This window comes from Candoia aspera, chromosome 7 (genome assembly GCF_035149785.1).
Source record: "Candoia aspera isolate rCanAsp1 chromosome 7, rCanAsp1.hap2, whole genome shotgun sequence".
NCBI lineage: Eukaryota > Metazoa > Chordata > Lepidosauria > Squamata > Boidae > Candoia > Candoia aspera.
Window position 1 is genome coordinate 46,526,938 of NC_086159.1, and position 72,089 is coordinate 46,599,026.

A 72,089-nucleotide genomic window follows, 5' to 3' on the forward strand; every position below is an offset into this window, starting at 1 on the left:
GTGATCCCGTTTACCTTGGCTTATTTGGACGTGAATCTGAATACAAACATAAGCCCACCTGGCCCTGTCTCTAGCTCCAGCTGTTACAACCGCTCAAGGGAGGAACTGAAGAGGATTATAGTGATCCCTCCAAGAGAACAACGCTCACCCCCCTTCCCCTCTCCACCACACCGACGCGCGACTGCTCTCCCTCCGCGAGCAAAGAAAGCGCTTTCGTTCAGAGGGAGCCCACTGTCCACCGGCAGTTGGAAAGGGAAGGGCCAGAGGGGCGGCGAAGACAAACCCTGCTGGAGGCTTCGATTGGTGGCTTCTCGCTCAGGCCTCCGAGGGCCGGAACTAAGTAGGCCGCGGGGCTTTTTGTCAAGGAAACGCCAGTGTTTACGGTTGTTGCGTCCTCTTCTGCTTCCACCGCAACTGCATCGTTTTCCACCCCGTAGAGGACCTGCAAGTTTTCGCTGCCCACGTCTAGTTCCAGCCAGGCGGAGAGTTATGCCTGTGCGCTGGAAGGTGAGAGGGGGCTACCGTCGTGTCCTCGGCGAGGAACCTCTCCCCTTTTCCCTCAGAAGCTTCAAGCTAGAACAAGCGCTCAGCTTCCGTTCTCCCCCCCCCCTCCCGCATACTTGGTATTGGCCGTTGTGTTCTCGGTTGTTTTCAAGAGAAGCGCCCATTGTCGCCACTTTGGGGGGGGGTCCGTTCCATTTCCGCTAACAAATAATTGGGCTCGGCAGCTGCTGGTTATCTTTCAGACCTTTCGCCAAGCCCAGCCTAAGTGGACTCCAGATTAATAGGGTGGCAGTGGTCCCCAGTATCTGAGTCAGTTAGCATGTGGTCACCAGCGGGAATGAGCTGGCATGGGAAACTAGGATCGGTGGTAAGTCTTAAGGCTGGGTCTTCTTATTCAGGGTCCAACGGCGTTAAAAGCTGTACGACGACGGGAAGCTCCATTGTCTTCTCTGGGCTGAAAATGGAGGAATTGTAATAGTAAATGTTTACTTGTTACGCTAATGCCTAGAATAACAATACATTTAACATCATTGGAGCCTGCCAGAGGAAAAAGTGGGAATGCTAGATAAAGGCAAGGTTAATATCATAATTTAGTTGTATCATTTGGTATAGAAGATGAACGTCTTTGCATCCTGGGCGTGATATATTATGCTCTTTCCCAGTGCGAGTGTTACTGAAATGAAGTGGAACAGTCCAAGAATATAGTAGAAAACTTCTTGGATATTTGAGGGGTGAGGTGAGTTGAGCTGTGGGAAGTGCTCTTTGGATTTTTTGCTTTGAGTTAGAGAGATGGTGAATTAAGTATGACACGATGTCCTAAATTTGTGAAAAAAAGGAGTGGGAGTGATATAGAATAAAAAAATACATGATTCAGTTTGCAGTGGTTCAGACAAAGCTGATTTTTACAAAACCACTGAAGTGTGAAATAAAGAGAAAGCTGTATGACTTTTAAGAAATAGTATACACATAATTTTCAAGGCATAAGAAATAAATATGAATATTTATTTTTCTTTGAACACTACTTCACAAGTAATAAAAAAATTACATGGCACTTGCACACAGATTATATAATTATTTTATGGCTTTTAATTTATTTTCTCCTGCTGGTATCGATCAAATTTTACTTGCTTTACAGGTATAGTGTATGTAAGATAAGCATGTTTCATATTTATTCTTACACAGTACAATTTTATTCATGAGAGTAGGTGTACAAAACAGAGTTTGAAGCATACAGGTAGTCCTTGCTTAGCAACCACAATTGGGACTGTCAACTCCATTGCTAAGGTCCGCAGTCGTTAAGTAAAAGATCATGTGACTGTGACCAACTTATGTGGTAACTTTGAATGGTCACTAAACAAGGTAGTCAGTAAGCGAGGACTACCTGTACTAATCCCAAAGATCCTCTTTCAGCCTTATTCTCATTAGAAGTTCATTCCAACTTTGTAGGAAGTGATCTGACATCTAAACAGGTCTCTCCAACCTTAATTTCACAGTTGGGATAATCAGTTTCAATGCTGGACCACTTCTGATAAGTTTGGAATGGCTTTGCAATGAAATATTTAGAAGTTGAAACTTTGCAACCTTGAAATACTTTGCTCATCTGTAGAAACAGCCCATTGTCCTTCAAAAACTGCTTGTTCCAAAAGTATCCCCAAATTTGGATCTTGGAGATTTGGAATTATATTCTTTTTACTGGTTCAAGTTATATTCTCTGGTGTACTGTCTTGTAGTAATCATAACCCAGCCCAAAGCCTATAAAGTACTTTATAAACACAAAAAGAAAACTCTATGTCATCATTCCATTTATTTCAGCCTCTTATTCAATGCAGGTGAGTAAATGGTCAGGAATAGAGAGTTAATCCACATTGTTCTTGTAAACCTGTCATAGAAGTAAGTTGTGAGAGGAAGGAAATCCACTTTATATCCATATAGAAATGCCTTCCTTCCTTCCTTCCTCCTCAGAATGTTTAATAGCAGAGTTTTGCTCACTATTATCTTTCATTCTACTGTAAGTAATAGAATATTAGGTAAAGGTAAAGGTTTCCCTTGACATTAAGTCCACTCTAGGGTGGTGCACATCTCCATTTCAAAGCCGAAGAGCCGGCGTTTGTCTGTAGACACTTCCGTGGTCATGTGGCCGGCATGACTACATGGAACGCCGTTACCTGCCCGCCAAAGCGGTACCTATTAATCTACTCACATTTGCATGTTTTCGAACTGCTAGGTTGGCAGGAGCTAGGACTAGCAATGGGAGCTCACCCCGTCACACGGATTCGAACTGCCGACCTTCTTATCGGCAAGCTCAGCAGCTCAGCGGTTTAACCCGCAGTGCCACCGTGTCCCTTCTTAATAATATTCTATTATTAAGTAATTGGATATTACTTAAATAATATTAATATGGAATATCAAGCCACCTACAGAAAAGGGCTCTAGAAGTATTCTTAAAAAATATCGGTTGTTAGTTAAAGATCATAATATTATATCTGAATTTGGGGGAAGAAAGAATCCTCAAACTGCCTTATGAAACCTGAGCTTTATCGTTGGTTTCTGGGACAGGAAAGTTGAGAGCAGTTGATCATTAAATGAAAGGGAAATTAAGAAAATAAGGAAGGCTAAGAAGGGAGCTGGCTTGTTCAGAGCCCAGATAGCTTGTATTCTGTAGAGGAGTACATTACTATTGGATGCTGGATGAAACATGTTTTCTAATGGTCTCCCTTTGTTAATATGTGGCATCCTGTAGGTGAAATTACCTATTATATGCAAAAATATTTCATGACATGAAAGTATGTGTTTGTTCAGTAGTTGAACAGAATTTCAGTCTGCTTCTCAAATGGATGTGTTTCTCCGATTAGTCGAATTCTTGGAAAGTGAACCAGAAGCTTCAGTCTATTTCCTCAGGTGAAGTTCATGTCTCTTCATAAATTGGGCAAAACTATTGTCCACTTGCTGCAGTTTTTGAAAGCTGTATAAAAGGTGAAATATCTGTTTAATGAAATAGATTGGTTTGATTCTAACTATTATGCTTAGTGGTTTCACATCAGGAATTATGTTTGGATATAATGGGTAGTTCTACATATATGTTATGAGATGTAGAAGACTAATTCTAACTATCCTACATACCATATTTACAGTGCTAGTCTTTACTGTCGTGTTTAAGTTAAGTGCAGCATTATGTTATCAAGAGTGTTATGCCCATATGTAAGCTAGTTACTACACTTGCAAAGACAGGGCTTCTGATTGATGTTCCACATAGAACAAAATATGTGATGGTACAGATTGATTTTTGTTCTTATATGTATTATGGCCCTTTAAAAATTTTATATAATATTTATAGTTCCCTATTGCTTCAGTTACTTCTTTCAGGTTGTATCTTTATTGAGTTTGGAAGAAATAAGGCATAAAATTACTATTTTACATTTTATGTTATTGTAGGGATTAAGTGAGTACAAAAGAAACTTCAAATGGAAGCAATCAGATCAGTCGAGGCTCTGCAGCTCTACGCATGAACAAAAGTGCCAGTGGGCTGGCCTTCGATCAGATGAGTTTGGTAAGACAAATTAGATCTTTTGTGATTCTAAGTACTTTAAGAAATAGTTGCAATAGTTACTGCTTTCTATGTACTAATTATTTAGACTTCAATAAATAGATTTTATCATACAGTAGGGGTAAACACAATTTCATAGTTTGTGTTCATAAGACCCATTAGATAGTTTTAGAAATACAACAATATTAGATACTAAATTAACTTGCTATCTGTTGAGACGGTAAGAGAATATGCTTAGTCAGATGCTTGGTCAGATGCTAGGTCAGAAGAATTAATTATTCTTAATTCTTCGACTTGTATTTGGTAATAGAAGGTAGTAAGACTGCAGGTTAATATATTAATAGGTATTCTCCTAACTAAAACAAGCATTTGATGAAATGTTTATCTGTATCTTTCTTTTTCTTTTGCATGGATAACAAATAAATGCTGTCCAGAGTTGTATTTTGTGAGATGGGTGGCTATATAAATGTGATTAATAAAAGAAATAAATGAGTGTGGAATAAAAAACTTTTTTCAGAATTTTCAGAGTATTTGATATTGTATGTGTTACAGGGATCGCAAGAGAACCAAATTTTATTTCCAAGAGAAGAGTGCCTTATTACAACACACAAATCTCAAAATCTTTTGAGTGGAATGGAGATAATGGCTTGGAGAAAAATGCATTATCAGAATTGGAAGTCAGTGAGCCAGTAGAATTGCACAGGAATGGCAGCAAGGATGTTGAAATGAATCAGGACCCAAGTGAGACACCTGATGCTCCCAGGGTTCCTGAAAAAATGCATCTCAGCTCTTCAGGACCTAGACCTGAATCAACTGTAGCACTTGGAAGAAGCAAGAAGTCAGTGCCCCAAACTCCAGTGCATGAAAATAAAGTATTAGCATCTACCAAAAAAGACTTAGGAAAACCAGATCATGGGGTAGGAAGTACAAAAAAAAATGTTTGATTTGATATGAAGAGTTAAAGCTCAGAAATAATTGATTGTAACTATTATTATGCACAAAACAACCTTCCCCACCTGGGTGCATTCCAGATTCACGAACTTCAATTCTCAGAGAGCCAGAGTGGTAATTGCTGAGAATTCTGGAAATCCAAGTCTTCACATCTGGAAGATGCCCAGTTTAGGGAACGTAACCATTACTTTGGGAGAGGTCAAGGATCTTTGGACTCTAACAAAGGATAAACCAAGCAAAAGCATCTGAATAAGAGTGATGTAAAATAACAAGAGGATGAAAAAGAAGGGAATAATGTTTACAGAAAGAGGGCTAAAATATTGGGTGGTATAAATAAGCACAGAAGAGAAGATTAAAGCAAGTAATAAGTGGAAAACTGTAAAGTCCTGTATATGTTCACTAAGAATTTAATCACACACAATTTAATAGATTCCCCCCACCCCCATATAAATATATGTAAGATAGCAATATAAATTATGCAAAAGAAAAAAAAATAATAGGAAGAATCAGTCAAGAAAACTATTGTTGACACATTGATTTAAAATAATTGTTTATAGGCACATAGTTTCATTATTCAATTAAACAAATGAAAAAAATTGCCACTGACTTTATATGAGAGCTCAAATCCTCCTTTCCTGATGGTGCTGTCATGTTAAATCAAAGGCAGTTTTACCGCTGATGCTAATGGGGACAGGGTTTAGCTTTAAAAAGTATGTTTTCATGTTTGTATGTATGTATAAGAAAGGTTGTAGACTGTGATAGTACACTTTGCCTTTATCAGCATAGTTCAAGTTAATGTTAATAATATAAACTTCTGATATTAGTTGACAAAAAGAAATGACATCCTGAATTCATTTTCAATATCTATTGTCAGCTGAATAGAGTTCTACAGAGGAAAGCAGGCATGAATATTTCACGGTCAAGGAGCTTTCCTAGAAGTTCTGAGTATCAAAGACAGTTTGTTTGGAAAACCCCACAGAAGCTATCTCCAGTCCTTGCAGCAGATCAGGTAACTTTTAAGTGTTTTAAGATGTGTTTCCATTTTTGAAAGGTATGGCACAACTGTATATACTATAATTCAAAAATAAGCTCAATTTTGCTTAATGGGACTTCTTCCAGAGTTTGTTTGCATATGGACTGAAGTCTTAATAAAATAACGTCATGGTACTTATTCAGTGCAGGTTAACTGTGCAGGATAAACTCCTCATTGGAGTTTATGTCCAATTAATGTTTGTTGGATTGCATTTTTGATGTATTACATTGTATGCTAAATGCTCTATTTGGTTCTAAATACTGTGTAATACATTTTACTAGCTGACCTCTCAGGTATATACAGTTATATTTTGAGCAGCATTGCTTGTAAGTAAATGGCTGGATCATTCCATGTCAACTGATTAAGACTTTTCTGCTGTGCAATAATGTAGCAGAGATTAAAGATCATTAAGTCTCTTTAATTTCAATGGCAGATTCACTTAGCTTTGTTTTTAAAAAATCCAAATTAATGTATTTTATAAACCAAAGTTTATTCACAGTTCAAGTCACTCCATTCCTCCATTTAAGTCTCCTGCTCTTATCCCTGAAACTGAATATGAAAGGAATTTCAAACCCTCGCCCCTTATGAAACATCTGAAACAAACATGCCCTTTGGAAGAGAGTGAATGTCCTAGATCTGAATCAGTAGAAGTCTCCTCTGGAGAAAAGGTACCTTACATTTGATTAAATTTTAAAACATTATTTCCCTTTCAATTAGCAATTTCTAGTTTGTCAGATTCATTTCATATTTTCATCCTGGTGATTGTGGTGTATAAAGAAATGATATATACATATTTTAGAAAGATTTTAAAAATAAAACATTGCGTGGATTTTATTGTATTTTTTTCGAAGTTCTTTCCTGTATTGATATATTTTTTTGGTTCATTCATTCATTCTTTAAAAAAATGTTTACTAAGCTTAATCAAGCATCACTCCAAAATATATTTAAGGCTCAATCTTCATGCCAGCAAGCCAAAATTAGAAATATAATATCAAAGTGATTTACAGACAGTGGTAGGTGATTTGGCATGAATAAATGAATAGAAACTCTCATATTCGCTGTATCTAGAATACTGAGAATAATCTCTCAAGTAACCTAAGTGGCAATGAAGTAATAAAAATTTGGGTGTACCTGTACAAAGTAAGCTAGTATGAAAAACTTTACATACTTAATGATTTCTATTTGTTATGTGGAAGTCCTTCTAGTTTCTGTTCATACTTCAATCAAATGTAAATACATAGATTTTTTTTCCCAGCAACATAGTATATCCAGATTATTTCCCACAATTATTGAGCTTTTGAAGCTATTTCACCCCCAGTTCACCAGTATTATATTATGGAGTATAAACCGTAAGTTTTCTATTGGAAAATTCCACAGTATTTATGTACCACAGAAAATTAATATTAACCCTCATTACTAATAGTCAATATGTTTAGAAGTTAGATGTTTAATACAATATAGTTATATATTTTAATAAATTACAATTTATAAGATCAATTCAATAATAAAGTATTTTTTTGTAATTTTGCTTTAGAATGAAAAAAATAAAACTACTTCAAAGACAACAGAAGATTCATCAAATCAAATCAAATTAGAAACAAAGCAGAAAGAAGACAATCAAAAACAGAAGCCGCTGTGTTCACACAGAAGTCATAAGTAAATATAAAGCATGTTAGAATATAAAATGCCTTGCATTCTGTTTTCATTGCACATCTAAAATTTAACCAGATTTGAACAACAGTATATTAATTCCTCCATTACATTTGTATTTATTTGTCTACAGTCTGCTTTGAAAATGAGTAGAGGGAGTATTTTGCCATCTCCTGATTATTTGGTCAACTGAAATGCTTCTTTCCTCCCTCTTGTTTAAAAAAGAGGGCTTGTTTAATATCACCAAGTGAATCCATGGAAAAACAGATATTTGATTTGAAGATTTCGTGATTCATCTCTTAGTGATTATATTGCAAAGTTTATGCTGTTCATTGAATTCTAAAACAGAGCCAGTTCGGTGTAGTGGTTAAGGTGCTGGCCTAGAAACCTGGTAGCCTTGAGACCTGTGTGTCTGTCTTGAAAAATTAATTTCTGTCAAAGTCACACTCTTCCTAACAGGAAATGTTGCTTGTCTGAATTTTTATATTATTCTATATATCACTTTAATATTTAGCATTCTTATTTTCCTAGATAATTAGAAAATAATATTTATGTCTCCTTACTTTCAACTGTTTATTTCTAGGAAAATGAACACAGAATATAGATCGAAATTCTTGTCTCCTAATCAGTACATGTATAAAAAAGGAGCCTGGGTCCATGTCAGGAAAAATGTACCTTATCAAGTGAGTATATGATTAAATATTTCCAAGGAATTCATTTGAAAGTTTTGATACTGCTTCCTCTTTTGAAAGTTGTCCCTTTAATATATGCTAGTGTATATCTTATAAATAACACAGCAGAAAAATGAATAGAAAATCTTTACTAAACATGATAGAACTTATTTTAAGTACTGAATTTAAAGCAGCTGCTGTTTTGGATCATGTTTCTCAGAACTGGTTTTCTACGTGCATCCCCTCTTTCTGAGAATTTGATTTCTACTATATTTATATCTCCCTCATTTAATTTTGAGATCTAATGTTACAAGTCAGTTCCTTTCAACACTTAGTTTTGATTGGTGGTAAATGTGCCTTTGTCATTTTCTTGGTTTTATTTTACTTTGCATGTATCTGCACAGAGAAGGAGATTGGACTCAATGGCTGAATAGGCAGTTTCGTTTTCAAATATGTCTCCATTAAAAGTTGCAAAGGGTTTCCTGAATTTGTTGGAACTGGATTTCTCTCATTAAGAAGGCTAAAATAGGGATTAGATGTATCTCTTACATTTCTTTAATCTGTCTTTATGTGCCTGAATTTATGCATTCTGCCTTGTCATTGGATAGAGGAAATAATTAGCTTTATGCTTCAGCAATCTGAATAAAGCTACCGTCTTTTGCAAATGCCCTGAAATTTATGTCACTAATTTGTTTAGTTGCTGTGGTTTGTATTTACTTAAAGGAAGATGCTTCTGAATTTAGGACAATCCATCTAAGAAGGAGAAGAAAAGATAATAAATATTTAAACATAGAGAAAGATCCTATGTGATGACAATCTTCCCCAACCTGTCATCCTAGTATTACCAATTCCAGCTGAAGATCTCCCCATAGCCCAATAAATATGTAAAAGCTATACTCCAGAAAGGGCAGGACCACAGCAAAAAACAAATTCACGTTAATTGAATATTAAGAACTAATTACTGCTAATTATTTGCAAAATAAAGTACCAATTTACAAAATTAATCTCCATCTGGATATGCCAAAAATTCCCTCATGCATAAACCATTCTCACTCATAAAAACTTACAAGTACAGACACATTACCTTCCCTCCTTCCCACTAAAACAGTCAGAAAAGGAAAAAACAAGATGGGTGAAGGGTGAGGGGGAGAAGTAACTGGACAGGCAAAGAACAGAATGACAATTAACAGCCCTAGGAATTCAGGCTTTCTAGCAGGTTCTATAAGTATGTGCATTTCTTGCTCGTTCCCTTGTTTTCAAGACTTTCTATCCTTTTCACTAAATGAAAGACAATTCCCTCTCCCACCATAGATAATTATTTTGGGATGAAAAAATATTTTTTTTCACTTTGAGTTAATATAATATAGTCTTCACTTTGAGTTAATATAATAACATTTAACGTAGGATACTTAAAAGTGTACAGGAAATCGTGCGAAACACTAAAATCTTTAATGCTGTGCAACTAACCATAACATTTCTGTTGCCCTATGTTTCTGGCACTCTTGGGACAGTTTTTGGTTACTGTTGAAGTACTCTTTGGGACTTTATTTAAAAAATGAGAAATGCAGTTACCACATTTTGAGGAGGGCCATGTAAAGCATTTAAAGGGAACAACCAGGAGCAGCTTCTGAAACAGCTGCATGAGTCTTGCAAAGGATGGGGCTTATTTAATGATTCAAACAGAAGTGCTTTATTTGTACTTCTATGTATTGTGAAACAGAACTTAGGTTTGATGCAATAGTTATGCTAAGTTATAAAATAATAAAAGTGGTGTGGCCTATTGTGAAACAACTGCCACTGAAGTTGGTTCAGGCTCCTTCCTTTGCAGTGTAAGAGAGAGCTAAGAATTAACAGATCTATAAAAAAATATTAGTCCTGTTTCAGAATTCTGGAATTTTTGCATTGTTTGCCACTGAATGTTATCAGTTTCATGTGGATCCTACTAATACTTAAAGTCTACTTAAACAAAACAAAAAGGTGGTGCTTGTTTTATTTATGTCAGAAACAAAGTCACCCACCATGTAGTTTTCCAATGTGAAAAAAATCTCATCACAGTGAAATCCTTACCCCTCACATTCTAGAGATACATGCAAAAAGATAAATATCTGGAGACCTTATGAAAATGAATTATTTCATAATCAGTCTTGAAAGCGCTGTAGAACTATTTCAAAAACTTGGGAGACTAGAGAAATCACACGAAATCAATCAGTGACATAGTCCTGAAATAGAAATGATTTGGGAAAATAATGAATCTTCCTGACAAAATCACTCCAATTATGCAGCATAAAATCATCCAAGAAATCATAACTCCAGAACAAAATCCAGGGCTCTGAAGTTTAGTTTCTTCTACCTTGGCTAAAGTCAGTGTTCACCATCAGAGAAGCAGTGGTAAAAATGAGATTCATGGAGCTGTAGCAGTGGGGAAACTATTTTATTTGATGAAGACTGGTGCTGTAGAGATAACACTATACCTGTAAAAAAATCAGTTGTTTGACATTCACTATTGGTACAGAAAATGTACATATGCATCATTTTACAATTGTCAAGTATTTATTCAGTCTGGTGGATCAGAGTAAGGCTGTTGATTAGAGAGAAGTCTAAATAAGATTGAATTACATTTCTGTAGTGTGAACTCTAGGAGGCAGGATAACACCGTAGTCCTAGCAGAATAGAAGAAATCATTTTAGTTTTTGAATTAAATTTGTAATATTAATACAAGATTAGTAAATAAATATTGTTTATTTTTGTATTCCTCTCCTCAGGGTTCTCAAAACACCCTAAATACCATGTGGTATATGGAGGTTGGTCATGTCTAAGTTTTTCATGCTTGGAGCAATTATAAAATTTATGAAATTTTAAAAAAGTATTGTTATATTAAGCATACGCATAGTTGTAGTCCTTTTGATCCTTGCTGAGTAATTTACTTACAATGGATCTTTGACTTGACTGCTTGAAATAAGTGTTCTTTAAAAATGTATCTGTATTCTTTCCTTTAATATTAGGGTTGCAGTGTTTGTGCATTGTCTGTGACATGCTGTTCTGTGCTATTAATTATGGCTGTTAATTATCCAAGAGTTGACAAAAATAATAGAAGTTAAAAAAGAAACCTTCCACCAATAACAGTGTGAAATGTTCATATCCAGGTGAAAGAACTTCGAGAGAAAGCAGAAGCTTACAGGCAAAGGATACAAGGAACCCACTTTTCCAGAGATCATTTAAATCAAATCCTGTCAGATAACAATAGACTCTGGGATTTGTCCTCTGAATCCAGTGTAGAAGAAACCATGAGCAACAATATCAGAGCGCTTGATTTAGCAGGGTAAGAAATTAGATACTGAAAAAGATCGTGTTTTAAAAATACTATATTTTAGAAATAAAAATCCTACTATACTCTCATTATGCTTTGCAGTAATGGTCTTCAGTTCATGTTTCCTAGAATAGCCATTTTGATTTCACTTAGAACTATCCAGAAAGTGTTGAAATTGTCAGAAATAGAACTGAATTGTTTATCAATAAGTGTGAAGTAATTAGTAATATTCATATTATTAATGTAATACTAAGACCAGGTACAGTGGTGATGAGTACACCATTGGAAGACTGAAAGACCAGGTTTGGGACAGATCGTCATGGAGAATATCTGTCTGTGTGGTTCTATGAATCAACAATGACTTCATGGCACATAATCAATCAATATAATCTTAGGGTTAAAATAAATGTAATCTCAATGAGGTGGTTAACTGTATTTAACCAGGTGGGGCCTGCTTAATATTTAAATGGAAAACCTCCAGGCAATCTAGTACTGTAGTTGTAGGCTAGACTGGGAAATTGAAAAAAAGTATTTTGAAAGAAAGCAATGGTAAATTATTTGTGTACTCTTCTCAAGAGAACTGCATGGAATGTCCATGTAGTCATTAAGATTCAGGCTCAATTCAAAGACATTCTAACTTAAGATTAGCATAGTATTAAATATTGTTTTGACTTTTGTACAGTTCCCCAAAATTAAATTTGATGAAGAATATGTAAAATAAAGAAGGCCCTTGAGCACTGTATTTGTGTGTACATTTATGTGTACAGTATATGTACAGAGATTCCAAAGAGATTTTAGATGTTCACAAAGATTGGTCAAGCACAGTCATTGTTTCCTCCCTTTCCTTAATTTAGCAGATTGCTAGCACATATTGCAAGCTTCCTTTGATAATGCAATTTGTGTTCCATGTGGCATGGAGACCTACTCTTGATTTTCACCTCAAGCCCCTACTGTCACAGAGAGCTAGTTGTATAGTTGTTTGGACCTAGTCATTTGGATTGCTTGATTATTAAATTTGCAAATGAGTATACTTGAAAAATAAATACATTGAAGTTGATATAAATGCCATTAATCACATCTTTGAGGAGGATCAAAATATGCCTCTCAATATATGAATAGTTATTAAATCTTATATTTAATAAATTGTTCTTCTTTATTTAGGGTCCCTGAAAATAAACTGTCCTCAGGTCCTAAAATATTGCCACAATCTGAACAGCTCCAGCCAAATAACACTGAGAATTTAGGTGTATCAGATGCTGCTACTGTTCCCGTCAAGCGACGTCTAGTTTGGGATGAATCAGGCAATGATGAACAACAGGAGAATCAGTCACTTGCATTAGGGGAATGCAAAGAAGAAGATAAAAAGCAAGAAATTGATGAAGTTAAAGAAGTGGAAAAAAATGATAAGGATGCCAGTATAAACAATCGGCAAAAGTAAATATTTGAAAGATTTTTTACCTGTTTGAACTTATGTGGCTATTCAGTTCTATTAATTATGTTAAACATTTGTTAGTTAGGGCAATGTTAATTTCACCATTAATGGAGAACTCTAATACATTGACATAAATAAGGTTAGATGTATTATATCAGGTAGCTTGAGCTAGAAATTGTTTAATATGTAATATACAGTACCTTAAGCAAACATTCAGGTAGCACACTCATTCAGATACTGTCAGTTGATTTGAGTTTCTAATTCTGATTTGCAAGGTTGATAAGCCATAGTTTTCTGGTCTGAATGCAGCAATGAATAATGACTTACCGAAAGTAAAGATGATTCATTGAGTTAATCTGATATTTTTCAAAGTAACATCTGCTTAAATGTATGAAGAAAAAATCAGTAACCCTCATTTCATAGATGTTTGAGATAAATGTATTGTTTTGAAAATTATTATCTGTGATGACATTTAAATAAGCATTTCTAATACAGAACAGTAACAATGTAGCAAGAGATTGATGTTGCATTCTTCAAATATAACAAAGGAGAGAGCAATTTAGAAATTGATAAGACCAATGACTGACTAAAAATTGACCTGTAATTATTTAGCCTGTATCACAAAATGTTTTCTAAATTTTATAACAAAATCCCCAAATAGTCTTAAAAAACAATTATAAATATAAAAAACAATCAGAAATCCAGAGATACAGGATAATAACTTGGAAGCTCTGTCATGGTATCTTTTTTGTGACTCAAATAGTTTAGAACTTTGTTGTGAGAACTTCTGATACAGACTCGGGATTTTACATAATTTCTGTTGTTGAATAATTACATTTAGTCACATTTCTTACATATTTTGCCATAATTTTCAGGGAAAATGTAAGTTCTTCTGAAGACATGGCAGATTCTTCAGAATCCTTAAGAGCATTTGGTAGACTTCCGACTCCACAACTGAGAGCACTTGGTGGAATCCAAAGAACACATCATGATCTTACAACACCAGCTACAGGTAAAAACCTGATAGTTTTCATTTAATTTTCTAAAATAATATGATCTAGCATGCATCCTAAGAATTAATAAAATGTAGTGATTTATGTTAAATTGATTTTCATAAGAGCGTAAGATCGTGATGATGAATTGATTAAAACCAATCTAGCCCATATTCTGTTCCAGTGTAACTGTAGAAAATAAGGAAGTTGACCATCAAACTCATCTTTCTTACACTCTACAGTGACCTCCTAGATGCCACTGGGAAGTCTACAAGCAGAATATGAATTAGTAGCTTCCTCTTCCTTTGCATATTTCTCAGCAGGTGATATAGTCTCTTAGATACTGAAGATAATATATAGTATAGCTGTAATTAGCAACCATATCATCTGTGATAAATTTAGCATTAAGGGGTAGGTGTTCATTTTTATTTTAGGAGGTGCTGTTTTAGTATCCCCTCAAAAAGTGAAGCATTCATCCTCACTGCAAATAAAAAAGGGATCTTCTGCAAATAGTCAAGTTTCAAGAGAACAATTAAAAAGAAAAACTATCAGGGTAAGGTATAATAGCTATAAGAAATATTTATTTGTAACTTTTTTTGCTTCCTCAGAATTAAAATGCATAGTGACAGAAGAAATTATAATTTTGTCAAATAAGAAACTGTAAAGTAGTAGCTCTAGAGAAATTACATATGGTTACAATGAAATCTGTAATAGTTTAATTCCTGTTTTAAATTTGACTTAATTTACCAGAATTTATGGTATGCAGAAGAATGGTAAGAGAGTAACGTGTGTGTTTACTCCAGCACTCTTTACCGTAAATCTCCATATTTTTTAATCTTGGCAAACCATCCTTGCTTCCCCCAGATTTATGTATCAATTTATACTTTACTTTTTGTTCTTTAAAGTCTCACCTCTTTCATTTTGAGAATCTCACCAGCTCTGTGCTACCATGACTTTCTCAGTCTTCTCCCGTCTCTCAACCCATTTATTTTACTTTTACATATTTGTTTTGTAGTTTGATACACATTTACCTTCTCTATATGACCAGACTGGCTAAACAAACATTTTATACTTGTTATCCACTTCCAGATGTGGGTATCCCATCATGTTTATGTTTTTCCTGACATATCCAACATTTACTTCAATATAACAAAATGGGCAGCACCATAAGAAGCACAGTCAGTTTTGCTTCCTTTTATATTTATTCTTTGCAATAGGCACACTATCTTTTTACCAGCATTTCCTCATCTTCACATTTATCAATTTCCCCATACTTTTAGTTTAGTAAATATTCTTCCAACTTACATAAATTGATCCACTGGGCTGGTTTCATCATTTAGGTATATCTTGGAATTATTCCCTCCATTTTCTCTGTCAGTTAATTACCCTGATACATTACTTTTCAAATGTATACTTCTTGTACTATACAATGCAACATATGGTGCAAATCATTCAGGTTCTCAGCTAACAACATGGCACCATCTCTATAGAAAAGTACATGGATTTTCACATCCCCAAACAACATTCCTCTAACATCATCACAAGCATTTATACATTTATACCATATATCTTTATCCATAAAGACGTAAAACATCCAGGGGGACAATATACATATGTCAGCAGAATAACTGTCTGAAAACTGACTAGAAAGGAACCACATTTAGTATGGTGGGAGGAGCTGGCCAAAGAAAGATTGAATTTAAAAAATGAATTTGAGGCTGGAGAAAAAAACTGCAGGAAAAAAGCCTCCAATGCATCACTATGGGACAAGGCTGCTGACTGCTCCATTCTAACCATCTTCCTGCCACCCCCATCAATGACTCAGAGTGGAGCATATGCACCTGTACACACAGACACATAACACGAGGAGAAAACAGACATACAAGGCAACATGGTATGTGATTACTGTATATAGAAGAAAACACACTTTTTGCAGTGACTGCCAGCAAAGGAGTTGGAAAGAATTCGAGAAGCCATGCTCAGCGTGCTTTCCCTAACTTGTTATTAACTCCAGTCACATTGCTGGAGGCTCCTTGAGTCCTTTTCATCACCTCCTAAACAGTCTTTTCCCCCCCAACAAAATAGCTCTACATTTTTACTGTCTCTTTTAACCTTAACTGTTCCTTGCCTCCTTTGATTACATTCTTTGCAACTAATTTTTGTTTGTATGCACATTATATAATATCTAATTTTTTGAAGGAATCATTCTTTTACATGCATTTTTTCTCATGCAAAATTTCTTTCACTTCATAATTCTACTAAGCATCCTTGTTTGTATTTCCCATTAGCACAATTATTTTCACTTTGTTCCAAGCAGCATCCACACCCTCACATCCACTCAACTTTTTCATTCTGTTTGGAGATTACAGAAATCTATCTTCTGATAGATTTTCATATAGGATTCATACTATTTGCTTCCTTTAATTATTCTGCTTTCAGAGAAGTTTCTTTCACTGTATTTCTTTTCTTCTGTGTCCATTTTTTCTCAAGACCCACTCTTGACAATTGTAAGGGTTGAGTCTGACTCTGACTCTGAACAAGGGTAAATTGAAACTTACGCTGAGCCAGAAGGGGAAAACTAAACCTATCCGGAAAGAATTGGGGAATTCAAAACCAGGAGTGACTCAGCAGAGCGAGAAAATCCTGAGCAGCTGATTGGGCAGAAACTGGAGGTAGTTCGAATTCTCCAATCAGTGCTTGTGAAAGGAGAACTGAGAAGCGAGCCAGGCAAAAGGCAGCCTGATTGGCTACAGAGGAGAAACTGCACGGAAAGAATTGGATAAAAAGGCACCAGTGCAAAGAGCAACTCACCGGAGACAACCGATCCATTGAGCTAACTGCTTCTTCAGAAGAGTCCTTGCCAGAACTGGGATTCTTGCCTGTAGCCAATGCAGAACCTGTGCCAGCCCCTTCCACCACCATGGAGTTACCTCCTTTGCACTCTCCTCCAGCCGAGTCCTGCCTTGCCTCCAGATCCAAGCCTTGTCTTGCCGCTCCAGCCGAGTCCTTCCTTGCCTCCAGATCCAAGCCTTGTCTTGTCACTCCAGCCGAGTCCAGTCTTGCCTCCAGATCCAAGCTTTGTCTTGCCGCTCCATCTGAGTCTTGCCTTGCATCCAGATCCAAGCCTTGTCTTGTCACTCCAGCCACGTCCTTCCTTGCCTCCAGATCCAAGCCTTGACATGTCACTCCAGCCAAGTCCAGCCTTGCCTCCAGATCCAAGCCTTGTCTTGCCGCTCCAGCCAAGTCCTGTCTTGCCTCCGTAGTTAAGCCTTGTCTTGCTGCTCCAACCAAGTCCTTACTTGTCTCCAGATCCAAGCCTTGCCTTGCCACTCCAGCCAAGCCTAGCCTTGCCTCCACAGTCGAGCCATGTCTTGCCACTTCAGCTGAATCCTGTCTTCCCTCCATAGCCAAGTCTTGCCTTGCCTCCTGGCCTTGTCCTTCAGCCGAACTCCATGCTTCATTCTTGCCACGCACTTTAGCTACACCCGGCCTTGCTGCTTCATTGCAAGGACTAGCCAAATTCTGCCTTGCTGTGTTGCCATGAACTTTCTCTACTCCTGATCTTGCAGCCTTGCCTTGTTTTCCTCCACTGCCTGGGTAGACTTGATTGAACTGTTTGCCTAATTAATAGACTCTTATCTTATGTAAATAGTTAATTGTAAATAAAGAATCCCTTCTAAAACCTGCCTGGTTGTCTCATAGTCCAAACAGGACAACAATGCTAAATAATTTTCTGGTCCTCATTCAGAACCCGCCATCAACTTCTTTCCTTCACTAATTCTCTCAGTCTTTCATCATAAACAATCAGATCATTTATACTTACACATGGTTAAATTATTTATTTGAAATGAACAACTCACCAATTACTACTCTTATTCATTTTTGAGTCTCCCAGTGTCCCAGGCACTTATTTTGTTTTCATTCATCTATTCATGTCTCCCAACAGAATAACATTTTTCCCTTGGGTTGCATTCATTCAGAATGTTGCAGAATTTCCCCCAAAGATAACCCTGGTTCTTTCATTATTAACATTAACTGATGTGTAACATGCTACCGCTAACCTACAAATTCCTACTTTCATTCTTACGCACAAGTCTTTAAATAACACCAATTCATACTTTCTGTCTTATACAGTATGTTAATTATTTTATTCAGAATTAAATCCTTCTTTTCTGCGTACCTTCAGTGAGACAGATTACATTCCCTTTTTCTTAGTATCACAAACATAGAACTGCCCAGAGTCCTCATATGAGATGGGCAGTGAATAAATGTGATATGTAAATAAATACAATAAATACAACATATTCAGTTGGGATAGAAATATGGATCTTGCAATAAACTGCCATATATACATAAACTATGTATATATAGCAGTTTATTGCAAGATCCATATTTCTTTTTGGTAATCAGGTAGAATTGGGACTAATAACTTCATATTCATACTCTGAAAAATTTTTAAGGAGCCATATAAATTATAGTACACAACTACTTACAGGTTATCTGGAATCTCTGCATAAGAAAGCAGTTGCTATGTGGCGCTTTGTAATAAATAAATGAGATAACAAAGCTTTTGAACAAGTTGTATCAGTGATTAGAGGTTGCAAAACATTTCAAATTTGAAAGTCATTTATTTCAACCTTACCAGAAGTGTTCTAATGCTGTTCTGATGACTGAAGGTTTCAAACTCAAAATAACTGTCTTGAGCACAAAATGGGGTTGTTTCAAAGCTTGAAAGACTTCTGATAAAGTTGGGATAGGTATTTCAAATTCAAAACAGGCCATTCTAAATTTGAAATGGAGCATTTTCAGCTTCAAACATTTCAAATTTGGAACGGGGTATTTCAAGTTTGAAACATTTAGAATTTAAAATGTTTTGCACATCTCTATGAGTTACTGGTAAGATGTACAAAGCAAAGAAACATGGCTGATTGCTTTCATTTTAATGACTTCAAGCTATTTTCATTTGTTGAAAGGTGTCATTATAATGTGACATTAACTTAAAATACCAATTATTACTAAAGGCTTTGGGATTTTTTGTAACAACATTAAGGCTCAACCCTTTTTTGATATAACCTAGCAAATAGCAGAATTATTTACAATGTGAACATTTGTTTTGGCATTTTAGGGTGAAGAAAAAGCTGTGAGTAATTCCCCAGCTGCAGGACTGGAAACTTTGGACCCTTTGCCTCTAAGAAAAGATCAGTGCTCCAATCAGGATACCTCTGGTCCAAGAAACTGTGCAACATTAGTGCATTCAGAGCAGATGCCTACAGTGTCTGAAACAACGTTGGCTAAGGGTTCTGCTCTACCCTATTGGAGTCCATTGTGCCGCATTCAAGGAACTCTCCGGGATCCAGAGTTTCAGCATAATGGTTGGTTTGCATCATACATATTCATCTTTCTTTAGATTGGCCTATGTTTTACTTAAAATTACTTTAGTTTTGTTGCAATTACAGTAACCAATACTTAAATTACAGTAAATCTAAGATACATATTAGCATCAAACAGTATTGATACTGTGACTGTCCTTTGAAGAATAGCAATCAGAAGGAGAATATAACTTGCTTAGACAGATAGAAAGTTACTGTTGGTTTTGGATTCAAATAAATGCTGTCTGCAGCTATGTGGGCTTGCTTCCTCAGCCTAGTGTCTTCTAGATGCATTGGACTTCAGCTATCATAAATCTTAGAGCAACTTGTTTCAGCCAGGTTCAGGAAATACCAACTTGTGTCAGCTGAAGGCCTTCACTTGGCTTTGGGTATTAGGGCTATGATCCAAAGTGGATCTGTTTTGGGGTGATTTCATAAACTGTTCTTTATTGAGCAGCTGGCAATGTTTTCTTCAAACAACGTATTCTGAAAGAATACTGTACATTATTCTCTCATCCCTATGCACTATAGGAATATATAATGTGGGATTGAAATTAGCCTTAGAAAAGCACATTGGCATTTTTTTCTTTAGATAAAATTCTAATATGATTTCCTTTTACAAAATGAAGTATTTCTGAACTGATAAAATGCAGCAAATGTATTCTTATAGGTAATATTGCAAGTGCCAAAAGGAGCTGGTTACAGATACCCCTTCAGGAGAGAAACTATCATGATGAAGGTTGGTTAGTAACTTTCAAATTTATTACATTTTTTATGTAATAAATAATATAGTAATAGTAACTGTACCTTGGTAGGAGATAGGCAAGACACACCTAAATAGGTACTGCTTGCCTACTAATGTTAAAGGAAATTTCTTGCACAGCGATGTGCAGCAAAGTTTGCTTTTGGATCTAGTTAAAATGGAAAGTTTTCATTTGTAAAGCCTGTTCAAATTTGTAAGGATAGTAACTTGCATAGTTAATTTCATGGTGTGATACAAAAACATGGAGCTGTAGCTGCCTATCCAGTTTATTTCCTAACAAAGCTTGTGGAACGTGTTTGGGATCAAAAGGCATTCTTGGAAATAAATAAGATGCTGGTTGCTGATACTTTATTTTATAGCATGCCAGCTTCCAGTTTTGTTTAAGCTGAAATAATTTTAAGAAACAGAAAAAGATGGAGTATGGAACTAGATATAAGTAAAGTCCATGTGCATAGTGGCACGCCCAAGCAGCACATACAGGATGTCAGTTATAGACCATCTACTAGGAGTTTGATGTTAATTTTAACTGACAGTTTGCAAGCTATTACGGGAAGTTTAAGAGGCTTGACTCGTACTTGCATCCACGCTTGTAGAGCAAATGAGCGCAAGGCCCTCTAAACTCATTCTAGCAGTGTAGTGACTTAAGTAGTTATGCTAATGATCATACAAAGACCAGAATAAGGAAAAAATAGAAGAATGCAAGTCAGCCAAGGTCCTACTGGATCTTTTTTAAGGCAGAGATGGCACCAATAAGAAGATGATAGCTCATTAGTAGCTTCCACATTATGCAACAAGGAGTGTATAAAGTTGGTGCAGAAACTATCCTGCTACAACTTAAAAGCTTTCAAAAACTATTTTAAAAGTACCTTTTGACCACTTGCTCTTTTTGATGGGTAGGTTTGTTGACATGACTCATTGGCAAGGTTAGCCTTTTCTGGAAATAAAAAGTGGGTGGGGGTACATTCAAAATATTCATGAGATGATAAAACTAGTATATACAATTTCTATACCTGGAACTGTTGGAGGGGTAGAAATGATGTCATGTTAACCACTGAAGAGGAAATAGTTGAAATGTAATTTCTTTCTTGCTTTGTAACTTGACATTTTATGTACAGTCATGACCTCTTGCAGAAAAATAAAATCAAATTTGTTGGTTTTTACACAGAAGAACTTAACTTTGCCTTAGAGGGCAAATTGTTAGGCTTGCAATACCCATAATTGAAGAAGGGGAAAGTTTGACAATACTTTGTCTAGATCTAATCCATGCATCTGCATACACACAATTCCTGTCGAAAGAAAGAAAGAAAAAGAGAGAGAGAGAACAAGTCTATACAACTTCATACTTGCTAACTACTGAGACTGGAAAGTGTGGGGCCTGTTCAAATTGCTTAGCAACTGTAAACATTTGTTTAAAACATTTCAATATTGTCAGATCTTTAACTATGTCTTGCCATTTTCCTAAACTTTTTGTGATGATGGCTCAATTGCTGCACCATTACAGGTAGTCCTCAGGTTACAACGGCAATTGGAACCAGGATTGCTGTTGCTAAGGGATGAGGTTGTAAAGCATGACATCACAGGACCACATTGCTTAGTGACGACAATCCCGGCAGTCCCAGTTACCATTATAACCCCAAGACATGCGGGTCATTAAACAGGAAGCAGCAGGAATCCCAGGTAAGGAGCGTGGGGGGCTGCCACAGAAGGCCTAACACAGGCAACACACAAATGCAGAGAGGCTGGGGAAAGGAGGCTGTAGGTCAGCATGAGTGCAGGGAGGCCGGGGTAAGGAGGCTATGGGTTGGTACAAGCACAGGGAGGCTGAGGAAGGAGGCTGTGGCATTGCACATGCACAGGGAGGCCAAGGAGGACTTACCGGAGAGACTTGCGACCTTCCCTGTCAACTTCCCCATTGACTTTGCTTGTGGGAAGCTGGCAGGGAAAGTACCAAATGGTGATCACATGACTGCAGGGAGCTGCAACCGTCATAAGTGTGAGCCAGTTGCCAAGCACCTAAATCGCAATCGTGACCGCAGAGGTGGTGCGATGGTCGGAACTTCAAGGACCAGTCATAAGTATCACTCGTTTAGCACCATTGCAACTTCTGAATGTGGTCAGTAAGAGAGGACTACCTGTACACCTTTGATAAACAGAAAAGCAAGGATAACAAAATAATCCAGGATTAGCAGTAGAAGAATGAGTTTCAAAACTTGAATCTCATAGAAGTCACGTTCTTTAAATGCACACATTTATTTTGTATAGTCCTCATGGTGAGCCTTTGCTTATAATGTATGTTTGCCTGTGATAGTTACTAAGTTTTACTGCATATCACCCATAAGATCTGACTTCATTTGACCATTGTAAGTCACTTGAATGGATTCTTTGTCTGTGCAGAACTGTGTTTTGAACTTTCTAGAATTTATGAGATTGTTTAGCAGAAGTCTCTCCTATCATGTATACCATGCAACTAGATAGTTTTCACAACCCCCTTAATTTTGACCACTATATCATTAGTAAATTTTTTCTGATTGTTCTTCGATGCTGTTTTATTTAAATGATTTCCTTGTTTTATTTTTAACTTCTCAAATCTTCTCCAAAAGAAAACCTTAAATTGTTATTCATCAGCCCATTTTGTCCTCCCATCATAAGCTATCCAGTGTAGTATATGCTCCATTTTGTATGTACCAGCATTGCAGAGCCCTCGCCCCCCACTTATGGATATAAGATTTGTCTGTTTTTGCCTTTTATAAGTATTGCCAAACACGTACTAATCATTAATCTTATCTGTGAGCCACTCTTGGGAACAAGCTCTGAGGTGGCAGACTCTGAAACTCTTGTAGCCCCCTTGTCCTCCAACACTCATACCATGTCCCCAGAATTGTCTTTGGGTTCCCTTGTCCCTTTGAAAGAGTGATCTGAAAGAGTGATCTTTCCTGAGAAGCATTTTCAAGTTTTTGCTGTTCTGTCATCAACACCAAGGAAATTGCCCATTAAGGATTCCATGAGGCAAAAAGAAAGAGAGAAATAAAAGACCTGCCACCTTCTCAGTCTTGGCTCCAATATCCTTGAGCTCCTTGCCACATGGTCCTTAAACTCCACTACTGTTGGTTTTGCCATTCCTGCACTTATCAATCTATATTGTCCAGTCCTCAACAGCCCCTCTACAGATACCAGAGTCAGTCTTGGAGTTGGGGATTCAGGACAAATCTTGAGCCAGACCCCTTCAGACCACCCTCTTACAGATGAAGATAGTTGAAACTGAGACTTTCCTTTTGACCATTTCAAGATCAGCTGGTGTCCTGCTTCAGGTTTCAAATACAAAGAATTGCTAGGTAATGGTAAGCAATTTACTCAAGGCTGAGCAGACAAGCACAGGAACAGAAATTAGTATCTCTGGAAACAAGGCTAGTCTGAGTAGTTTCACTTTTCACAGGAACACAGAAGAATAGTCAAGATTCAGTCCAAAGTTCAGAGAGCCAAGCAAGGTTCATCAGCCAGTCTAAGGGTCAGAGTTTCGAGTTTCTTACACAAGTAGAAGGCAACAACACACCAGACACAGGAAATCAGACTGTGTTTCTAATAAGGAAATATGGGTCAAAACTGTCTCTTAAATAAGGCTGCAGTCACCTGTTTTTAGTTAATGCAGCTATGCCCTTCCTTGGCAAGGAATCGCATTGTGTATCTTTGCTCTCCACTCTACTCGCCAAGTCTTGGAGGCCATACGTCCTCATCTGACTGCTCCAGCTGTTCTGATGCTGCCCAAGTTTGATCAGCCTCAGGTGATACCTGGCTTGATGATTCTTGAGGCTGGCTTTCCACTGGCTCAAGTGGAGCAACTTCTTCAGATTCAGAGTCATCTGAGTCCTGGGCCATGACAGCTGGATCCTAGATACTAACCTCACAACCACTTGTTTCTGAAGGTTGTCTTTCTCTGATTTCAGCCAATTCTGTGCATTTTCATTATTCCTGAGTGATTAAACTGGTTCTCATTGCACCTGGCCATTCACACTCCCGATCAACGATTTCATACACATGGAACAGCCCAAAATATGGTGAGATAGTCTGTTACATATATTCCACTCCAAGTAAATGTTAAATATGGCTCATCACAGAGCTGACTTGGGAGCCAAACTTACGACATAATTCGATTCCTACATTGTCTCAGGTTCTGTATTATGAGAAGGATTCCCCCCTTCCTATCCAGGTTATCCAATTGATAGAGGCAAGTATAGATAGTAGCAAGGGAGCTGACTTTCAACAACCTTGCAGCTCCATATGCTGTGGGCGTTTGTACATAAAACCTCTTCCCTAAAAATCAGATTCCACATTGTTCTCAAGGCATAGGGCCTGATGGCACAGCTCCAACCTCAGTTGTTTGTTCTTCCTGCAGCACCCCCATAGACAACCTATCATTATCCAAGTGATCTGATTGTTTTTTCATTCTTTTGATCTCAGAAACTGAAGCATGTGGTGAGAGGCATATCAAACTTCATGGTATACATGTAGAGTAGGACTGTTGCTAAACAGGTTTGTAAGCTTTAGAGGATGTATAAACCATGTGTGTGAATTCACAGATGTCCAGCTGCAGACATGTAACCAGTTGTTTAGCATGTTAAAGCCAAGGCATTTCAATAAGGCAATATTAAGACATACTGTAAAACTATGTACAGGTAGTCCTCCCTTAACAACTATTAGTTTAGTGATGGTTCGAACTTACAACAGTGTTGAAAAAAATGACTTATGACCAGTTCTCACACTTATGACTGTTGCAGTGTCCCTGTGGTCACATGATCACAATTTGGGTGCTTGGCAACTGGTTCCCATTTATGACTGTCGCAGTGTCCCATAGTCACATGATTGCCATTTTCATCCTTCTCAGCTGGCTTCTGGCAAGCAAAATCAATGGGGAACCACATTATTCACATAATGATCAATTGGTCCACTTAACACCTGTAGTGATTCACTTAACAACCACTGCAAAAAAGGTCATAAAATTGGGTTGGATTTGCTTGATGGCTTCGCTTAGCAACTGAAATTCCAGTCTCAGTTGTGGTTGTTAAGCGAGGACTACCTGTAATATATTAATCTAAGCTTGGTGATACTCCAGCTGTTTTCCTGTGTTGTCTTGAGGTTTTGCTACAAGGTTGTTATTATGCAGCAAGCTCTAATAACACATTGCAAAACAGAAACACTTGTGTAGAAATGCTAGATTTGATTCAACTGAATTAAATCAGTTTATACAACATATGGAAAAACGTATGCTTTTATATCTGTTGCTGTGAAGTGCTATGGGATTGTCACAGGGAAAATGCTGATTGGAAAAAATGCATGAATCTATGTGTATCTCATATTTCTTCCATTAGTTGTTGTGCCCATGCTAGAATCAGTATGCAAGCAGTTTCTTATGCTATTGAATATCTTATACCCAACTTTGCTGCTATTTATCATGTTGTAGTTATGTATCTTTTACAATGACATGTATGTGTCCACATGCAAGGTGCATACAATTTCCTAAATGATTTTAATCCAATGATTATTAGCCTATAAGTAGTCCATGTGCATATAAAGGCACTGAAAAATTATACCTTGTAAATATAGTTAATCCTTTATTATCATTCATGAAACCAGGTTTTCCCTATACTTTCCTAATTTCCAAGTGTGAAATGTAGTATAATTATACATGTTTTAGTAAGTTAGAGATATCTTTCTGACTTTTAAACAATATATATTTCACTTACGTTTTCTCTACCTATATTTTGGGTATATTTCATACTAACAATACATTTCATATTCTTCTTCCTTGTTATATTTACAGATGATGATGACCGATTGTCCCAGTTGTCTGCTCGATCTGCTGTTTCTGGTTCTCTTGCATCACAGGTTCTGGAACGAGCTCAAAAGAGAAAAGAAAATTTCTGGGGCAAAATGTGATTGTATTTTGCTGTGCTTGTAATTTGCTTTATATTGGGGTATTTTAACTTTTGTGAAAAGAATTTAAGGTTAAATTCTGTTTTTTTACCAGTTAGGTGAAAGGATCTGATTATACAAATGCTGAATATTCAAATACTCCTTTTGTTTTGGCTAGATAAGGAAATATTAACTTACCCAAAATCTGTATTCTACCTCACTCTCAGAAAAGCACTAAAAACAAACAGGCTACATAATAAGGTATTTCCATTTAATGAATTCCAGAGGACTCCATATCACTTTCAAAAAGCAATGAAATGCTGCCATGCCACAAGGTTCAAGAAGCCCTTGATCTTGTAACAGAAATATAACATTAAGCATAGCCCATGAAAAAGTTATCCCGAAGTAAAAAAAAGATGGAACACGAATAGACCACCTGCTGCCTTCATGGCTTAATTAGCAGCTAAGGATTATTTCAGTTATTCTCCTATCACTCAGCAAGCCTAAAGATTTTTTAAAATCTTCATTCGGTATATTTATACATAACTTTTAGGTACCTTCTAGTTGGATTCCTTAGTATTAATCCCTGTGTTCCAGCATTGTCTACCAGTTTACTGGCTTTTTAAAAATCAAATACACTTTTATTACTCTACAGTACTAAACTAACTTTCCCCAATTTGATGATCTTGTGATATTTCAAGAGTGCAGCTCCTATAGTCCCCAACCATTAGGCCCAATAGCCATGCTGCTAGGAATTCTGGGAATTATAGTTCTGAAAATTTTGGAAGAAACCAAGTTGAGGAAATCTGTTTTAAGCAATCTCAGTTTCCATTATGAAATTATCATGAAAAATACAGTCACAAATATTAGTCATAATCAGTTTTCAAATGACTACTTTGGCATTTCAGTATTGCCCACCTTCTCCCCTTTACCTCTCAATATTTGTATCATGATGGCCAGCTTAAAGCTGAAGTCTATTGTATTTCAGATTGTAACATTAACATGACTCTGGTGTAATGAAGCACATGAGCATGTATGAACTTTGTATGTTCAACATTTCAGAGAAAATGGGTTCTTGGCAATCAATTTTCTTGTGTTCACAAGCTAGCCTTAGGTTTTGTACAGAGAATCCTTAGCCATACCAAGAGCAAAATCTGTTTTAAATATTATGTTTAGGTACTACTAATTCTTCCCAAAATTCTGTGGTAATTTGAAAGAGCTAAACCAGGGATGTGGTTCCCTAGCTGTTGGACATGAACCTTCATAATTCCTAGTCAACATGACCAGTGGTAAAAGAAATGGTTGAATCTATAGTCCAGCAAGTTCTAGAAGCAATATATTGTTGGTCCCTAAAATATATTTTAACAATTCAGATATTTTCCTGATGTGATGTTGTATTATTGGAAAGCATTGTTTTAAACTAGAATGAATGTTAGATTATAGTAAATATTCAGGATATAATTAGTTCTTCTCACATATTACTTACTGCATTTTAACATTAAAAATAGATTTATGCAAAAAAACCTTGAATTTTCTTTAATATTTTAAAGATGATTAGATTTGTATGATGGCAAATCAAGTTGTGTGTGTTTTGAAAATGGAGTAATGTTTTTGTGTACAAAAATTCTATATTAGAAATGTGCAAACCTGTGCCACATTTTCATGTTTTACTTGCAGTGTCATTGTTTCAACATAAACGTTCAGTTACATTTAAATTTGTGTTTTATTTTAAAATATGTATTCAATCTTGTATTTTAATACATTTAAATTGCCAGGAAATGTGGCATTTTGGAGAAGCAGAAAATCTTGGTGTACTCATCTGTACATCAACTCCAAAATTATCTGTGGATCGGATAATTGCATTTTCAACTCTGCAAAAATAAATTTCATGAGATAGTTTAATTGAGGAAGATACATTGAACGTATGAACATTAATTTAACAAAATGAAGTAATAACTGAAAAAATATTGCTGAACCACTCAGTCTGGTATTACCAAAAATGATCCCAAATGATTCATGAATGTAACAAATTAGTTACCTTTGCAAATTTTTGTCTTTCACTTTGGGACCAAACAAAGCAATTATTTATTCCTATGTAATACAGTATATGTGGATTTTGCTTATTGCCAATATTTACAAAGTAGTAGGATGGACAGCATTCTGTCTTGCACTAATGGCCGAGTAAAGCACACATGGCTGGAGTTGCTTAAATAGAATAATTAAAGTCATGTAATCGCTAATATCTGGTACTTTGCTGAACGTTTTAATCAAAAGATTATACTTTTGAGTTTTGAGCCATATTTGATATTCCTACATAAGCTAAAGAGTGAAGAAATGTGTCCACCTTTATCAGTTTTTATGTTTGTTGTCTTCAAATAAAAGTTGTCACAGTGAAGAAGGAGCAGAAGCTGTTTCTTCAGAGACTGAATCCCACCCTGGTGCCCCATGGCAGCCCTATGTCTAGGATGCCTTGTTTGGTACCTTCCAAGTTCTGCCCAGTGCTTTGCTTGGAAATGCACTCATTGTACAGAAGAAAAGGCAAACTGCTTTGATAGATAGTACCATGGCTAGGTTCTAGAAGGAGCAACCTTATGAGCTTGTCTTCTGGTATATGGGTGTCTTGTAAATTACCATACACATCAAGGCATGGTTTTAATTGATCAATAAGCAAGTACATATATGAACATTCTCCCAAAATGTGCCCATTGGCTCAAAAAGTCTTCGCAGTTTTCCATAAATGGCTTTAGGATGTAGTTCTAGACTTTTTAATAAATCACTGCTTAACAGACACCACTTTAAAACTGATAATAAAGAGATTTGCTAGTACCAAACATTCATTCATTCAATTAAGTAGGTCATCAAATGGAATATTGTCATAACATACTGTTCGATGGTAAAAACCTGAAAGGGATTGTACGGATTCATTTATGCCCAATACACTACAGTTATAGCAGCTATGTGGTCAGTGAATCACACATCTTAGAAACAGATAAAAATGGGCCTACATTTTATGATGACTTACCTGTACCTAATTTTATGTGCTTGTTTACTTCAAAGTGATTTTTGAAAATGTCAGATTGCACAGGGCTCTGGTCAATGGTAGCCTTCCTGTTGCTAAAAGCCCCACTTTATGTGGTTCTTGTGGATCTTGATTGCTGAAGACTGACTGCACAGTTTCCCAGCAATTTGAGGTGAGAAATATCCAAACACTGCACTGTAAGCCTGAAAATAGGCATAAGAGAGTAAACGAAACAAAAAAACTCTCCAAAAATGCAGGGGAATAAATGGGAGGAACACTCTTGAATGCAAAGCGGCCCTGTCGGTTTTGCATCATTGTCCCAGTCACTGTGAGTTTTTATCCCCTCAAACATTGTGCAGCCTTCAGCCACCAAAGGGTTGCCCATCCCTGATCATTCCATTCAGTGTGTTTTTACACAAGGTCACATTGTGTGAGGGATGTTGAGATGTTATGGCTTAATGTTAGCACCAGAAATTGATTTTGTTTATATAAATGTTTTACATGGGTTTAGTGGCTGAAAATATTTTCTACAAATGTGCTACCAAAGCAACAATAGCACCCTATCCCCAAATATAGAATCACTAGAAACAAAAGTATTTGGCTCTGTTCAGATACCAAATATGTGCAGTGTCAGCACTGAATAGAGCATGCATTTTGGAGATGAATATAAGTCAAGGACTTTTTAAAAATGTGTGAATATGTAGTGCAAAGAAACAAACAAGAAAAACAGGTGAAAGAGTGATTTGTGGGTGTACAATCAGAATCTGAAATGGGTCCAGAGCAGAAGGCAAAGTAATGCTCTTGGCACACACCACACTCTCTTAATTGAAAGTAAATAAATAATGGGGACACTGGCATGCTATATAGCAACCCAGCAAACTCTTAGCACAGGGTTTGATTTCACAAACAGGCTTAGAAAATAAACATGGCTGGAGGGTGTAGCCACCCCCCAAAAAATTGAAAATGAAAGCTAGGGTGGTGGGGCACTAGAAAGTTGCTATGGGACCAACCTCACTGATTTGTCTTTTGATAAATGGATATTGGCCTTAAGCATCCTGGTAGCCATTTCATGATTCCTCCTCCCCCTCCCCCTCCTCGGTACTCTGCCAGAAAAAGTTCTCAAAATTCCAAATTCTCCTACCAGCCCTCCAGAATTAGTCTGCTAAGGATCTGCTACCTATAGATAAGTGTTGCTACTTGCTTGTCTTGGCTCTGTACTTAAAAGTCTATTTTAAACAAATAAAAAGATTGCATATATTTCCAGTGCCTTCTCCTACAAAGGCAACCTAACCTGTGTCAGACTGTCCACTGCTGCTTCTCATGGTCAGAATATTTTACAGGAAGGTAGAGCATACCATACTGCTCATTCAGTGACCATCTATTAGAGATTTCTATCGAATGTCAGATTTTGTATGATCAAGACAATTTTCAGAATAGGATACAACTCAGGCCACAATATTTGAAAATTTTGGTGTAAGCATAGGAAGTTAGTCTGAAAACATATTTGTATGATTACTGTAAATACTTCGTGTTTTTTTTAAACTAATGTCTAATCTCAGTCAGCAAAACTCTGCTGTGTTTCCTGTTTCTATGGCTAAAAAAGAGATAAGAAATCTGGTTTTCCGGAGTGATGGGTTGCAATATTTGGCATGCTAGCACTTAGAAACCTTGCTGTTCCAATATCGTGAATAAACTGATGACTAGTAGCTATATAAAACCAGTTGTAAATAACCATAAAGGGAACACCTAGAATTGGAAATGGTTATTTAGGTCATTGAGACCAAAATCATCTGGGTGCAGAATCCGTATTACCTTTCTTTCCAGCCCTGCGTTGAACTAATTTAATAAAGGGACACTCACCACTTCCACTGAGTTATTGGTTCCAGTGTTAAACTCTTTTTATTTTTAGGATTTTTTCCTGTTAACATTCAGTCAGAATCTCCCTTCTGATTGAGGCATTTTATTCTAATTTTTTGGAACATCTTCATTACCTTGATACTTCTCTCTAATTTGATGAGGAACCATCTTTTGAGTATGGTTTTCAAGCCAGTATGTATACACTTATGCAATTCAGCCTATATTTAACTAGCTTGCCTATCAGTTGTTATGTGGTAACTTTGTCAAATGCTCTGCATTTGTCAACATTTATTTTATTTACACCATTCTCATAAGGAAGTTACTTGAATAGAAAATGGAATAAGGCTAACCTGGTAAGATCTGTTTTTGACAAATTCATACTGACTTCTGGTTATTCCTGCATTGTTTTTCAAAGGGTTTTCAGATCAATCTCTTTGAGGTCTGCTCTAGAATCTTGCCACTATCTATATGAAAGTTACATGGATATTCCTTTTCTATTTTTATTTTTTTATATTTTTTATATTTCTATTTTCTATCTATAAGAATATTCTACCCTTGAAGAGCATTTGGAAGCTTCAGCTGGTCCAGAATGTGGCTGTGCAGACAGTTACCGGTGCTGTAAAATCAGCCTATGTGATTCCACTGTTAGCGAGCTGCATTGGGTACCAGTCTGCTTCCAGGTCCAATTCAAGGTGTCGGTTATCACCTTTAAAGCCCTACATGGCATGGGACCAGGGTACCTGAGGGACTGTCTCATCCCCATAACATCAACCCGTCCCACCCGGTCAGGCAGAGAGGGCATGCTACGGACCCCATCAGTAAAGGAATTTCATCTAGCGGGGTCCAGGAGGCGAGCCTTCTCTGCAGTGGTACCCGTCCTTTGGAATATCTTGCCCCTGGAGTTGAGACAGGTTTCCTCGCTCTCGGACTTCCGTTAGAAATTGAAGACCTGGTTCTGCCGCCTTGCTTGGGAGGGGGAGAGCGAGCTCCACCTGGGGATGGCTGGTGCCATAGCACCTCTTAGTGATTGTGTTCCATCTCCACTTGGATTTTACATTTATTTTATTTATATTTTAATGGTAATTTAAGTGGTTATGTTTTTAGTGTCATTTTATTGTAAACTGCCCAGAGTCCCCCATTGGGGAAGATGGGCGGTGATATAAATTTAATAATTAATATTCCTTTCTCTTTTTTGAATGTATGAATGGAAGATTGAGTCCTTGACCAGTTCTGCAGGATTTCTCAAGAGGTATTCCTGTGATGGAATGTGAGGGTGACCTTGGAAGATGGGGGGAAGAGGTGCTGCCTAGGGAATGATCAGATAAAAGAGAAAGGAGCCTACAACAGAGTAACGGCCACAGAAACTTAGGAAGGGCCCACCCTAATTACTCAGGTGGTAAATAGGGAGGGTCAGAGATTTGTACTTTCAGACTTGCAAGATTCTGTTAATGTAAAGGTAAAGGTAAAGGTTTCCCTTGACGTAAAGTCCAGTCGTGTCCGACTCTAGGGGGCGGTGCTCATCTCCGTTTCTAAGCCTTGGAGCCGGCGTTGTCATAGACACTTCCGGGTCATGTGGCCAGCATGACGACTCGGAACGCCGTTACCTTCCCGCCGAAGCGGTACCTATTGATCTACTCACATTTGCATGTTTTCGAACTGCTAGGTGGGCAGGAGCTGGGATTAACAACGGGAGCTCACCCCGCTGCGCGGTTTCGAACCGCCGACCTTCCGATCAACAGCTCAGCGGTTTAACCCGCAGCGCCACCGCGTCCCCTTCTGTTAATGTAGCTTTATAATAAAGTAGAATTAGCTTATCTTGTCATGTTTCCTGTCTGGTTTACCTGGGAGGGCTGACAGTTACTGATTGTGTTTCTATTAATTTCAAACTTCAGTCCTGCTTCTTTCTTCCTGTTCTTCACAATCACCTGATGAAGAGAGATCATTTTTGTTGTTGTTGAAAAAGACAATCATAATAGAAAATTATGAGTTCTGCCTTTGATTTGTATTATGCCATCTTTCCACCATTTTCACTGAGTAATGGATACATGGATACTCTTTTCCTTTCTTCTGAATATACCTAAATATGCTTTTTGTGTTATTAGCATCATTCACTAACCACAGTTCATCCTAAACTTTTAGTTTCCTGACACAGCTCTACATTGCTTGGCTTATATTTGTAATCTTTGTGACCTGTCTCTCATGTTTTGTTATGTTCTTTGTCCCCATTCTTTGTTCTGCTTTCATAATCTTTGTTCACTTGATATGGTATTGTTCAAACCAAATATCAGCAAAAACTACTATAGTGAAAATCACAAATGATTAAAACTCATCAAATCATAAGCAATTTAAAGAAGCAAATTAGAACACAATACAGTGGTTTGTTTCACACAATGTGTTCAATCAAATGTTAACCATGGTTTGCTAAACGTCACAACCACCCATTAAGTAATAATATAAGTTTTACAAACCATTATAGCTGGTTTCTGACCACAACTACAACCCAAACTACAAGTAAATCACATTGCAGCTTAGCATGATGTGTGAACCAGATAAAATACTACATAGATTTGCAAATGCTAAAATACAAGATCCAAACACAATGTCTTCAAATTATTTTTAAACCAATATACTTTTTATTGATGAGTTGATGTGTTTTTTGAAGAAAACATTTGTTTGTTTGTTTTCAGACTAACCTTCACTGCCTAGTGCCTTCCAGATTAATAGGTATTTATTTATTTATTTATTTGTCAGATTTCTCTGCAGCCCATCTTGCGTACAACGGCTCTGGGCAGCTTACAGATAATAAAATGACAAATAGCTAAAAACTACAATATAATATAAATATAGGTATAAATACACATAAATACAAATACAAATATAAAAATACAAAAAATATAAGATATAAAATTCAAGATGGCAATAAGATCTTATCCTTGGCACCTTCATGATGCCAACCACCCCCATGAATGGCTATTCCCCTTCCCATCCCAAGCGAGGTGGCATAACCATGTCTTGAGCCCCTTCCAGAAGGCCAGGAGAGTGGGGGCCTGTCTTACCTCCAGGGGTAACCTGTTCCATGATACCTTAGAAGGTATTTCTTATTTATAAGAACCTCCAGTATTGGAAGATGAAGTTAGATTAAAGGTAAAGGTTTCCCTTGACGTAAAGTCCAGTCGAATCCGACTCTAGGGGGCGGTGCTCATCTCCGTTTCTAAGCCTTGGAGCCGGCGTTGTCATAGACACTTCCGGGTCATGTGGCCAGCATGACGACTCGGAACGCCGTTACCTTCCCGCCGAAGCGGTACCTATTGATCTACTCACATTTGCATGTTTTCGAACTGCTAGGTGAGCAGGAGCTGGGACGAACAACGGGAGCTCACCCCGCCACGCGGTTTCGAACCGCCGACCTTCTGATCGACAGCTCAGCGGTTTAACCCGCAGCGCCACCGCGTCCCTATGTTAGATTAGATTAGCACTCCAATAAGTCGGAAGCTAAAGGAATTGATGGAATATCTATAGAAATAGAACAAGCAACAAATGGAGAATCAGTAAAGGTTGTAAACAAACTATGCCAGCAAATATGGAGAACAACACAGGGGCCATCGGATTGGAAAAGGGCAATCTACATCCCAATACCAAAAAAAGAGACTTAACAGAGTATACAAGCTATCATACAAAATCCTTAATTTCACATTCTAGCAAAATAATGCTTAGGATCATCCAAAACAAATTAGAACCCATCTAGAGAAATGTTAGATGTTCTAGCTGGTTTTAGAAAAGGTTAAGGAACAAGTGCCATTAATGTTAATGTGCACTGGATAATCGAGAAAGCCAAAGGATGGGCTGAAGATTTATATGATTTGAAAAGAAACCATAATAGATTTGACTGGTTGTGAGATAGTAAAAACAAAAAATGAACTAACAAACAACCAGTGAAATATTTGGGACTTTATCTGACAGGATGCAACAGACTATTTCAAAAGAATTATAATAAATTATGGAATTTAAATAAAGCAAGATCTTGATAGTGGAAAAACTTTCTTGGCCTAGACTTATTGTGACAATAAAAATGATTATGAATTTTCTATTTCATATGGCATCATTCCAATCTCAGGCAAAAGCTTGCAAGACTGGCAAAGAACAACCAATAGTTTTATATGGAGTGGGGAAAAACAGAGCAAGATTCAACATTTTGCAAGATTCAAAAGAAACAGGTAGACCTGCATTTTCTAACCTTAAATTATATTATCAAGCAAGCTGTTTATTGGTGTAGTGGTTAAGTTGCTGGTCTAGAAACCAGGAGACTGAGTTCTAGTCCCACCTTAGGCATAAAAGCTGGCTGGGTGACAGTCAAGAAATACATCATAGACTAGCACTTGGTACAGTAGCCATAAAGGCTTTGGACAAAATGCTGTGATGTGTCTATACCTTCTAAGATCGGAATCATGCAGGTAATGGTTTTCCCTGTGACACTCCATAGAAGCAAAAGTTGGACTTTGAAGAAAAAGGATAGAAGGAGTATTGATGCTTCTGAACTTTGGTGTGGGGAAGATATCCAGGAAAACATATGGCTGTTTGGCTGTTTCTGAAAGAATAAAACTTGGAACACCTAGAGTGTTCCTTGCTTGACATGGAAAAACAACAACCATAAACCCTTCTGAGTTTTGCAGCCTACCCACACAAACACCAGCAGAACCCAAGCCAAAAGCTATAATGTATGGACTCATTTCAATAAAGTCCATGAAAGCATAAAAGTAGCAAAAAAATATAGTTCTTTGGCCATTGACTATCATGATTGAAAACAAGAAAATCATGGCATTGACACAAACAGCACAGTTTGAAACAGCCTGTACAAAACCAGAAGTTGGGACAGATTCTCAGAACATGATGCTTTCTTTCAAGTTCAGAATATTTTGCACACTTCTAGTGATACATGTCCCATTCTGACTCATTCCCTCTTGTTATCAAGTCATCCAATATAATTTTGGAAATACTTGTCTTAACAAAATTATTAAAATCAGAGACATTAGAGACCTTATCTTATCTGGACTACAAAAACCCAGCTGATCATGAAATGGCAGGAAATTGCTGCCATTTAGTGGTTACCTGGATTTTTGTAGCTGGATATGCCTATCACAATCATACTTGGTACTACTATGGTAGTGGAAGAATATACAGAACCGTGGAAGTATGCTTAAATTATACATAGTGCCATGAAAAAAATCCCCTTTGATGATGCTGTTACTTGGATATATTAGCCCTTCAAAATCTTATCCAAAAATTTGAAATCTTTCAAACTTCAAACATTTGCAGCATTACATGACATCTAATTGATTATGTGCAAAGTAAGCCTGTACAAGTTCTAAGATAAAATAAAAATAGAGTTAGTCTAGATGACTAAAGGCTGAAATTAAGGAGGAAATGATTGTGGCTTTTGATGCACCTGCTGTTTCCGTGCCTTGATCCTTCTTTATTTGATATGGGTCAACTTTTGAAAGTAACAAACCACTATGACTTATTACCAAAGAGGGAATCTCCAGATGTGCATGTGGTTTTGAGCCACTCTAGTTTGTAAATGGGAAAAGCTTTATTTCTGAAATGTTACTGGAAAGAAAAAAAATTCTAAGTAGAATTAATTATATCATGCCTTTCATTATTACACAATGCTTATAACAAGCAAAGAACACAAAGGAAGTGGGAATGTCTGTTACAATTCTTCAGCAGTAAATGCTACATTATGTTACTGTTATTTTAGATTCAGCAAAAAATGCAAGGTAATCTTGAACATACTACTCCATCCATATAAGACAAAGAAGAGTGGTGGGATGAACTGACCACATCATTTTGAGGTCCAAGATACTGCACTATAGAAAGTGCAGTATAGTTGTTCATGCACAATAGAATTCAGGACAGCCATTTTCAACAAATTTAGAAAAGAACTAAATGGGATCTCATGAACAGAAATCTCCAAGTCAGAGATGATGTGGGAGGGCTTGGGAACTTCTCAAAAATAAGGTACTGGAAATACAACTATACATTCAATTTCATTTAGAAAAAAATTGGGGTTGAAGTTATTTTCTGTTCCCCCCTAACATTCTTCTATTCATAGGCTCACCATATGTCCCGTTCTGAACAGGACAGTCCTGTTTTTTTAACATTTCTCGACTGTCCCGTCGTTTTAATATAAATGTCAATTTTGTCCCGTTTTTTAAAAATGTTGGAGCCGTTATTGGGAAAAGTGGGAAAGAATTGAAATTGAAATTGAAAAGGAGGCTGACTTGGCAGCAGTTCTCAATTCGGCGGGAAACCTAGAGCAGGAATCGCATGAACAGCTGATTGGTGGTGAGCAAGAGGAAGAGTCGCTGCCACCAATCAGTGCAGTGGAAGATGGTCAGAAAAGCACGCCCAGCAGAAAAGAAGCCGATTGGCTCTCAGGCCAAAAGGGCAGGAAGAAAATAAAATAAAAGGGTGCGCTAGAGAGGAACAGGTTGTTGTGGACCACCATTCACTAGAACCCTCCATTCCTGTCCTCTCGTCCCAGCTCGCCGCCCCCCTCAGCCCTCCTGCAACCTCTCCGCCCAACGCCACCCCTGCACCAGCCTCTCCGGACCCAACCATTACCGCACCTCCCCCTCCTGCATCTTCCCAGCTTACTGTCAATAACGTTTTTTATCGTCTTTTTTGTGAATACAGAATAGTACATAAGTTTAACCCCGTCCTGTTTTGCCATCCCAATGTCCCGCTTTTGTCTCAAGGAAATATGGTCAGCCTATCTATTCAACAATCTTTAACAGACCTACCTTGCCAGATTTATAACAGGATCTATCCTCCCCTTGTTCGACCTCCATTAGACTGGAAAAAGGTTGCCTTTCCCTGTATACCTCCTTTTTCAGTCTTTCCTTTTTTTCTTCCCTTTTTTAACCTCTCTATGTCCTCTTCTAACTTCCTCAGCTCTTCTGGCTGTAAAATAATCTTCAGATAGGGACACTGCCTTAATCCCTGCATCTGGGTGATGCTCTTCTACCCAAAATTGAACAGGACCCGGCAGAACCTGTAGGAATTGTTCCAAAACAATTTCCTCTATAATTTCCTTCATACTGTGTCCCTCTGACTGTAATCATTTTCTAGCTAGGTCTGCCAGCCTTGCCTAAAATTCCTGTAAGAACTCCTTCCTGTTCCTGGTACTTATATTCCTGGAATTTCTGCCTGTAAGTGTATTTTGTAACTTCATACCGGTAGAGGATCACCTCCTTTACTTTGTTGTAATCTACCACCTCTTGAGAAGGAAGATCTGTATATGCACTTAAAAGCTTTCTTGTCAAACATGAGGCTAACCTAGCCACCCAATCCTCCATTGGCCATTTACATGACACTGCCACATGTTCAAACATAGTGAAAAAATGTCTCTATGTCCTCATCCTCACTTAATTTGTGGATTTTTATATCCCTAACATAGGGACCTGTGTTACACATGCTGCTCCCAGGTTTGGCTTATGGTCACTCACTCACACTCACAGCCTGTTGAGGCATGCGGATCTTGCCAGCCCCCCTTTCTACCTGGGTTTTCCAGTAGGTGCGGCTTGAGCAGGCAAGACACACAGCCCTGGTCAACAGCCGGGAATTAATTAGGGAGACACACAAATCACTTCCAACCGAACACCGAGCCACATCAGGTTCTTTGTAATATATGGAGACCCAGTGAATTTAAAGTAACAGCGAAACTTTACTGGTTGCAAGGTACATTTGCTCTTTCTCACACGCACACACATCCACACTTACCTACATCCTTCTCACTAGGGTGCCAGGCACTAGCTAGAGGAACGGAAGCCACCAACTCAGGATCCAAAGACAACTCAAGGAGTGGGCTGGCTTTGGGACCCCTTTTATCCCCAAAGGTCCTTGCTTTGTTGATTCACAAGGCTAGCAGCTACTCTTGCCTTGTTAATTTACAAGTCTGATAGCTGTTGATGGGATGGAGTTCCATGTGCTCAGGTCAAACTTCCTTTGTCTGGTTCAGGTGACATTTTTCCTTTGTTTCCTTAGACTTGCTTCCTTCTTATCTACCTCCCTGAAGGGATCTTTCAGACAAGTTTCCTGGCTTTTTGTCCTCTCTGCTTACTGCCTGCTTCATCTTTAGTTCTGGCAGCTTCAGCCTAGTCTCACACCTGCACCTCCTCCTATACTAGGAGTAGAGTTAGCCAAAACTGAAAATTCTTGTCTAGCGGCTTCTGTGTTCCTGAGAAGGGAAATTAGCTCTCTAAACTCTACTCTTCTCTCTCCTCCCTTTCTTTTTCTAGACAACCTCTATATTTAGCCCACTCATGCCCTTTCTTCTTCTTCTCCTGTTAAGAGATCTGCATGCTCTTTCCATTGTTGTGAAGCATTTCCTTCATGGTTCACTGGCCCATGGTTCAACTGGGTCAGGCTTGCTTTCACTTTCATCTTGTGCTTCATATCCTTCCATTTGCTCTTCAGCAGCCATCTTTGACTTTTCTTGCTCCATCTAGTGGTGCCTGGGATAAGTTCGGGTCTGAGGACATGCTTGGGATGCCAGGGTATTAGTAAGTAGATATCAAACACTGATTCTTGCTTGGTCTCCTTATCGCAGACCTATTGGCATGTCCTGGTCATCCTCTGCAGTCTTGGATCCCACTTCTGCCATCACTTGCGAGGGTTCTTTGTTTTCCAAAGACTGGACACACCACAGTGTGGCAGATAACTGTACACAATGTTTATTTTGGCACACACCTTCCCCAACAATAGACTGTTTCTTTGGGTTAACTCCAACCTCCTTAGCCTTGCAAGTTGATAAATATGTCTTTAGTACTCAGTCCTTAAAACAAACAAAAGTTTCAAAGTCTGTAAAATGACATATAACCTTTGTCTCCCTCCAAAACATCTTGCACTGGTTGGGATGAGGTGCTGCCTCAGTGTGGTTGCTCCTTTTCTTGTTGCTGCCAAGCTCCAGGCCAAGCTCCATGCTCTGTTCTTAAGCAGTGTTGCTTTTGAGCACTCCAGCTGAACTCCCAAGCCAAGCTCAGGCAGGAATCCCACCAGGATATGCTGCTTACCATAGTTTGTAGTCCTGGCAGTTGACTGATAGCCCTCTTGCCCGCCTGTAATAGTTGTAAATTTCCAGATGTTACTTCCCACTTCCTCATCTGCTTACCATTTTCTTAACTCCTTTTCTCTTATATACTCACACTTTTGTAGGCTAAGGGCCTGGGTGGGGTGAGGGTGCCAATGGATGTCGGCATGTTCCTAAAAACTCCAGGTGTGGCTCAATTAGCCAGGCACCTGGAATACTGGTATGGATGCTTGTGAGTAAACTGTGAGTGGGTGGGATGAATGAATGAATGAATGAATGAGCCCATCTCCTCTCAAGATTCTGGGGCTGTAAACCTTTTCATGAGAAAAAGCATGAGCTTGGCAAACCTCATGTCCATAAGGGCTACATTACAGCTGTGAGCTTAGATGGAATCACTTGATTCCCAACTGCTTGACTCACAAGTCGACCCCAAAAACCTGAGTACCTGCAGTCTACTCATGGGAAGCAGCTGTCCAGAGTTCATGGGGGCAATCTCACAATTTCTCCTTTTTCCTGAGAGATTTTCTGGCCAGAAAATACTTTCTGGCCACCAGCTCACTGCAATACCATCTCTACTTCTTCAGAGACATCTAGTTCGCCATGAATCTGCCGAGTCTCACTTCTTAATCACTTTTGGAAATCACTGTTAAACTGTTTTTTAGCTATTAGGAACCTTTGTAAGGGCAAGTTTTTTAGAATACCTGGTGAATCTCCTCCAGTCCTTAGCAAAAGAAGTTTTAAATATAAATTTAAGGACTTAAAAAAAAATTTCTTTTTAATAAATGGCAAAAGGCTGATTAGAATATTGAGTTTGGAAAGTTACAAACAGACTAAGGGTCCAGATGGATTTGAAATAAGATTTTGAAATTAATTAAGAATCCTTCCCGTGGGAAAATATTCTTGTTTTGAATTCTTAAAAAAAATGAAAGGATAGAACTTTGAAGGTTGGACACTAGAGGGAATCAGAAGGAACTAAAGATTACAATTAAAGGAGAGGAATACTTAAATTTGACTTTCTAATATAGAATGGAGCAAAATACTTTAACATTGGATGTATTGAAGGATATTTGTGAACAATAGACCCAGAAGTTAATTTTAAAAATGTCTGCCATTATAGATAGACTGTGTTGAAAAGATGATATGGAAGAGCAACAAGTTTTACTACACAAGACTGAGACTGATTTGAAACTGGATTTAAAAATGACAGGCTACAAGAATGATATGGAAAAAAATGCTACACAGGATATACAAATGAAACCGGCTGATGTCTTAATAATTAAAAGGAATTTTAATTGGATAACTTTCATATACTGGATTTACAAAAGAGTTGTCATGACACTGATGGTGAGCAGGAGGGGGCCCCTATCCAGGGGGGAAAACGCATGCGTAGTACTGAGGAGTTAAGCAGCCATTCAAAGAGACACAGATCAGACCTGCCTTAACTTTTGGGGTTTATCTGTCTGGGTTTTCCCATGCTTCTTCAGTTTGTTAGGATTTTCTGTCTAATGTAGCAGTAATAAACACTAGAGACTTACTCCTCGTCTCAGCATGATTTCTGACTGTTAGGACATCAATCCTAACAAACTCCTACTCCCATTGAAAGAGGGAGGAACAAAGAAAAATAAAGGAGAGACATTTGGAAAATGTCTTCGGAAAATCAGGAAATTCGACAAGCCATCCAACAATTGGCAGCAGCCCTGCAACAACACCACCAACAAGTAGATCTCCAGATCAACACATTACAAGCAGCCATGTTACAGCAGTTACAACAACCAGCTCTGATTAACTCACAACTGGTGCCAGCAGCAGCAGCAGCAGCTCCACCAATAGTCTTGAGATCCCAGGGCAGTCTACCAGAGAAGTTTGGAGGGGAAGCAGGACAGTTGAGAAACTTTCTCACACAGTGCACAATGTTTTTCGACAGCAGACCGGCAGAGTTTCCCACAGACAGAACCAGAGTCACCTTCATTCTAAGTCTGCTAAAGGGCCCAGCAGCCAAATGGGCTATTCCCATGGTGGAGAACAACAACCCAATTCTCGACGACTACCAGAATTTTCTGGAAGGGTTCTGAGCACACTTTGATGACCCGATCAGAGAGGTCACTGCCAGCCCGGAAATTCGGAAGCTCAAGCAAAGCAACAAGAGAGTGGGAATCTACATTGCTGATTTCAAGCTGTTAGCAGGAGATCTGGACTGGAATGAGAGTGCCTTGAAAGACCAATTCAAACAGGGGCTGGAAGAAGAAATTAAAAATGAATTAGTGCGCCAGGGAACACCAGCTACCCTAGAAGCCTTATATCAGTTGTCTGTGGTCATAGATGCCAGGCTAGAAGAGCTCAGACAGATGCAGCCAGGGAGAGGCAGGGGCCTCAGGGTGCTTCCAGGATTTCCAGCTTTCTCCGCAGCATCTCCTTACTCAGGACCAGAGGAGCTGATGCAGATCGGGGTGAGCAGGGGGCTTATTTCCGAGGCTGAGAGACAGAGAAGGAGAGAGAGAGAGCCCTCTGTTTCTACTGCAGAGTCCAGGGCACATGGTGAGAGCTTGCCCAGTGAGAAGCCAAGCAAACTCTGTAAGAGCCCCAGGGCAAGCAACTGAAACAAGAGCCACCTCCGCCTCTACTTCCAACCAGGGAAACTCCGTCGGTCTCCCTCCACAGAGCTCAGCAGGGAGACCATCAATCAGTTTAGAAGGGCTCATTCCAAGGACTCCAGGCAATCCTTTTACTACTTACCAGTAATAATGCACGTAAACCCAGAGCACCAGGTCAAGCTAGAGGCCCTCATGGATTCCAGAGCTTCCACCAATTTTATTGATGTACAGACCGTACAAGACTTCAACGTCCCGACCATAGAATTGCCACGTCCCATAGAAGTGGAGACCATTGATGGCCAGCCCCTCAAGGCAGGGCTGATTAGAAGGTTCACAGAACCGGTGCAACTGACTATGGGAGACCACACTGAGTGGATCCAACTTTATGTTACTGCATCGCTTAATGTGCCTGTAATCCTAGGCACGCCTTGGCTGAGGATCCACAACCCATTGGTGAACTGGACTATGGGAGCAATCTCCTTCCCAGCTAAGGATGCCAGCACCACAAGATTCAAGCCGCTCTCCTCTTTCCAGCAACCAACGAAGCCACGGAAGCAGGGGGGGTCCAGCTGCCAGCCAAGTATGCAGATTTCGCAGATGTTTTCAGCGAACAAGAGGCCACAGCACTACCCCCCCATAGGGACTGTGATTGCACCATTGAGTTGATACCAGGAGCCAAGATTCCAGCAAGGAAACAATATCCCATGTCCCCCAAGGAACTAGCCACCTTAAAGGATTACTTGGATTCTAATCTCCAAAAGGGGTTCATCCAACCATCTACGTCCCCAGCGTCTGCTCATACCTTCTTCGTACCAAAGAAGCCTGACCCGTTGGCACCGGCAAACCAGGAGGCACCCATGAGAGTGGTCCACGATTTCAGTTTTTTAAATAAACTCACAATAAAAGAAAATTATCCCCTGCTGTTAATATCTGATCTGATGGATTGATTACAGAAAGCACGCATTTTTACTAGGTTGGACCTCAGGAATGTGTACAATCTGATCCAGATGAAAGAGGGGCATGAATATCTGACTGCCTTCGACACCAGGTTTGGTAAATTTGAGTACCTTGTTTTGCTCTTTGGCTTGTCTAATGCAGGAGCCATATTTTCCCCAATTTATGAATCAAATTTTCTCTGATTTACTAGATAAGTATCTGGTCATTTATCTAGATGACACATTAATATTCTCTGAGGATGCTACAACTCATGTAACCCATGTACGTAATGTCTTACAAAGACTGAGAGAGAACAAGCTGTTCGCCAAGCTAGAGAAATGTGCCTTTGATTTAACTGAATTACATTTCCTGGGCTATAAAATATCAACAGAAGGCATATCCATGGATCCTTCTAAGGTCCAGGCAATTCTCTCTTGGCAACCCTGCTGAAATGTGAAAGATGTACAAAGATGTACAAAGATTTCTAGGGTTCTGCAATTTTTACAGGAGGTTCATAAAAAAATTTAGTGACAGGGCTAAACCCCTCACACAGCTTTTGAAGAAAGGATCAAAATTCATTTGGGGGGAGAGGGAGCAAGCAGCATTCCGAGAATTCAAGCAACTCTTTGCATCCCAGCCGCTGTTAAGGCACCCTGATCCCACGAAGCAATTCATAATGCATTCAGATGCTTCCAATATTGCCATTGGGGCAGTGTTATTGAAATATACAAACAAAACAGAGAATACATTGCTTCCTTGTGCCTTTTTTTCACGCATGCTCTCACCAGCAGAGAGAAACTATGATGTTTTTAACAAGGAGTTGCTAGCAATTAAAGCAGCATTCCAAGAGTGGAGGCACTGGCTAGAAGGTGCAGCCTTTCCTGTGAAAGTTTGCACCGATCACAAGAATTTACAGCTTCTACAAAACACCAGATCCCTCACCCCATGCCAAATCAGATGGAGCCAGTTTTTCTCCCGTTTCAATTTTGTTATTACTTACATGCCCGGGGCGCAAAACTGTTTGGCAGATGCCCTGTCTCAATCCATTCAGGCAACCCCCACTCCTCACCAGGAGGTACAGGCTACTATATTACAACCTCACAACTTTCAGCAGTCTATGAGGGGGAACCAGACAGAGATTTTAGCAGCAGGCAGACAAGCAGAGGACCTATTTACAAGAGTCAAAGCTCAGCAGCAACAGGACCCGTATGCCAGGGCCAGGATGGATGACCTCCAGAGCGGCCCGCAAGACACTTCCTCACCATTCAATGTGGAGGCAGGAATCCTCTGGCATAGCGGGTGATTATACATTCCCCCCTCATTGAGGGAAGAAGTACTGAGACTTTGCCATGACCATCAAACGGCAGGCCACGGAGGTGTTTTCAAAACTCTCCATAGAGCTCTGAGAGACTACTGGTGGCCTAAGATGACTGCAGACATAAAGGGCTACGTGGCTTCTTGTCATATCTGTAGATGAGCCAAGCCTCTCCAGGGAAGCCCACAGGACTCTTGCAACCCCTACCCACCCCCAGTCAGCCTCGGGATACAATCTCCATGGATTTCATCACTGATTTACCCCCGGTCCAGGGGCTGACTTCCATACTAGTGGTGGTGGACCTTTTCACTAAAATGGCACATTTTATTCCTTGCAAGGGCCTCCCATCTGCGCAAGCCACAGCGCAGTTGTTCATGGACCATGTTTTTAGGTATAGAGGCATGGTGAATCACTTGGTGAGTGACAGAGGCCCACAGTTCACTTCCAGGTTCTGGAGGGTGCTTTTCCAGTCATTAGGGGTCCAGATCCACCTATCATCATTGCATCATCTGGCTAGTAACGGGCAAGCTGAGAAAATTAACCAATGGTTACAGCAGTATCTCAGATGTTACACTACTTATCAGCAAGACAATTGGCCAGCCCTGCTCCCCATGGCAGAATTTACATATAATAACTCTGTACAATCCTCTACCATGATGTCTCCTTTCCAAGCACTCTACGGGGTTAACCCTCGGGTGTTGCCCACCTCCTCCCAGCAGGGAGCTGTTCCAGCCACGGCTGATTTTCTTAAAGAGCAGCAAGCCGCACAGGAGTTGTTAAAGGAGCAGCTGAACAGGGCAAAGAGTGCTTACAAGAGAGCTGCAGATGCTCACAGACAAGAGGGGCCAGCGATTGTGGTAGGAGACAAAGTGTGGCTCTCTACCAAGTTTTTGACCTCTACCAGACCCTCCAAGAAGTTGGACTCTAAGTTTGTGGGCCCTTTCACTGTGGTACAGCAGATAAATCCAGTGGCTTATCGCTTAAAGCTGCCAGCTTCCATGAAAATCCATCCAGTCTTTCACAGAGCCTTGCTAGCCAAAGACCCTCCCGCAAGTACCTTGCGATCACAAATGCCCCCCCTCCAGTAATTGTGGAGGGGGAAGAAGAATATGAAGTCGAGGAAATTCTGGACTCTAGGAGGAGGGGAAGGGGCATCCAATATTTCATACACTGGAAAGGGTGCCCTGAGGAAGAGCACATGTGGGAGAATGCCAGAGATGTACATGCACCAAAGCTGGTTCATCAATTCCATCAGCTTTTCCCTCACAAACCCAAGCCTCGCACTCTACCAGAGATTCCTCACTTGGCTGAGCAAGCAGAGGAATCCCAAGCAGAGGAGTTAGTAAGTTTGCAGTTTCCACCCCCACCTGAAGCCTTGACACCAGTAACAGAGGAGGGGGGGAACCACAGCCCCCCACCTCGGGCTTGCATTTCCCAGGGGGGAGGGGGGACGACTCTTCTAATTATCTAGCTATTTTCCAGCAGCAGCCACCTGGGCCAGAAGAGTTATCAGACCTGGAGAGCAACACTGATTCGTCCTTGGAGGAGTTTTCCTTTGAAGACTTTCCATCATTGCCCAGTTCCCATGGGAGCTTAGAAGGAGACATAGACTCTTATCAAGCCTCTGGAAGGGAGGGGGCTGAAATGGAATGTGAATCTGGAGGGGAGGGTGATGTCATGAGTACTGATGGTGAGCAGGAGGGGGCCTCTATCCAGGGGGGAAAACACATGCGTAGTACTGAGGAATTAAGCAGCCATTCAAAGAGACACAGATCAGACCCGCCTTAACTCTCAGGGTTTATCTGTCTGGGTTTTCCCACGCTTCTTCAGTTTGTTAGGATTCTGTCTTATGTAGCAGTAATAAACACTAGAGACCTACTCCTCGTCTCAGCATGATTCCTGACTGTTAGGACAAGAGTCTTCTTAAAGTTTTGAAGGATTTTGTGAGAAGGGACAAAGAAAAAAATGAAAAGAAAGTTCTAGGGCAGTATTTGAAGGGATTAAAGACCAAGATTCTTAGAAGTAAAAGGAAGGAATATAAAGTTGGTTTATTTGATCAAAGTTAAAATAGATAGGTTGTTATCTCTGGTAACACTTAATGGACTTTTGCTGACCAGGACTGTAATGATGAGGCTTTAAGAATTTGTTTATAGATAAGAGATGGGATATGGGAAGAAGAGATCATTAGTTGTACTTTAAGAGACGGTGGTGTTACTGAAGTTGTTTATAGTTGTTAAGAAGGGGGAAGTCACCTCTTTATATATTTCTTTTCTTTTTCTCTACTATATTCTTATTTTTTCTTTCTTTTCTATTTGTCTTTTTCTTTTTTCTTCTACTTTTTTCTTTTTTTCCTGCAGTTTCTGCACTTCTTTTCTTTTTCTTTTAGTTTAGTTTGTATTAGTTTTTACTATGTTTATTAAAAACTTCAATAAAAATTATTATTAAAAAAGAGAGAAAAAGCATGAGCTGAGCTAAGCTTTGGGGGGGTGGGGGTGGGGTGGGGGTGGGGTGGGGGTGGGAAGCATTTCTGCCTGGCTGCAGCTGCTTTTCCCAAGGACAGACAGCAACCCCAGCTCCATTCCCTAGGAAATGGTTGTGAATGAATGAGAAGCTTCTGATTTAGCTAAGAGTTAAAAGGAACATGTACAGCAAATGAAAGATGGGTGCATTCTCCACAGAGCTATACCAGCATGTAGCTAATATCTGCAGAAAAAAGTTACAGAGGCATGCCCAACAGAACATTGGATTTGCAAGTGAAGCAAAAAGCAACACAAAAGGTTTTTTGTGGCCATGTCAGTAGAAAAAGGAATTAAAAAGAGAAATACAGTACGCCCAGTGCTAGGAGTATAATATAGGATAGTGGCAGATGATGGGGAGAATGCATTGCTCCTTCATTCCTACTTTGCTTTGGTCTTCTCCTCAAAGGGAAACTGTTCAAATGGACCTGAGTAAACTCTTTTTCCAAAAGTTTTCCAAATTTTTCCTTAGTTGGCAAAAGGAGAGAGTAGCAACCCAAAATATGTAAAGAGTTAGCTAGCAGCAATTGACTACCATGAATAAATTTAAGTCCTCAGCACCTGATCAATTTTATTTCAGAGTCTTGAAAAAGTTTGCTGATTCTGTCAGAACCTATTTCTGTGATCTTGGAACAATCACAGAAGAAGGCATAATGCCAGGAGGTTGGAGAAGGGCAAATGTTCCTCTCTTCAAATAAGCCAATTTGGTCTAGTGGTTAAGGCACCGAGCCAGAAACCATCAGACTGAGAGTTCTAGTCCCACCTTAGGCGTGAAAGCCGGCTGGGTGACCTTGGGCCAGTGTCTCTCAGCCCAGATCACCTCACAGGGTTGTTGTTGTGGGGAAAATAGGAGGAGGAAGGAGTACTAGGTATGTTCGCTGCCTTGAGTTATTTATAAAAATAATAAAGGCAGGATAGAAAATAAATAAATAAATGAATAAAAATAAAGGGGGAAAAGAGAACCCCGGCAACTGTAAACTGTTCGGCTTGCTGTTGATACCAAACAAATATTGAAACTGATGATTAAGCATCAGTTTGTGGGCATTTAGAAAAGAGTATACCGCTTGGCAGGAGCCAGGATGGGTTTATGATGGAAAAAGCATGCCAAACCACCTGATGATCTCTTATTTTGATAGTGACCACCTTAGGTGACTAATAGTCATACTCCACATACTCTTGTACTGGGAATCATACATCAGTGGCTCCACATTAAGCTGCAGAGAAATTTTGAGGGGCTCTGTTCAAAACCCTGTAGATTGGCTTGTAGTCAATCTACAAATGGTTTAGAAAGTACCATTATCAAATTGGCAGATAACAGAAAGATGGGAGGACAGCAAATATCTTAAGAGGACAGTATCAATATTTAGGAGGATCTTGACAGGCTGGAACATTGTAAAAGAAAACAGCAATATGAATTTCAACGGGTATAAATGTCAAATCTCACATTTGGGTAGGAAAAATTAAGGATCTGGGGGAACCATACTTTTTTTTTGCTGTATGTGAGGAAAGCATCTGGATGTCTTGGCCGCTGAACATAAGCCAAAAGTGTGGTGCAGTTGCAAAAAAAGCAAATGCAATCCTAGGCTGCTTCAACAAAAGTATAAATCAAGATAAAAGTGGTAAGAAAAAAAAGTGGAAAGAAAGATAAAAGTGGAAAAGACCACCTCAGGATGTGGCAGACTCTTTTTTGTTACAGATATTTCAGTAAGGCTGGGTAGACCATCTGTCAAGGATGTGGTAGTCACAAGTGTCTGGCCCAAACCACAATGATGCAAAAATGATGAAATGTGTTGAGATATCATGAGCAAAACTTGGCCTTCTTGTGTCACAACATTGGGCAAATACATATGTCCCCATCCCCTGCCCTGATGGATGACTGTGGCTGCAAGTAATGGGTAGTGAGGTTGTATAGATGATCTCTGATTTCTAATCCTTATACATATGGGAATCAAAGGGAACAAATGACAAAATAAACACTAACCCTAACCCTAATTGATGTCCTTTGCAATGACATTGCATACATGTACATAAAGAGCAGAGCTTGCTTTGCAATGTTGCAACACTCGTTTCAGCCTCCTAATGAAACCATTGGATTTTGCGGATGCCTCTGCCCTCACAGTCTGTGATTCCATGATTCTCTGAATATAGGCACAGGAGAATGAACAAAATTAACTAACACTTATGGTAAGGGTTATTGGGTATTGTGGGCAGAGGGTTAGGGCTTGCAGCAGAGCAGACACAGGATGGACCTACTTATCAACATTATGGGATATTTGTTACAGTACTGAGTCAGGAAAAAAGGATAAAATAAAACACCAGCAGGAAGCTACAAATGAGCTGAAGGGGGAAAGTATCTCAGAAGAAAGGAGGGAATCAAAAGTAGTCAAGATCTGATTGTTATAGATGAACCCGAAGTGGTTCCATGAAGGTCAAACGCAATACACGAAGTGATAGAATGACTCAGTGAGCAATGATGATTTGCAACAATAAAATCTTTTTTTAAAAAGAAATAAATACCAATAATATACTGTCTCTTTAAGACACTATATGTAGGTTTCTATGTTAATGAGAACTGTTGAGATTTATTGCAAGACCTAGATAATTGATTCTACAAAAAGCAGCAAGTTCCAAAGTGTGTTTCCTGCAGCACCGTGACAATAATCTTTAACATTTCACATGGCTTAAAACATTACTTCTTTTAAAATGTAAGAACTATTGCTTGTCAGAAAAAAATGGCACAATATTGAAGTGATATAATATTCAGATACCCTGCTATTCTGATATGTTAGAAAATTTAATCCAAATTAAGCAGAAAGAAGTGATAATAAACAAAATATTTTATCTCATATTAATCATTTTGAATAATACCATCACCTAATTTATGATTGACCTGGAGCTGCAGTCTTGCACTTTTGGGAAGAATTTTCTCCTGTATAGTTAAATGTCTGAATGCTACTGGACACATCTTAGGTACCCATTTCAGTACTACTGCTGGCTTTGTATTATTGCTTGTATCCAGTAGAGTTTCAGAAGCTTACCCAACTCTTCCTTTATGAGGTGTATGAGGTGTGTTTGCAATGTTTTGTATGATACTTAACGTTGTATATAACATGCACATTTTTTGTATTTTCAGTAGTACTGAAATCTGTAATCTGACAAATGGAGTTCAATCTGTGCCAAATCCCATCATTCTAGACTCTGAGTACTTTTAAATAGAATAGATATAAAGAATTAAATTATGTTGCTGCAAATGATTTAACAAACAATAGTCATAGTTCCATTTTGGGGGAAAAAATGGAAGCTGCTATATGCATATGTAAAAATGTATATCCTGTTCTTCCAGGGTTTACACTTCAGACAGTTGACCTTCACCTTCTGCCTTCTTTTTTATAACTTTCCATTTTGGCCTGAAAAGATTAGCAAGATATTTGGCCAATCACTCTTGGCTGGTAACTCGGTTACACAGTATATATAGCATCTAAGGAATGAGCAGAGAGGAGACAGTCCCACTTTTTTGAAACAAGGCTTCTAAAAAAAATGACCCCAAAGTCCTCTACAACTGTAGGCATGAGGCTAACATTTCCATAAAGGTCAGTTTGTTTTACTTTCTGGTTTGTAGCCAATACTATACTAGGCAATCATTAAAGAAACTGAACTTATAGATCAATTTCAGGTAGGATTTAGGCCTGATTCTGCTATGACAGTCTCCTTTATTGCATATAGAGTGATCTATTTCAGAGAGTCATCCTGTGTCTTTTTAGGTCAATTCTTTTTAGATCAATTCTTTTTAGATCAATTCTTGCACTGGTTTATAGCGATTATGCTCATACATTCTGGAAATGGTTCTCTGGGATTTTTACTCAACTCCATGGCATTTTTGAGGTCTTACATTCTGCTTCACATCATCACTAAATTACTAGATATGGTCCCTCAGAATGTTGAACTGAGATCTTTTCTTTTTATGTGATTTTCATTATAAATAGAGTGCATTAAAATTAGATGACAATAGCTAAAACTAAAACCACAGCTAGTAAAGAATAAAATGTACAAAAAGCTTGGTAATTTTTTTTTAAAAAAAACCTTTACAACTCAGCTGAAGATGAAAGTGAAACACAGATCTCACAATAGTGGCAAATGATGGAGTTTTTAAAGGTTAATAAAAGAACTCCAAGCAGCTAAGAACAATCTTGCAAAGTAGAAGTGTGAACCAAAAAGAAACTTGCACATTAAGCTTAATTACGTTCAGAAAATAAATTCAGTCTTCACACACTAGATGAAGAGGAAAAAAAAAGCTAGCTTCCATTTATTCAGTATATCTGGATACAAGTAGCTTCATAGTAGAAAGCACTTATTCCTCACTGGTTCTTTGTAGACACACTTCTATGTGGAATAGAAATGTCTGCGTGCAAGTGAGATAAAAAGACGAGAGCTGCATTCTGCAGCACCTCCGGCTTGCAGGTGTGCCCAAGAGGTAATGGAGATTGTTAATCCCCAAACCCAAGAAGAAGGAGGAAGTGGAAATCAGGTGACCCATGTGACATCCCACAAGCACAATAGAGATGCATTTACTAGAAAGACCCCCTTATGCTTATGAGACAATGCTGAGTTGACCCCTGATAATTCCAACAGCAAATCAGTGTTTGGCTCTGGTAATGGTTAGGATGATGGTAAGTAAACTGAGATGCAATCAGAGATGAAGATCCAATTACTGAGAAATCTGCCTGGCCATATGATGGGAGTTCACCTGTTCTAGATTAGATAGTGCTTTCCTTAAAGAAGGAATAGGGAATCAAGGTAGCAGGCTAGATCTCTCTTCTAATTTGGCCTGCCAGCCAGTCTCTCTTGATTGCTCTCACTCTCTTTTCATAGCCCTACCCTGCTTGCTGTGCCATATTATATGTATGTGTGTAAAATAGAGATATGAGGATGACTTTCTTGTCGGTGTTTGCTTGAAACTGTTCCTACTGCTTTTTATGTGTCCTCATGTGGCATTTGATGTGTTCTGATGTATCATCTTATGTTGTAAGCTGTCCATGGAACTTTTCAGGGGGGAGCAAAGTGTAATCACACAGTCACATGTCATGATATGGTAGCTAAAGACCCTGGGCCCACTCAAAGCTTTTTCACTGGAAGAGTTTGAGACAGATTCTCACGAGAAGGAGCAGGCCTCATTCTACATTTCTGCTTTTCAGCATCACAGTTGTACTACTGCACCAATGTACATGCAGCAAACGTAATACTGTAGATACATGATTGACATTGTCCAGCAAAATCCTGTGTAGAACTATAAATATCCACTAATAACTGCTGCAAAGCTAACAAGATATTAATACTCCCCATGTAGAGAGATGTGTTTATGATGTGACATTATCAAGAATTTGTAATGTGGAACTAAGTTTAAATAATCAAGGCTCTTTGATGCAAAACATTACAATAATTAACAAATGTAAAAGCTGCAGATCCAAACCTGTGAAAAAGCCAACCAAACTGTGATACCACATGCACAATAAGCAGTTATGGTCATTTCCTAATTAGTGACTTAGCATGTTCTAAAGTCATCCAACCATTGTTATGCTAACATAACTGTAATGAGGACAGGCTTTATATCACTTCAACAATTGTTGGATGATGCTATGAAGATGCTGTAAGTCACTAGTGCAGAAATGACCCACATGGATGGATTTTGAGGTATGCATAAAGGAGAGTTCTGAAAGATCAGGCCGAAATCCCATATATTCTTGCATTTTGTGTCACACACAGGTCAACAAGGTGCATTCAGGAAGCTCACAAGTAGAACATGACAGCAATCGTCAACTTTCCCAGTTGTTCCCTGCACTTGGTATGCATACACACCCACACCCACAACCTGCTGCAATCCACAAACTTTCAGCAATTAATAGTAACAATATAATCAACGTAGAAATTAAAGCATCCATGGTAAATAAAATTAAAATTAAACTATATCATAAAATAATATTTAAACAAAAGTATTCTACAATATTTCACAACAGCAGCAGCCCAAACACCACTGGTGTCAATTCATTTTTGTAAGCTCTCTGAAACAGTTCTGATTTTAGTAACTCTTGGAAAGCTAACGAAATGCAGGCCAGTTTCATTTCTAGAGGGAGGTTATTCCATACTGTAGGATATGTTACCTGTGATTCTAGCAACCACCAGAAATGAACCACTGATCTCTGTAATTTCCATCAGTTTGTGAGTTCTCCTTTCAAAAGATCTAACAGGAGACCTGTTGCAATGATCTTGATGGGGAAAAAGTCAAGAGAGGTTTTAACCCTTTACTGTGAGCCTGACCCAGATAGAATGTCTTCCCGCCTATAATTTGCATTTTTAAACCATGATGTCACATTTAGGTTGACCTTAACTTGCACATATCAGGGCAACAAAATCCCTTTTTATCCCCGGCATCATCAACTGGGACATTTTATCAGTAATTTACTGTACCCTGTGGCTTTTTTTTTTTTATGTTGTGGTTAATAAATTCTCAGAAAGTGGAAAGTGCGAGACCTGATCATATCGTTTTAGCTCATCTCTACCTTTTGAGCACAGTACTAATGGATATGTGTACATATATATATATAGAAGAGAACCTTCAGCTCTTTTATGTCACATCCAAAAAGTTCAAGTAAGTACTAATATATATGCCTTGCAGGTTTTATATATATGATTAGTCTAGACTATTCGTTTTATGTATCTTCTTGGGGTAATCCTAATTTTCTGTCTCTTGAAAGGTCCAAGACTGTAGCTGAAACTTTCCAGCACTGACTGCCATTCTCTTGGAACTATGGATCCATGGAAGAGTTGGACAAGATGCTTTTTTCTTTGGGCATTCTGCTGTTACTGCCTCTTCCTCCTCACTGTTGCAAATCCCATAAATAATCACTCCTGCAGCCTCAGCAAACACCACTTCCAGAGAATCGCCATCAAGAACCTGACCTATAGCTTAGCCAAACAGGTAAAACCAGCAGGCTTTGCGCAGTGCCAGATTACCGGCTGTATGACTTTTTTGTTGTGTATTTTTTTAGTTTGCATCCATTTCTTCTGCCATTCTTGACACTTGCCTAGGCTATTTTGTGACAGCTGGATATGTCCCGGTGAGTTATGCTTCCTCAAATTGCATGTATAATTTGGGAAAACTATAACTCAGTGGGGCTTATCCAGATGTCTATGCAGAGCAGTCTAATAGCAGCCAGGCACATGTCCCTTTCCTTATTGGCTACATTGTCAGCCATATAATTTGCTCTCTGTTGTCTTCTGTTTATAAATCTTGCAAATTTCAGATTTGTTAAATATTTAGAATATATTGTGTTTTCCAGACTCACCAGAAAGCTCCTCAGACTTTCTTATTTTGGTGGGTTTTACTCTTCTTGCAGGGTTTCCACATGGTGCCAAACCCTCATATTGGTTTGTTTGATTTCAGCTTAGCACAATTTGTGATGCTATTGTGGCTTATAAATAATGGCTTATCACTTAGCAAGTTATGCAGAAATCAATATGTGTGTGTGTGTATGAGTGTGTGTGTGTGTGTGTATAAATCCAAGATGCAGTGTATGAATCTATTGGCTATCTCAAATGAAAATGTTCTTTGTCCCCTTTTTCTTGGTTTCTACAATTCTGTGGTAAAACTAGAAAGCACTCTAGTTCTGGTAAATTGGCCACAAAGCAGCACTTTTTCAATGTTAAATGCTCATTTTTCTGCCCTACAGTTTTCCTGTTTCTCTTTTCAGGCAAGACTTTATGATAAGGACACGGATAACAGGTTTGTGGGACAGCATCTGTACACCAACATCATGGTGAGACTCTACTTTACACATGCATTAACTAATTTAAAATTTTTATCTATGTAAGCTTAGGTGTCTGCAGCAAATAGAGGTGGCTGCGGCAGGATCAAAACAGGTGAGATAGAGGCTGTGACCATGTGATCAAGGTCCTTTTTTATGTTGCCTGTGCAACTGTTCTTAAAAAGGGAAGGGTCTTCAGGCACAGTCATAACCATTTTGGCTTCCACAATCCACTCTTGCAGATGGCAGCAAACCGAATGGCTGTCAAAATGATGAGACACACACAGTGACATGAATCCAGTCCTTACATACTTGTATCCTGACACTGGATGCTAGTATGTATGTTGTGGTTTTTGCTCGGGACATCATGATGCATGTTTTGCCCTTTTGCTCCTCCTACAATTGCCCATGTATGTAAGTAAGCACTTACTCCTGCATTGTTCAATCTCCATTGTTTACCTGTTTTATTTTGCAGAGGAATGAACACTGCTATTTAATGAAAAGAGTAACAGACATTGTAGTCACACGTGTCCTCTATAAACTGAAGAACCAATATCCCGGTGTCCAGGAAGTGGCATATTTCTTGGTGCATTTGAATGCAGAACTGCATGGCTGTGTAAGCATCATACAAATCCTGTACTGGACTGAATGTCCCACTCTCTCCTGCCAGAAGCCAGACCATCTCATTGGAGATGATGGTGGGAGAAATATTTCGGCATATGTAAAGGAAATGCCAGTTAGGAGAAACTTTTAACAGTTTTTATCTGTTCCTCATTCCTTGTCTCAGGTTTCTTGAAATCTTCCAGTTCATTTCTATTTCTTTTTCCTGGATGGTTTCCAATTGTAAATAGAGTTGGCCTCTGTTTACCTATCTATATCTGTATCTATCTATCTGTATCTGTATCTGTATCTCTATATCTATCATCTATATCATACCACACATCTGGTGTTAATAATACTAACAGAGGAAACCTCAAATCAGAACATCCAAGATTTCTGAAGTTCAATGCAAGTCAAAAGAAAGAGGTGTGAAATGCAAACCACATTGTTATATTTTCTTCTTTCCTTTTCAGAAACCACTGGGAGATAAAACATACATAGAAGGAAATTTGAAAATAATGAAAGACAAATTGGATCAGGTATGTTAATTTAAGAATATATTGATGAGAGCAATGAAGTTATCCTGCCTACTTTCCTCACTATGGAAGATTGAATTAAATATCTGAAAAAGCTCTGTTCAGCTTTCAGGGGCTGTAGATATATTGGAAAAATGGTAGAGGGCTTAAGGGATTACATTTAAATGTAACCATGTTAAACCAAGATAGTGCAACAGGAAAAGTGCTCTCCAGTGCTATTGGCCAAACTGACTGGAGATGTTGAGAATTTTAGTCCAAGAGAACTATAAGGGTTCAGATCAGGGAAGGTTGACATGTAACATCTTATAGTTGCATCCACATTATTTGCATTTCTTCCTTTTATCTTTCCTCACCCTCTACTTCTTCAGTTGTTTTCAACATCTTTTTTTATTTTCAGCTTTCTTTTGAGTATGTTACTTTGCCAAGCTCTTTGTACTGTTGTATTTTTGCTTTTGCATATTTTCTTTATGATGGCAAAATGATAAAAATATCAGAGCAAAGTAATAATCTTGGTGGTGGCAGATACAACAGCTATCTCTTTGGAAAAGAAAGTTTTCATATATTGGGAAGTGGTTTTTTTTAGCACAATACAATTAGACATGCAGTACAGATATCAGAGGAGCTATGATATTTTTTCAACAGAGAATTACCTCTCCAGTGTATTGATTAAACCATGTTTCATGTTTTCACATCTATTAAATATGGTCACAATCTACAGTAGCTATGGAAGTGCATTATGACACTCTGAAGTCCAAATATATTTAATATAGCAGATGCTTTCTTTGATTATTTTAGTCTTTAAGTTGCCACTCAGTGGCCACAGGATATCTTAAATTTGTAAGTCTTTTTATCATTTTTAATTACATTTTATTTGAAGTTATATATATGAGATATCAAAATTATTTTAACTTTACCACTGAGGGTCGCAGAGGCAGCTTGATCAGAATGGTTCAGCAAGGTCATGATTACCCTGAATAACCTTGATAACTGATTGTATCCCTTATGATTTCTATCACATAGGACCACACAGTTGATCCTATAGAACAAAAGACAAAAACAAAAAACACAACCCCCCCTTTCATATGTTAAAAACAAATCACAGTCTTTTGCCACACTAAAATGTATTAGGTACGGTCTTTTATGAAAATCATCCCCATCACCAAATAAAACTCTAGGCAAAGCAGTATATTCCTTGTTCTATTGAAGACCTTGCTTTTGCTTTGATTCTACAGTTGGGAGAGAATGTAACGAACAAAGTGGTTGGTGAACTTGATTTGCTGTTTGACTATTTGGAGAATGCATGCACTTCAAAGAAAACAAGCAGTGGCCACCAGGGTAATAAGAAGAACTGAACAGATCATCAAAATTATGATACGTTCTTCATATACTGGAGGAAAAAAAAAGTGTTATACGTCAAAGTTAAGGGTAGTTTGCAGAAATCTTTGTTCATATGATACAAAGGGTTTACAAATACACTTGGATGCTGTACAGTTTCTGAAGATTTCAGATGTATCTCAAATTATTTACTCCTTTCCAGAGAGAGGATAATTATATTATTTTGGAAAAACATTTTGACAGATATTTTAATATGATGGGCATAATTTATATGAGAGAAATAATGCTTTTCTGGATTAATAGTAGACTTTAATTAATCATCTCAGAAGTCAATGAGCTGAGGATAGAGTAATTTTTCTAATGTAGACCAATTTTACTTGAAAGAAAGGGCTAGTGCAGAGATGTGGTGGCCCTCCTGGATCTATCGATGCAATTTATCACATGTCAAGGAATTTTAACTGTAATGTAAAGGGGAATTTAATATTGATTAAGCTGAGGAGAGACTAACTAAGAAGGTCTAAACAATGGGGCTGCTGCTAAGCTGGTGATTAGTTTGGACTCACACAGCAATGCAATCAGTAGCACCTTCAGTCATGTATCCTTATACAAAAAACTTAATTATTGTGAGATCAAAAAGCTCCTCTTGACCTACCACCATCAAAGGATGTTTAATATACAGAACAGTAATAGAAAATTGTGGTCATCTAGAAGTCACTGGTTTAAACTTTTATCAGCCCTTTTCCATACTGTAAGTGGATCAGGGATGATGGGGGTTGTAGTCCAATAAAACCTAAATTAGCCTTTCTGCTATACACAACTTTCAAAGTTATTAAGATGGCAATTATTTGTCCATGCCATCTGGGAGATGTGGTCCTAACACATCTGAAGAGTTCTAGTTGGAGAAAGCTATAGATCCTCCAATTCTGGTGCAGACAAATTACATGGAAGCATCTACTCATGTTGGATATTTATAAGAAATGGATGCCCCTTTCTACTCTGAGATTCTTATTTTTAGAAGCACCCTTCTAAGGAAATGAGTTTAGAAAATAATATTTTTATGCTTGCCTCTTACAACCGAAATCATTAGTTCTTTTTAGAACAAGAGAGTCTTCCTCAATCTGGTATCCTCCAAATGTGTTGGACCACAAATACCCTCACTACTAGCCAGATCACCTAATGATTTTCTGGTTGGAGATGATAGGAATTGAAGTCCAATGCATCTGGAGGATCCCTTGAAGATATAATTGAATTTTTTTTTCAAATTATAAGAATGGAATTTCTGATAACTTCATGATGTTATGCAATTTTATATATTAAAAAGTATCTGAATAATTTTTGAGAATTTTTTACCTGTTTACAGTACTTCTCTCCAGAGAATCACTATACAGTATATTTTTATTTGCAATAGCATTTTAATGAGCACTATTACTGGATGATAACTAATAATTTGTTGTTATATTTTGATATAATTTATATGATTTATTTATAGGAATATTTTCAGAGATAAATTTATTTATAGCAATGTAATAGGATATAATTATGTGCATTTAGTGACTGTTTTCTTGTAGTAATGATGCCCTTTTGACATGATTTGTTTTCTTTATTATCAAAATAAGCATCATTTGAAAATATAGATTTATACATGTGAACATTATTTAATAAAACTGAACATTGGATTTGTTTAACTTCTGAAAATTACCAATAAAAAGGCAATAATTTAATATATCTTCTTCATTATATGTGAGATCTACATGACTTGTCAGTTTGGGAGATATTAACAGTGGGTGGCAAAGATAGAAAGGAAGAAGGAATTTCTTGCAATGGTTGTTTTGTTATTCTGTCTAGTCCCTCCCCCTTAGGAACACTCCACATCGCAACCTTTCATTCCAAGTCTCGTTTGTATTGCTTGCTACCAGTTGCTGGGAGTAAACCATGGGGGAGGCTACTGCTGACATGCTTGTAAAAACTTTATGTACCTGATTGACTACTGACTGTGGGGATGGGACACAACAGTGGTCTTCTCTGGTCTTCTTTGACCCAAGAATTAGAAGTCTAATTCTACTTTTGGGCAGCCATTGGAAGAGCACTGTCCCAATCACTCTGTTTTCTTTCTCCCAGCCTTTTCCTTCTCCAAGCAAGAGCTCAGTAGCTGAGGTGCAAGAGCAAGAGTCTTTCCAATGCTTAATCAATGTATGATGAGCTGTGCTGCTGGATCAGATCAATAATCTATCTACTTCAGCATCCCATGTCTCACCGGGCCAAAGAAAACAGTTAAGCTGGTATAAAAGAGGGCTAGTCTGAGAAGGAAAAACTCAATCTCTGTCCAAAGTATTTTCCAGGATTGAGTTGATCAGGCACAAGAGACCATTGGGAATTTATCACTAGTAAAATACGTCTTGGCCCTTGCCCCAGCATTAAACTGCCTAGGGGGTCAAAGAAGCAAAAGAGGACCTTTTCCTTCACTGAGAAATGGGAAATCTTCACTAGTACTGTTGAGAGAGAGTAGGAGAGACATTTTGCATCTACTAGCAATCTGGGCAGTTCTAAGTAACTGTAGTGTAATCTGAAGGATACAGCTTGTGATGGTTTGCTTGTGCAGTTTCCCAGTAATCCTGAAGTTATTCTGCTGCTTTTCCCTCCAAATAGTTCAAGAATATGGATCAGAAATGGCTCCCAGCAGTAGGTGGAGATCTTCAGTTCTTGTGCTGGACTGAAACAAATCAATAGCAGAAGATAATCTTTTTCTCTGCCAAATACTTCTCCACAGCTAAACATTCCTTGCCTGTCATTTTGCCTTGTTTCATAAACTGTGTCTCCCATACATGTCTCCATGATCATCATGAGAATCAGAACTTTTTGCTATTTATGTAATCAGTTAATTGATAGCAATGTGAATCTCACTTACAGAAGTACTAAAATGCTAACCCTTAACACATGAGTTCATAGAGTAACACTCAATCTGAGGGCACTTCCACAAGATAGCATTTTCATTCCTCAGTCCCTCCTAAGCATTTTGAACTTGGCTATATGACCATCTTCATCCTGCAAACCAATCTGTGTTCTCTGCAGCTGTCCAATAATAACAGCATAAAAGTTGTTATTTAGTTAGTACCCTAACCCATGAGCTAGGATTACAGGAGTAGTGAAAAATCTCCTTCTCCCACATTCCAAAGATTTTAAAAAAATGTTAGTTCCCCACAACCTATGTTACTGTCGGAGGCAGTGTTTTTTAAAGAAAAAAAAGTACCTAAAAAGCTCAATTTGTTGAATTTGTTTTATTGATAAGCCTTTGAATGTAAAATAGCAGTATCTCAGCAGTTTTGCAACTATGGGTTTCCTTCAGTACTTCTAACCGTTGTTGTAAGTGGTTAGAATGGGAAAGATAAATGCAGAGACAGGCTACTCACTCTTTATAGGGAAAAGGAGGAAAAAAAATTAAGATCTCTTATGCTTGGGTGTAGGTTGAGGTACTATTTCCTACCACTGGGAATACAAACTACCCACAAATTCAGTTCCAGCTTTCTTCAGATTCTAACTAACAGATTCTAACTGGTGCCGAACTATGCAGAGGATAGGGGAATATCCAAAATTGGCTTCATAGGACGACTATATCTAGACCACAAACAAATCTGTACAACCAGCAGATGGGAGAAGGAGCTTTCTGTATTTCTCACTAACATCTAGTGATTGTCTGGATTTTTGCAACACAGATAAGATAGCCCTACTTATTATGAAAGCTAGATGTGTGTCTGATATTGTCATGGGACACTGATGGCTGTGCTGATAGCTTTAGAGTATTGTAGTCAGTTATAGGGCAAGTAACTCCACTTCTCTCTTCTGATATAATCGTTAATTTTCCAAAACTTTAGAAGTCAGTGATTGTTTGAAATCATTGAATCCTGTCTCATGCATAGTTTTTGCTCTGTACAAGAAAATTTACCAAGATTTATTTCATGGTGTAGAAAAATGAGATTTCATGAGATGATTGGATTTGGGTGCATTTGCATATTTTTTCCTTACAAAATGTGGTGATTTTCATACCAGGATTCCTCATATGAGTATATTGTAGAAATGATTTGGACGAGGAAACTTCTGAAAGGTCTGTAGAATTGCATCTTTGGAAATCTGATGGGATATTCATAGAACATGGCTTGTGATCAAAAGAACATCTTACCTCTGAGGTCTTAGATATCCTCACTGCAAAATGTTTTGTTGTTGCTGATGATGAAATAAATAAATAAAAGCCATATGATTTTTAAAATGGTTTTATTGTGCAGAACTAACATGATTGAACCTCATGCTGAATAAGCAATAGAGACCTATGGGCAGAACAGAAATTCCACATCCTGCTGAGTAGGTGGCAGTCTAAATTTCTTAGATAGGATAGAAACAGGTTTTTTCAATATGACATTTGTGAAATTATCATGTAACCTAGAATCTCTTTAAGCGTTGACATTTCTAGATCCTGATTCAACCGCTAGACAATTTCAGAATATTTAAAGGTCATTTGTTTGAGAGACCAATTCATGTACTGGGCCAATTCAGAATGCAACTTATAGATGTGGTGTAGAATTGCATGAATGGTATGCTCTTTCACACATGAAACAACCAACCAACCCCCTCTGCAGCAAAATTCTCCAACACCACATTACAAAGGAAGCTGCACTGGTTTCTTATAATAAGAGCAGAATTTGTAAAGCTTCTTCTCTCTTCTGCCCTGCTGGGATCCTGCCATGGATATTTGCATGTGACTAGCTGCAATGAAACATGTAAAAAAAATGTTTTCTTATTGTCTTTGTGCCTCTCTACCAGAAGACTGGTGACAAAGTGATCATCATGGGATTCCTTTCCTTTCCTTTCCTTTCCTTTCCTTTCCTTTCCTTTGAGTTGAGTTGAGTTGAGTTGAGTTGAGTTGAGTTGAGTTGACTGTTCAGGGTTTGTACTAATAATTAGCATAGGGATATTTTCTTCCAGCTGCAATCTTTCCTTCCATGTGGCTATGGAGATAAGGAAAGAAATCTCTCACTGACATTAATTAGCCTTTTTTCCCCTCTGTAGCCTACAGTCCTGTAGTTCCTTCAGACTAAGTGTTTCCTTGGGCTAAGTGGCCCTGGGGATCCAACATGAGGTGGGAATCTGCCTGCAGTACCAGGCATGGCCCTTGTTTCATCAGACTCATGGTTAGCACTATAGTTGCCACAGGATTTATTCTGTCCCCTCCATAGTTCCATTCACATTAATAACTTGAGATAACTGTACTTGGTTTTTGTTTAAATATTATAGCAATATGTCTTTGCAAAGTTTTATTAGCAACATTCCTTGAGGAAAAAGAAATGGAAACTGGATTTTCTCCCTTCCTTTTTTTGAGAACTTCATAATAACTTTAAAAATCTCAATTCTCTGTATTTTCATATTGTATTATTCCTTAAACTTAATAATTTTAATAATCCTGCAACAGTGCAGTCTCCAATGTTATTTTCAGTTGTCTCAGTGATTAAATTAATAAGATAGAAGGCTAATGTTATTTCATTCTTGAACTCATTTTTTTTCAGTTTAATAATGTGTGATAAAAAATTAAGTTGATCAGCTGTGCTTTTGAGCTTTTTATCCTTTTCTCAAGTTAGCTTAGAAAAATAATTATAAGATGAATATATCTTATTGGCAAAGAAGTGGACACCTAATCCAGATTCTAATATAAAGCCTGGGTGGGAAACCTTTTCGGTCCCAAATGCCACACAAGTTGCCCTCAAACAGCCTAGGAGATACATCTGGGAATATACTCTGTCCCACTCAACCCTCCCCTTAGCACCCACTATATTCTCATATCTCCCACATCAAGACATCCCATTATTTTCTCTGCTATTCGTAAGTACCTACTGCCCACTTTTTTGACCATCCTGCTTTTGGAGTGAAGACCTCTCTGTGAGCTTTTGCCTCCAAAAAGGTTGGTCCATAACTGATACTCTCTTTTTGGACTCTGCTCCACCGACTTTGGAAGTTTGCCTCCAAATTGAAATTCTTACCAATGGAGTGTGGCTTGCTGACAAGGTGGCTAGTTAGTTTGCTTAAATGTCCTGCTTGTTATTGCACTATCTTCTTTCCAGTGATATAGTTTCCCTGGTTTTCCATATTTCAATTAAATCCCAAAGGAAAACAACATGGCAGAGCTCCCCCCATTGGACTCTGTCAGACTGGCTGCCGGGGCTTTCAAAAGCTTCATGCTGATGAACAAGAAACAATACCAGCAGTAGCACTCTTCAAGAAAGTAAGTTCAAAAATGTAGAAAAGTAATTTGGAAGAAATTAACGAGCATGTTGAGAAAAAGGAAGAAAAACAGAAGCTTCAGAAGGACTCTGATAGTACTTTTTCTCAATGGAAAGCCTACATCAATTTAGTCACTATGTGCATCTGATCAAGTGGGCTGTAATTTACAAAAGCTTATGCCTTTTAATAAAATTTGCTAGTCTGAAAAGGTGCTACCAGACGCCTCTTGATTTTTTACTACTGTAGACTAATATGGCTCTCCTCCTGCAATGTTTGCAAAGGATGAAAACTTTTGAAAAATTACAAGACAGATTTCAATTGTACCATAACATCATATCGTTTATTTTTTAAAAAAAGAATTTATTAAATTTCAGAAAAAGATAAAAGATATGGAAAAACAAACAAACAAACAAAGACTGAAAAAACCCTTAAAAATTGTGAAAACACAAGAGAAAACATTTAAATAGATTACAAAGAGAAGGGACTTCTGACTTTAAACATAAAGAATATACAGCAATTTCCCATAATCAATCCCTTACTGTATATTAAACCAAAATCATATTATTTCTACAAGTCAACCCCTTAGCACATTATAAAAATCACTAAATACCATTGCTTCCTCCCCTTATATTAAAAGAAAAGAAAAAGTATAAATCACCTAATCAACTCCTCCCCCAAATAACAATTACTTAATTATTCCCTTCCTACTACTATTCTATACCTTCCTGTCTACTATAGTAAAGATTAAAAAAGCATGTAAATTGTCTACCATTATAATTAATAATACAAGAAACATGAATTAATATTTATTTTTGTTTAAAAACCCTTAATAATCATAATCCCAATAATTAACGATAAATAAAATCATCCAAAGCCAAAAGACCATCCAGATAAATATTTTTAGTCCCTTAACCCACTTCAAAATAGACCAAAACATTTACATATCCCCATAATAAACACAGAGCTATTTTCTTAAAGAAACCATACAGCCCAACTGCTCCCCTCACAAACACAGGCTTCTCTTCAAAAAACCTCCCATACATAATAACCCCTTCTTTTCCATAACATTCCATCAGAAAGTCAAATTTACTCATGTCTTGCAGCTCAATTTCTCAGTTTAAGTTCTTCAATTCAGCATTGTCAATTTCATCCAGGATTTCAACAGAAGCCCAAATCTCACTCTTAGGAGAGACATTTCCATCACTGTTAGATTCTTCAGTTTCATCCACTACATCCCCAACCAGAAGGCACATTTTAGACCACATATTTTCCACAATGCTCTGAATGTCTTGCATAATAACTTGGCAGGAATCAGAAAAAAATCTGCTTAATATCTTGATGAAAGTCAGAGAAAGCCTGGTTAAGATCCTCCATGTCTGAGGCAGTAAGTTATGGTGCCCCCTAGATACTTAACTGGCAGAAGTGAAAGGTAATGGAAAATTTCCAAACTGAGTTAAGATAACAGATAGTTCCCTAGAGAAAGTAGTGGCAGGAAAGTAAAAGTTCAAAACAGCAGATTCAATGCATAGGAAAAAAGTTAAAATCTTCAAAATTAGCACAAAAATAATGACAGGGATATGATAACATACTCTCAACCCTCCTTAGTATTGGATGGAAAGCAAAATCCAAAGCTTAAAAAAATTTTTTTTTTAAATTAATCACAAAAATAATGACAAGCACCAAGAGAGTTTCTCCTTAATGTAGAAAGCCTCTCTTAGGGTAAAAATACTTAAAATAAATAAATTGAGTGCTTTGGAAATGGGGTAGCTGAACTTAATGTCCCTTTAAGGCTGCAGCGTGGCTTGGAAGTGGTTACGTCTTATCCGTTGATTGTAAACTTTACAATCAACGGGTAAGATGTCACCACTTCCAAGCCACGCTGCAGCCTTAAACGTCACCACTCCTGGCTGCAACTCACTGTCCGGAGGACAAATGGGTCAATTCCAAACATTTTCCTTGGTCTGGAAAAACACTCCTGGGCTTCAGGAGGAACCAGCCTGAGCCCAAAAAACCTGCCAAGATGCCAGTTCTGCCTGCGGAGCTCTTAGGCACAGCTGTTCAGTCCACTATGTTTCCACTGGAAGTCATCTCTTCGTTTATTATTTTGCACATTTTGAAGATTTTGGAGACCAGGCTGGGGGTGAACTCCCTGCTGATTCTACAGCTCAACAACGTGAAAATTATTAGAGAAGAATCTAATCTGGCTGCATTAAAAACCTGAGTAAAATTAGAATTGCAAAGGATTAACATCTTTTCAAAAAAGGAAGCTAAATTTCTTCAAACAATACAGAGTCTCTTGTTATTCTCCTTGTCTGCTATTGGAAAAGTCCAAGAAGGTGAACTGAATTTATTCACTTCAGTACATTAATTTCAATGCATGAACATTTTGAACAATATTTACAGAACACATGACCTAGTCATTCATATGAACATAAAGAAATCCATCTCTTTGTTTATTTACTGTGGAAAGAATGGAGAGTTAAAACAATGAGCCATCCAGCATAAATGACAAACTGTCACAACATTAGCTTGTCAGTTCTGTGTTGTGCACATACATAACATTAGCAGAGGCTTTATCTTACCCAGAGAAGAGGTAACTTAAACTCTATAATTACAAAGGCAGCTGTTCTTGAAGAAATGACACTGATTGAACTGACTGTTCCAATAAGACAGAAAATGGCTTTTACTGCCCAACTATAACAATAATAACAACCCAACACCATGTAATACACATTTGTGCAGATCAGTGACTGAAACAAAGACATCAGTTTGAAACATCAAATATTTGGCATAGGATCACAGAAGAAAGAAGAGTCAAACTCCACATTTGGGGTATTCTTTTATATATAAATCTAAGCAGAATGTCCATTTTTAAATTATAGTCCTAATAAGAATGCTGTCAAACTTCAGTCACATCTAAATCACAATTCTTCCAAGTTTACCATATGATGTTATATTCTGGGGTGAGCTGCTTTGCCACTGAAAATTATCTCCTGGTTCATTTTTGAAAATATATTATTTATGTATTTATCTGTTGATTGTTAATTCTCTGGCTACTCAGTTTGTTGGTTGGTTTGATGATTCACTGTCTTTTGAATGCCCTTGTTTTCCCCCACTTGAACAGGACTACCCATGTCCTTTGAGGGGTGGGGAAGTTTTTGGCAGGGAGCAGTGGAGACTTCAGCTCCTTCACAAGCTGCCTTTCTCTGGAGTCCTTGGTGCTCTCTGAGCCTTGTTGTTTTCTTGCAGACATTTCATTGCCAGACTAGGCAACATCTTTACATCATCTGCATGTGCCCTTGCAATGAAACGTCTGCAAGAAAACAATGAGGCTCAGAGAGCACTAAGGACTCCACAGTTCAACCCTGAGCTACAAATATTAGCTCTGATTCCTGCCTTTCTCTCTCCATTCCTGTGTTTTCCTTGTGCTGCAGTGGACAAGGCTTTCTGGCTACCATTTCTTCAACTCTAGCAATGATGAAAATGCCTCTGTCTCCCCAACCCCATGCAAGGCTGCTAGAAACTTGTAGTAACCAGAGCTGCAGCCTTACTTTAGTTTTGACACTCAAAAGGAATTCTGATCTCAAAAGCTTCCTCCCAACAAACTCTGGATTTGCAACCCCGTTTCAAGAAGTAGAAATTGATTTAAGTTTGAGATACAATAATGTACCATGAGATCAACAGAACTGGGAAGACAAAGAAAAAAAAGGAAGAAAGGAAGAAAACCAGAAAGTAGAAGGAAGGAAGGAAGGAAGGGAGGGAGGGAGGGAGGGAGGGAGGGTGGATGGGTTAGCTATGGGTTTCACAGGTACCTTGGCCACTGCTGTGAAGTGCTGATCTACCAGGAGGGATATTCTCATTAAAAAGAGAAAAGCTGTGCAAGCCAGGAATCCAGCCAAGACAAAATGGCAGTTGTAGTTCCCAATGACTGAGGCAGCCAATAGGACCTGGGTAGATCACTGCCCCCATCTCTATCACACCCATGATCATTACTGAGGTTCTTTGGACAGTCCCTTCAGCAATTTTTGTGTGAGAAGAACATCATTTTTATACCAGAGTAGCTAGATAGATTTCAGACTGCTTCCACAGAGGGCTGGGGATGAGCTGGAGGTGACATCTTTAAGAGATAGCCCTTAAAAGGCCTATTGAAGTCTCTTCATGCTGCAGTAAGAGGGAACATGGGGATGAACCCTCCTGGAGGATCAGCACTTCATAGCAGTGGTCATGGTATCTGTGAAACCCCAAATTTTAAGCATACTGCATGTGTGATATTAGTTTTTCTAAAAATGCTCTAACAGAAGGCAGAAATGTGGCTTATGCCTTTTTAAGTGCTGCCGCAAGGGGGAGATAGCTTTACATATTGACTGTCCACTAAACCTAAAACAGAGATGAATATACAGGCAGGCAGGCAGGCAGGCAGGCAGAAATCTGATGTCAGAGCTTGGCCCTATCACTAGGCAAAAAGGAAGACTTCTGAGGTCATGAAAGCTGCAGCAAAATATATATAATTTTCTTTGTTGTTACTGTATTTTATTGCCAGGGGTGGGAAGGACTGTGCCTTGACTTGGGAAGACAATTCAACCTATTGCTTCAATTCAGCAGCTAAATTCTTTGGGCCAGTCTTGCCAGAGTGTATATGAAGTCTGTTTCTGGAAATCAAGGGTTCTGTAATACTTAATCTTTAATATACAAATAGCCAAACCTTGTTCTCTTTTACAAGTCATCAGTATTATGTGGTTATCCAATCAATGGTCTCCAGTCTTCTGTCTTTTCTCAGATGGTGAAGAAAACCAAAAAGGAAACAGTAGACCATTTTCCACAGATAAAATGTCAGTTTGAATACATCATAATTGATATACTTTGCTGTTGTTTTAGCTCTCTATTAATTTGTTTTATTATTTTCCTAGCAGGTAACAAGTAAAAATGACCCCCCACACTGTGTAACATCAGACATGCATGTATAGTGAAAATCATCAGATCACAGTTACTGTGGAGTTGATTTGTCCTTTCATCCCAGAACATCTCTCTATAATGTTCTATTTTTTCTCTGGAAACACATTACATTTTGTAATTTTTCAAGATACTCAATAAACCACCCAGAGTCCCTTTTGGGAGATGGGCTGTGATAAATTTGATTAATAAATAAATAAATAAATAAAACAAGATTGTGTTGCGTTATCCTAATTAGTGTATATCTGGTTTACATGTAATTGTTTTTCAACCAATCTTTGGCTTTGTATGCAGTTGACAGTATATGGTTCTTGGTTTGCTTTCCATTCCTTTGTTATTTCAATAGCGGGTCTTTTAATTTATACTAAACATGCTCTAAATTAAAGTAGCTGCAGCATGACACATAGATGAAAACGAAAGTTTTTGCGCTAATTAATTTAAAAAAATTATTTTAGACATATCATTTTTACCAAATTCCTGACATATCCAGTTAATCACTTCAAAACCAGAAGACCTCTGATCTAAAAATACCAGAAGTTGACATAGTTTTACATATTATGATAGCTACTGGGCAATCATAGTTTAATAACTAACCACTATAGTGTAAGATAAATAAGTGATTAACAAGATAAATCATTTAAAAAGTTTCAGAGAACTGGTGGAATTATGTCTCAATGTTACATGTCCACATAGAAAATATAGCAGGAAAATATAGACACTATAAACAAAAAAAGCAGAATGTGTGGAAGTCCTTTGCAGTTTTTTACATAACTTGCGTAGCTCTAGGAGATGCCTGTCTGTAAGCATTCCACATTTGTGGTAACAGTCACAAGTGCTGAGCAGCCATATACTCTTTTCATGTTCATTGTCATCTCTGAAAAATAATCTTCTGTGAAGAAGAAATCAGCCTATTGCTGTAGGTTGTATAAATATGACTCATGGCTCCTGCTAGAGGAATGGATGGCTACAAGGGCCTTTGTTCAGCTTTGGCTGGTATGTCATTTGTGGCCTTACCTGGCATAGGACACACTGAGGGCAGTCACTCGTATCCTTGACATCTCTTCTTTAGTTGACTGTAACTTGGTTGGCATGGAGCTGCCTTTGAAGACCACCTGGAAATTTTGCTTGGTCCAAAATGCAGGACTGCATACTTACTGGATAGCCTTGATCCTGCCATATTATGCCAATGCTGCAGGAACACTATTTCAAAGTGCTGGTCTCAACCTTTAGAGCCCTTAGTTGTTAGGGGGATGGATAGCTAAGAAATGGCCTTGGCTGATAAAACTTGCCTGCCCAACCCAGACAGCCAGAAGATGCCTGCTTATCATCCCTTCCTACCAGGATGTGCAAAGGGAAGGGGTCTGAAGGCAGGCATTCTCTTGCAGGGACTTCCCTTGGTTGTCTTCCAAAGCAAGGTTGATCTCCACTCTTATGGCCTTCTGGAAAATGGTAAAAACATGGCTTTTTCAGCAAACTTCTGCCAGCACTTAATTTTTCATTCTCACCTTGAGATGCCAGCTGATTTCCTACTTGGAATTCACTCTTAAAGCCCATCACAAGCCCCATGTGCTTGATAATGTACATCTGATGGAGGATCTGTTGAGGGAACCCCCCATATTCAGTCATTGACTGAATTTTTCCAATCTAGTTAGATTTGAACCTCATTTGATAATACTTATTCTAACTCTTGTGTTCTTCATTGGAAGTATTAGAACAATTACTCAAAGTGCTGGGGATGATAGATATATAGTAAAGGTAAAGGTTTCCCTTGACATTAAGTCCAGTCGTGTCCGACTCTAGGGGGTGGTGCTCATCTCCATATCAAAGCCGAAGAGCCGGCGTTTGTCCGTAGACACTTCCATGGTCATGTGGCTGGCATGACTAAATGGAACGCCGTTACCTGCCCGCCAAAGCGGTACCTATTAATCTACTCACATTTGCATGTTTTCAAACTGCTAGGTTGGCAGGAGCTGGGACTAGCAACAGGAGCTCACCCCTTCACACGGATTCGAACTGCCAACCTTCCGATCGGCAACCTCAGCAGCTCAGCAGTTTAACCCGCAGCGCCACCGAGTCCCTGATAGATATAGAGATATAGAGATATAGAGCCAGTGGCATCAGCAGGGTGTGTGTGCATGTGAAAATTGGCAGTGGTGACAATGTGACTGATGCCTTCCCCTTTTGTATGTGCATCAGCATACACAATAGCAGTTTAAAAAATGAGGGTGAAATATATAATACCTTATTTTTAAAAAAGTTTCATTCTGTTCATTTTTCTCTTACTAACATCTAAAGCACAGTGGACAGTCTTAGGACTGCATGGAATTCTTGGCTTAAACGACATGAATATTCTGATATTGTGTTATTATAGACAGCAAATTTAGAAAAGGAACATATTTCTCTGATACTGTATATAGGAATGTCATCTCGATCTACAAACTGAACTTCAAGAACAGAATCATTTTTTCCACTCCACCACTAGATGGCAACCTTGTATATTGCTATTTTCTTTCCCTTTTCCTTTCTAAGTTTAATGGCACGCACCTTCAAGTCAAACTTGACCTGGAGATTCTTGTTTAGGATCTTAGTGATATATATTTGTCTATATTTTCCAACTTCAGAGCAATGATGGGAGGCTGCTAACCTGTGTGGGTTTTTGTTTTTTGTTTCTTTGGTGCCTTCATTTCAGTGTTGACTCCTGGTGACTGCAGTTTTCTTGGCAAGATTTTTTGGACTTGGTTTGCCATTGCTTCCTTCCTAGGGCTGAAAGAAAGTGGCTGGCCCAAGGTCACCCAGCTGGCTTCATGCCTAAGGTGGGACCAGGACTCATGGGTCTCCCTGTTTCTAGTGAGATGCCTTAACCAAACTGGCTCTCCGTCTGCATGTTATGTTGGGTTAATGGAGGTTAAACCCTTGTCTCCTGGATGCTTTTGTCAGTATGAATGGGCTTCTAAGCTGCTGTTTGCCTCACAAAAGGAAACAATTGCAGGTACCCATATTGCTATTTCTGCGTGTGCTCTGCCAAAGAATGCTATAAATTTACCTATTACTGCAACATTGTTCCCCCCAGAAACCAAATTTGCAATAATCTCAGTGATGATGATGACTTCTGGAAAGGTTTTCTTTGCTAAAACTGCACCCTGCAGTTGGTATGAGCTGG

General features: G+C 38.3%; 2 protein-coding genes across 5 annotated transcripts; both read left to right on the forward strand.

Annotated features, from left to right (window-relative positions):
- Positions 1-275: 275 nt before the first annotated feature.
- Positions 276-28,170, forward strand: MDM1 (Mdm1 nuclear protein). 4 transcript variants are annotated; one of them, XM_063309197.1, is made up of 15 exons: positions 276-507; positions 3,937-4,051; positions 4,601-4,965; positions 5,874-6,008; positions 6,521-6,700; positions 7,567-7,688; positions 8,266-8,365; positions 11,116-11,154; positions 11,497-11,672; positions 12,822-13,094; positions 13,968-14,104; positions 14,519-14,637; positions 19,210-19,456; positions 20,124-20,196; positions 26,032-26,121. In XM_063309197.1, coding segments are annotated over exons 1-15 (2,100 nt in total). In that variant the 5' UTR covers positions 276-489; the 3' UTR covers positions 26,033-26,121. The 4 variants fall into 4 exon arrangements, with proteins under 4 accessions (XP_063165267.1, XP_063165264.1, XP_063165265.1 ...); XM_063309194.1 differs by having other exon boundaries at positions 279-507; positions 20,124-20,192; positions 26,032-28,170; XM_063309195.1 differs by lacking the exon at positions 11,116-11,154 and having other exon boundaries at positions 279-507; positions 20,124-20,192; positions 26,032-28,170.
- Positions 28,171-54,247: 26,077 nt separating this feature from the next.
- On the forward strand, positions 54,248-57,732 carry IL22 (interleukin 22). The gene is made up of 5 exons (XM_063309343.1): positions 54,248-54,418; positions 55,191-55,256; positions 55,720-55,860; positions 56,318-56,383; positions 57,613-57,732. Exons 1-5 carry the CDS (start codon positions 54,248-54,250, stop codon positions 57,730-57,732), a joined length of 564 nt encoding a protein of 187 aa, XP_063165413.1.
- Positions 57,733-72,089: the final 14,357 nt, after the last annotated feature.

What these genes read in the sequence shown, in the direction of transcription:
- MDM1 (XM_063309194.1), top strand. An exon ending in AAGTCTCCTCTGGAGAAAAG is followed by an intron (nt 6,701 to 7,566) that starts GTACCTTACATT and finishes ATTTTGCTTTAG; the next exon opens with AATGAAAAAAATAAAACTAC. An exon ending in TAAAAAGAAAAACTATCAGG is followed by an intron (nt 14,638 to 19,209) that starts GTAAGGTATAAT and finishes TTGGCATTTTAG; the next exon opens with GGTGAAGAAAAAGCTGTGAG.
- IL22 (XM_063309343.1), top strand. Translation starts at nt 54,248, where the DNA reads ATGGATCCATGGAAGAGTTGGACAAGATGCTTTTTTCTTTGGGCATTC. An exon ending in ATCTGTACACCAACATCATG is followed by an intron (nt 55,257 to 55,719) that starts GTGAGACTCTAC and finishes TTTATTTTGCAG; the next exon opens with AGGAATGAACACTGCTATTT. An exon ending in TGAAAGACAAATTGGATCAG is followed by an intron (nt 56,384 to 57,612) that starts GTATGTTAATTT and finishes TTGATTCTACAG; the next exon opens with TTGGGAGAGAATGTAACGAA.